Source organism: Tubulanus polymorphus, chromosome 5 (assembly GCF_964204645.1).
Source record: "Tubulanus polymorphus chromosome 5, tnTubPoly1.2, whole genome shotgun sequence".
NCBI lineage: Eukaryota > Metazoa > Nemertea > Palaeonemertea > Tubulaniformes > Tubulanidae > Tubulanus > Tubulanus polymorphus.
This window is the reverse complement of record NC_134029.1, coordinates 12995435-13067523: the sequence shown is the minus strand read 5'-3', so window position 1 is coordinate 13067523 and position 72089 is coordinate 12995435. Positions and strand designations below refer to the sequence as shown.

General features: G+C 33.8%; 1 protein-coding gene across 1 annotated transcript; it reads right to left on the bottom strand.

Moving 5' to 3' along the window:
* Positions 1-26559: 26559 nt before the first annotated feature.
* On the bottom strand, positions 26560-64184 carry LOC141906249 (uncharacterized). The gene is made up of 4 exons (XM_074795495.1): positions 63806-64184; positions 26925-27045; positions 26717-26849; positions 26560-26615 (listed from the first exon to the last, which is right to left on the bottom strand). Exons 1-4 carry the CDS (start codon positions 63946-63948, stop codon positions 26560-26562), a joined length of 453 nt encoding a protein of 150 aa, XP_074651596.1. The 5' UTR covers positions 63949-64184.
* Positions 64185-72089: the final 7905 nt, after the last annotated feature.

The window sequence follows — 72089 nt, the reverse complement described above, 5'->3', positions numbered from 1 at the left end:
AGTTACAGCTGTTAGAATTGAAAGAATTGTGATACCTTCTAATTTAAATAATAATTTTATTCTATCTTTCAATGATATTTCAGAATTTGGTTTTTATCAACAAATCTTTAAAAATAACTTTTAATCTATTAATATTATAATCATATGATTTTAATAATAATTTAATTTCTTCTTTCTATAATTCTATGTTATATTCTAAATTATCAATTTCTTTTTCTAAATATACATTTCCTTTTTTTAAATTCAATTTCTTCAATAACTTTATTATCTCTATCTAATTTCAATTATTCATTTCTTTATTTTTATCAGTTTTTTCTTTTTCTAAAGTTCTATTTTTAAAATCTCTTATACTTTATCATGCGCTAATTTATCAGCTTTATTTCTTATACTAAAAATTTCTCTAATTGCTTTATCAGAAAATATATTTAAATCTTCTAATTCTTGATCTGTTGCATCAATTAATCCATTCGGAAAAATTAACTCCGTTTTAAATCCTCTTGAATTAGGTTTACTAGTTTTGGAAGTTATATTCTGTTCAGAAGTTGTTTCTGTTTCTAAATTATTAATGATTGTTTCAAAAAATTAATTAATTCTTCGTTTAAATAATCTTTCATTTTTAATAATTTCTGTATCGGAAACATTTTCTATTTCATTACTATTAATTATTCTTTTAATTCTAAGTAGGTCTAACTTAAGCAAAGTTGATTCTGCTAATATTTTATTTGGTTTTTTATAAGTGATATTAATATAATAATCATCTGTCAAATGATAATAATATTCACCATCTAAAAATGTTAATTCTCTTACTAAATGTCTGGCACCTCTATCATTTATATTATATCCAGATTTTTCAAATATAGGTTTGAAATGATAAGTATATTCATTATATTCTAAATTTTGTTTTACTAAATCTGGATCTTCATTTTCAGCATTTATTCTTGATTTAGCTCTTCTATCAAATTCCTCTGGGCTTTAGAACCACTATCTGCTAAATTAGAATGATATGCTGTTTCATTATCATTATCAATATTAGTTTCATTATAATCATCATCAATATATTAATCATTATTAATTCCCATGTCTTGCATTTCATAAGCTCCTCCACCTTCTACATCCATTTATATCTTATAAAAATTAAAATTTAAAATACAATATTCCTCCTTGCTATATACAAGTTATAGCTAATTTGGTATTTTCATGTGATTTATTATCATTATTAGTTTTAATTATATCATGTTAGATAATATCAGTTCATAAAAGTGTGTTAAAGGCATTATATGTGTATAAGTTTCAATATTTAAATAATCTTTATCTGGGAGAATTCCAAACAGTTTAGCTAAAGGTTTTCTTACGAGAAATCTATGTTGTTCATTAACTAATTTTATTCTTATTTTATTCGGACTATCACTTTTTTTAATCACTTTTTATAAATTTAATTTCAAATCGAGCACCTGCGCCCATTTTCAAACGAGCTCTCCTATTAATTTCCTGCGCTAAAGTCTCTTAATTATATAATCCTGGTTTTAGATAAAGATGAAACCATTTATTCAAATTTCTAACATGAATTCTAAAAGCTAAATGATCAAGACTTTTATTCGATATATTATAAAAAGAATTACATAAACTTATATTTACTAACTTTAAATCAACACAATTCTTAAACTATCTATCTAATTGTACTAGTAAATTATGAGATTTATAATTTGTAAGTCTTCTTGAATCAACAAATTCTCTATATTCTTTTAATTCTACTTTAATTCTAATTCTAATTCTTCCATTTATTTTACATACTTTTTTATATTATTCAAAATCTATATCATGGTGCCCTTTTTCATTCTTACCTTTGTATATGAAATAGAAATCACCTGAACATAATTCTTCAATATCTTCTCTAGATAATCTATGAAATCTATCTGGTAAATATGTTCTGAATTTATATTCATTTCCTTTTAATCCTTCATATATAAGTGAATAACTAATTTATCTCCATATTTGTAAGTAACTGTTTCAATATTTGTAATTAAATATTTCTTATGAATTGTTAATTCATTTAATTTATTAAATTTATAATCTACTGATTTGACATTTGTAGTATCTTTAATTCTATTTAAGAATAATTTGTTGTTCTCACTGTGTACTTGTTTACTCTCCATTTATTATACATACTTTTATTAAAATTGAATTAAAGCCAATTAATATGTTAGAATTCTTTTCATAATCTCATTCTCTTTTGTTTCTTCTCTTTTAAATTTTAAGTATTCATCTAAATTGCAACCATAAGCGACTGTATGAATTCCATCGTCTAAAATATATCTTGTGATCTTCAGATCTTAAACATTTCATCTTATGTTTTCTAACTTCTTCATTGAATATACAATTGATGTAATCTTTGAAATGAATATTTTTTTCTACAACGCTTTTGGTAATTCCTTTCAATTTTTTACCTTCATGTTCTTAAGTTTTATATATATACATGTTAGATGTAATACCTATAAATTCTATCATTTCCTCACCACCTAATTCATCCTTAAACTTCCCAGGAACCTTGTTATTGTCATTGTTAAACAATTCACGACATTTTGGATAGTTACTAAAGTCGAAATGATGTTTTAATGTTTTCAAATCATTTGTTAAATTATCAGTTTTAATCTTTTAAATGTAACTGTCAATATCAAAATATAAGATTTCTATATGCTTTTCTCCAAAATGAGGTTGTAATACGTTATAATAGAATTCATACATTAATAATTTCGATATTTCTAAAACTGAAGCACCAACATAAATTGGTTTATTAAATTTCATACTTGTTCTCCTCATTTTAACTGCAGCTAAATTTTCATCAAACATTCTGTTACCAATAAATTCAGGATATGTCTTATTCTTTTACCATTACTCAATATCATTACTCAATATCATTTCTATTTCTAATATTTTCACAAGTCTTACCATAGAATGCATTATTCATTAGTTTGAAAAAATCTTTCTCGAAATCACTTTTAGCTTTAGTCTCTGTTTGGTATCAAAATCTATATATTTTTCTGACCATTTAGATTGACTGAATGAAATATATCTATGTACTTTTTAGAATCATTCCTTGATTCAAATAAAATTTTAAAATTCTATAATGTACTACACTATTATATTTATCTTCGTGATTTACCGTTAACTTTTCTGTATCAATAATAATTTTTTATAATTTGATAATTCTTCATGTGTTACAGTTTTTTGTTCGGGACAGTATGCTAGATTTCTAGATTTTAAATTTAATATGTTCAGGGTATTCTAAATCTACAATGAAGAAGTAACCAATATATCAGTTAATAATAATACATCTGATTTTAAATGTAAATCTATTAATTCACCATGATTTTTTATTTTGAAATGATTCCAAATATTCAATGTTCTATTATAAACTCCATCTATAACATATTCATTTTTTAATTCATCATAGAATTGTTCTTTTGATAATTCAGTTATGTTAAAATCATTATGATTCTTATAAAATGAATATGGAATTGCGCCTTTATATCTCATTAATTGGAAATCATCATTATTTGGATAGTGTTGCTTTAGTATTTTTAATTCATCATCAACTAATGATTTTGATAAATTATCTAATGAACTACTTAAACATCTACATGAGTCTATAAATCTCAAACAACCGAATTGGAAAGATATATAATTTTCAGATGTTTTAGCTAACATTTTAAATTTATAAGTTGGTATTTTATCTTTTGATCTATTTGAATTCAATCTTTCTATTTCACTATTGATTTCTTCTATTATGTGACATAACTGTTTGATGAATAAATGAGCATCATTCCCTGATAAATTATGGAATATAACTGGAATCAAATTGATTTTCTTAGCTTGTAAGTTTCAATTCTCATGTGCTGCACCTTTAGATTTACCAATCAAATGATCATGATCTCTAACTTTTTTATCTTTAGAATTAAATAGTTTTTCACAATAATAACATTAATCTGCAAACTCAAATTCTTCTTTATCTTCTTCTGTCATTATAATTTGTATATTTGAATTTAATAGTTTACTAAATTTTATTTCATATTCAATTAAAAAGTCACAAAAATGATTAATAACATTTTCATTTCTATAATTATAATATTCACTTTTGATTAGTTCTGGATAATCAGATTTAATATATAACCCGAAAGCTGCAGCACTTTGATTAATTCTTTTAATATTTTTTGTTATTGGCGAGTCTGAGAAATCATTTTCATTAGAATTTAATTTCTTTCTTTTATTATATATTTCTTTTCTATCTTGATCAGTTAGTTCTTTATTGATTGATTCAAAATCTCCATGTATTACAAATGGTACTTTATTTTTGTAATCATATTTTTTGAAATCTAAATCATTAAAAAATTAAAATCATTTTACAATATCATGATTATCACATAATTGTTTATGATTTAATAATGCACTTTCATCACTGAATTTAATTATACATTTTGTACATAGATATATTTTACGAGTATAATCATTTTCTGATTTAGAAAATAAATCAATACGTTTAATCCACATATTATGATTCTCACAATATAATATATCTATAACATCATTTGAATCATAATATTTTGATGAATACAAAGGTACTAATGTATAACGTTTAATATTATTAACTTTGTATTTGGTAATTTGATTAAATCGAATACATTTATTTTTAGATTATTATCTTTTTCTATTTTTGGAATATCTTTAATTCTAACTGGATAATTGTCTATCTTATAATTATTTTCAAATGGTTTATAATGTGTTAATCTATAAGTTTTTTGATTATAATCTTCAACTGGGTGTAAACAACTTATCATTATCCATAGAAAACATTTATCATTAGAATTTTGTACATTTATAACAGCATTAGTTTTAAATGGTAATTTGATATAACTTGATGCATTTATATTATCATCTTTATAATATGATAAATTATTTTCATCAATTGGTTTTAATTTAGTTCATTTATTACATTTTGTATTGTATACATGTACAGTCAAAAATATTATTTCATCAAATATTAAACCTGATCCTTCAAAATATTTCTCTTCTATCTTATTTTCTACTTCATTATAACATTTATTTAATTTATCATCTATATGTTGTTTTGAGATAATATGTTGTGAATTGGAATTTATATTATATATTGGATTATCTTCAGATTTTATAAATGTAACTTTAACTGATATGCTAATTTGAGGATATTCTACGTCTGTAATAGTTTTTATAATATTTTTCATATTTTCTAAATGTTTTTTTTTTATTTTCTTCTAATGTTTTGCCTTTATAAAATTTAAATTCAATTGCGGCTGGTCCTATATAACTTTTAGCTGCTCCAGTTATTTCAATATCCTTTTTTATTATCTAATGAATTAATATAATTTCTAACATCTTCCATGTATGGTCTTTTATTTTTTAATTTATTTTTTATTCTTTTAATTGACTTCTGTTTCTTCTCATTATCTTTATCAAAATAATCTTCACCTAAAATATCATGATTAATATTTCCAATGTGATTTTTAGATTTCAAATGTTCTTTATAATATCTTTTGTTACTGAATGATTGATTACATGTATCACATTTATATATTTCTTTTTCATTCATTAAATCTTCTAATTTAGTTTCTAATATATCATCTTTATATTCTAATTTCAATTTTTTTTCTAAATGTGTTTTAGTTTTATTATGTCTTGCTTTTTGAGATTTATCTATATTGATTTTACATGTTGGACAGTAGTACTTCTTATTTGCTTCCATTTTAATATAAAATTTTTTATTAAAATTGATTTTAGAAGTTATTCATATATACAATATTCATTTATAAAAAATTATTTGAGTAATTGGTAATGTGTTTGTTCAGGTCAAAGGTTGAGTCGAGCGAGTAGAAACATAAATTCGAGCGTACGAGAAATTATTCTTCTACTCGTTCGACCTCTCGACCTTTGGCCTGAACAAACACATTACCAATTATTTGGGTCATACTAATTAGCGTCAACCAATTAATCTAAATTGGGCAAACCATTCAACAACTGTGAATAATTTATTTGCTGTGGTGTGATAATAATTAGTTGTTTTTTTGAAGAAATGACATACCAACTGTTAGAAAAATGTACCGATTCTTATTTCTAGACTACTACTATATCTATAAAAGGAGGAGTCATAGACAAAGTTGATTTGCTTAGCTGGACACACTTGAAAGGCTGAATCCAAGAACATGTCTATCCCTCTTTTGAGCTCAAACGTCTACTTTTACTTAGTTGCCACTTGAGAACAATAAGCAATTAATGATATCAGCTATTTTTTCAGTAGTATACGTTTTAGAATAGTCACTTTCAAATAGTACACTCTCTTAAACGGTTGGTTTTCGAAAGTCTCTGGTTGTAAAACATGTGGTTTTTAGAGTCTACGATTTGTATCGTATACTTTTAAATAGTACACATTCTGAAACGGTTGGTTTTCGAAAGTCTCTGGTTGTAAAACATATGGTATTTAGAGCGTACGATTTGTATCGTATACTTTTAAATAGTATACTTTCTAAACGGTAAGGTTTTGAGAGTGTACATTATAGAAAAGGTAGACTATGAGAAACATACATTTAAAAATGGAGAGTAACTATTAGTCACCTTTATCAAAACGGTTACTTATAAGAGTGACCATTATAAGTGTCTACTCTTTAATAGTAACCGATTTCTAAGAGGGTGGTTTTCAAATGTATATGTTTTGAATCTAATATATTGCAGAGTGATTAAACCAGACATCTAAACAGAAACTCTGATCTATTTTTGACACTAAAGGGTTATCGCACCCCAATCTTACAGTAGTTCAAGCGTGTTTTTGCACTTCTTTGATAGTGACACATAGAACATATCATTTGATTAATCTACAGGGAATACCCATCATAACTTCCTATTTTTACTTCTCAATTAAAAGGCTTTCGTCAAAACCCAAATGAAGTAATTCAATGGAGATATTGGTCAGACACTCAATCTTAAAAAACCACCAGGCCTTTGTGTTGAGAAGAAATGTGTATGCAACAATGCCATGGCTATCTAACTATAAAATTTGTTTTTTTTGTGAGGCCAGGATAGAGAGCTTATTCAAATGATTAGGCACTAACCCAGAATATTTGAATATGCTAGCTTAGGCGGATTTAACTCCTAGTGTTGAATCAACCGTGCTTTTGTCCATCTGCCCAGATCCACTAGCGAGTCAGTCATCTACAGAAAGAAATAACTAACGTCACAAGAGAATACATCATTTTGACGTTTTGGTCAGTTTATTTCTATCAAAATAAAGTTATGAATCATTATTCTGGTACTGGCCGTGCATTCGTAACTCATTTATAAAAGATAATGAAATATGTAATACATATACGATATGTACAACGTTATAAAAAGTATATTGATACAGATCTTTAGAAACATCATTTTCTATATTCTGTAATATAAAGATATTAAACTTAGTTATTTGCATCAAAACATAATATTTATAACAACGTGCGGCTTTTTGACCACATCAAAGAGCAGCTGCGCGTGCGAGCTGTCAGATATCTGCTAGACTGAGCTGGCCCTATGCAGGTCAGTGTCAAAACATCTGCTCACACGCTACCTGCATCAGTAATATTTCACATGCTTGCCACTTTTTATACTCAGATTTCAGATTTCTTGATACTGTGATATGAAACTCCATCAGTCCCAGAGAGAGACTCCAAAGAGAGAAATATGTGTGAAAAAATATATGTAATGTGTTCCAAGATTTGAGAGTTTTACTAATGGAGGAAAGACGAAAATGTAAGCTTAATTAATAAGGACCCGGAATGAGCAGAGAGCATAGAAACTTGACCTCTCTTGGCAATAGTTATTTGTTAGTTTTGTGAAATAAGCAAAATTCTTAAAACTTTTTCCAGCGAACATTATCTGGATCACTGCCTGTTAGGAAATTCTCCAACATCAGTCATCATTCCGATGCGTGGCTCTCTCGCTCTTGCTTATTCTATATACACAACCATAACAACTAGACACATGGCACTGCATGCACTTTGCAACAGGTCACTACTGCAAACTGATACTTCTGTGGTTAAGCCGCCCGACAATTGACTTTTTACTTTTGGGTTGTCTCGAGTCAATCCACTAGTCTCGTCGGGTATGATCCAAAGAAGCTTATAAGAGGTCAATTGATAATTCAGAACCCATTTCTGTCTGAAAGTACCTGTTTCAAATCTTCTTTAGACAAAACAACAGTATTCATGTTAATATGATTTTGAGAGTTTATTGGAATTCTCATAAACCCAAGAACAGAAAAAGAAAAAAAAATTAAAAGTATACTAAATGATTTCATTTATTTATGACAAATATGTCATTACTAATCGTAATCCTAACTACCAATGGCAATATAGAACATAGAGTGAATACAATCGACAATCAAGTAGTCTGAAATCTGAGTCTGAATATCACCACTGACATTTAAACGCGTTCAAAGAACTGCCTCGATTTCAACATATCGGCCTTCATCGTGTCCATGGCCAGGGCAGCTTTCGCGTGGTGTTCAGATAGCTGCTCTTCCAACTTAATTTTAGTTTGGCCATCATCTGTAGCTACCTTCTTGTTGTTTATTAAGTCGCAAGTAGGGCAGGTATCAGTCCGTGGGCTTCGAAATGAAAGGGTCATTTTATTGAAGATTTTCCTATAGATGCACAGCGTTATTGGGCGGTGATTAGCTGGTGGATGAGCTTGTCGTAAAAATCCCTCATATAGTTCTACCACATTAAGATGGGATGGTAGATATTTTTTATTCGTTGAAGTGCGACCATAGTGACTCTCTGTCGGTTCAAACGATTTAATGTGATCTTCAACCTGAAACAGAAAGTATTTTGTTAGTCCGATAATGAATGTTTTGTTTGCAAATATTTATTGTTCATCTGTAAATGATGATTAATGATGATTGATAATCACTACATACCATACTGGTCATTTCTGGTGAAGTAACATACTGATTGCCATGCCTCCCCTTCCATCATTTTTAGGCAGTATGCCCCCTTGCGTGATTGGTAAAAGCCGGGCTCGAGAAATACCGAGTGCCTTCAATACTGCCAGTCGACAAGCCTGTTTAAGATTTCTTTCTTCGTTTGGCAGGCGATAACGGTAAAATGATCTTTTCCCACTGGACGAAAATTGGTGACAGTACAATGCTATCATACGACTTTGTAATTCGTACGTTTTTTCTTCATCAAATTTTTTTCGTATCTCTTTTACCTGAAATGATAATGGCATTTATTTTCAAAAGATTAACTCATTGATAAAACTTTTTCGTCAGTTTTCCTTTGAAATATGCACATGCTTCCGATTTCTTTTGCACCCCCTGCAGCGCGAATTTATAAGTAGCGCTTCCGTTGATTTATTTTACTATCCAGTTGCTAGCCGCCATTTTGTTAGGGTACTTTTGTCCTGTATTGTTTGGTGATTTTTTTCCTTTTAAAAAACTATGATATGCGTGTTTTATCATACTTCACCGGTCCATAGATGGATTTTGACAGTTTCAACAACATTAAAACCGCGTGAATCTCTAGTTTTCAATTATGTTAAATTCATTTCTCAAATTTGCGAAATGCGTAATGACCAGTTTTTGCCACGCGTGTAAAAATTGAGGGTACTGTACTTTGAAGTTCGATATTTTTAAATTTAAAAAAATGGAAACATTACAGGAACTCTGCGCATAAACGCCCCCTTTAAAGTAAACTTTAAAATTTCAAGATATCTTGCCTATGTTTTCTCTACCCGCGCGCAACTTGGAATGCGTGATCAAAATGCCGCTCTGCTGCTTAAACATGGTAAAAAAATCGTTCGAACCCCAATTTTAGCATCTTTAATGTCTTCATCTTTAATGTCTTCGACATCGATATTGCATATTATTATTTATATTCCAACTTAATACCAATAATAAAAACCATTTTCTGAGAGAAAAGTATAGTATCAAAGAAAAATAACGCCCACAGACTGAAATACATGTATAGAAAACAGCGCCGAAAAGTGACAAATGACGCGCTGCTGTTGAATAGCCATAGAATGAAAACTAGGCAAGATATCTTGACATTTTAAAGTTCACTTGAAAGGGGGCATTTATGCTCACAGTTCCTGAAATGTTTGAAAACTGTTCCTGAAAACTATTTTTAAAGATAAAGGACTTCAAAATACAGTACCCTCAATTTTTACGTGCGTGGCATAAACAGGCCACAGTTTTTTTATATTGCTCTCATGTCGCATTGTTGCAAAATTGAGAAATGAATTTTATATAACTGAAGACTAGAGATTCACGCGGTTTTAATGTTGTTAAAACTGTCAAAATCTATCTATGGACCGGTGAAGTATGATAAAACACGCATATCATAAATAGTTTTTAAAAAGGAGAAAAAAATGACCAAACAATACAGGACAAAGTACCCTAACAAAATGGCGGCTAGCAACTGTAAAATGGTTTATTCGATATAACATTACAACTGACTCTAAGCAATTGGCCTTAGAATGATCATGAATCAGTTTTAAGTAATATCTTTATTCTACGTGGAGAGAAAAATTTCATGTTCATTCTTGTTTTTTTTTCACTCACCACTTCGTATCCACGTTACCTCAAACATTCTGCGTAACAACACTCCGAAACATTCAGCCAATTTTCTTTGTTATCAAAAATAGTTTGAAATGGGCTGTTAACTCTGGATGAATTCATTTTTTTATAATGATGCAAGAGCGTTTCGAATAATTATTCTGACTGAACTAATGACTGGTCTGTTGCTGCGGCCGAGTTTTGTTAACTTTTGAAATAGTGATATGATGACCATGTGGTTCAAAGCAATTATGTGCCTATATATCTTAGTGTAAACGAAACGCAGCAACTGGACAGTCATTAATCATCTGACAAGCCAGACTTTCTGATTTTTTCCCATATAATTCAAGTCAATCCCAAATGGTACTCCTCACATATTTCTTCAACGGCAAACAATGAACTTCTATAATAATCTGAATAATCAATATATATAAAACCTCAGTTAATTAATTTACCTGCAAGTGTCCATTTAAAGCCTCTTCACCGATACCAAAATTAATCCATTTTGTGTCTGCCAACACAGTTGGTATCGGTGAATTTTCAGCTTTTCGATTTGAACTGAAAATATGACCCAGCCATGAACGAAAGTCGCGAAATTCATCTTGTTGTACCCGGTACACTTCTTAAATAGAAAAGAAAATACTTCATAATATGTATGTATGTATGTATGTATGTATGTGTGTATGTATTAATGTATGTACGTATGTACGTACGTACGTACGAATGAACACATACACGTACGTTTCTGTCTTTTACTCACCTATTGATTTTTATGAGGCAGCTATGTCCATCCAATCTCTCGGCAGCATTATTTTTTCGTGGGTTCTATTCTTTTTCTCAATTTGTCCGAAGAAGCGATCACAAGGACCATAAGAATGTCCTTGCTCTAGATATTTCAAGTCCACTCGTTTGTATGCTCCTGAATCAATCAAATATTGGGCATACCATAGTATACTATAATTCTTATTTTGCCCGCTGCAGTTGTCGGCCCAAATGATCAGGTTGTCAGCACCTAAAGAAAATATATAAAATAAATAAAGATATGAATGTACTATACATTGGATAACTATCAATTGAAACAGTACTCTAGAGAGAATATAACATTTAAAAAATCGACTCACCAGTGTTCCCGTAACTAGTTTTATTCAACATAATGTCAATCATGCTGATAACTTCATCAGCACCTTTACCAGCCATTTCTTCGGAATACATGAAACACTTCGTGTTTTGGTGGAATCCAGAATAAATTCCAAAATTAAAAGTATATAATTGTCTCATGTAGTAGATGGATTGAGTTGGCATTTTTGGACAGGGTAAGTTTTTCTGAAAATCAATATGGAACGATACGACTGCCATTCTAAAAGCGTGGTGCAAAATAACGCGTGGCTCTACAAAGATCATGTATCATACAAATAGATATACACCCATGATAAAAGACCCAAGCATAAACACGTGTCTTAACACATGTGGTCATATCTGAGGTTTAGTCTGATGGTCTGGTATTTCACATTGATGGAATCATTATTCGAAGTTGATTCGCCCACAAAAAAAAATGTAAAAGATAGTTTGTGCCGGTGTAACTATGCAATTCATAAAATTAGAAAATAATGGACCACACATTCAAAAGTTAAAAACAGGATTTGTTTATGATCGGAATATTCAAGGGGACATAATATTTCGGAGAGACCAACATAAAAAATTGGGCGTTTGAACCAAATCGTTGAATTCTCCGAATCGCCGAATTCAGTTCAAATTCAGTTAAATCATGGACTTAAGAGTCCATGATTAAATACATATTGACGGAAGAATACCGCTATAGTGAAACAAACTTGTTATTTCTCAATGTGTTTTTTTAAATCTTAGAATAGGGATTGACCCTTTTATTTATTTGATTGGTAGATGACGTTTGATTTTTTTCTATTTGGTGTCCCTTACAGACCCACCACACCTGCCGGGAGTGAAACAGGGATTTTATTTTGAAATCGGAAATTGAAGTACAGATATAGTTGTGTGATCGGCGGGCGAGTTTACATAATTTTTTTAAATCGAATACATACTTGGGAAATTCGGTTCCGGTTCATTCAAACAATCTTCCAACCAGTCTGAACCGACAAGCGACTGATTGGGGTTTATTTAGTTGGCTACCTAATTTAATACGTCTAATTTAATTAATCATTTATATCCATGTATAGATATTAGTGTGGCCTTGCAATGGCCCATGATTGCGAAAAAAAACTATGTATTAAGTCCAGCCAGGCGAATCTTCCCTTACTTTAGGGTAATTAGTCTTTTATAAAGTAAAGAAATTACTTAGGCTGACTGACTAATTTCCGCTAGCAGCAAAACAACACAAATACGTGTTATCTCAACCGTCAATCATTAACGTCGTATCAAGTTTTAAAAGTCGGATCTTCCATCTCAAGAGCAAATTTGTATTTTGCATTTATTTGGCTATCAATTAATTAAATAGGCTATGTCTTGATTAATTCGGCTATTCGATGATTCGGCGAAGTTCAAACACAGTAAGGGGATTCTTATTACAAACACTTTGACGATGGTGTCTGCATGTAGAAAATTCTGAAATGCCATGTCTCTAGTTTTTTGATTTGTTAAGTTTGTTTTAAAGTAATATTTTGAGTGTTTTTTTTTTTTACATTGAATCTATATGCATATATTCTACAGGTTCTTGAGAAAGGAAATTTACAGAAATCTGATGGTCACGTCGATACCATCATCAAAGCTGGACAGCAGTACCTTAAACAAAAACGCTGTAAAAGAGGTACAGGTCACTCATTAATCAAACAATAGCAATTGAAATACAATGTATTACCTCTATCGCCAATTTAATCATAAAATAGATTGACAATTTCATCGATATACAATACAATATTTATTTGTCGGCACGTGCGATAATGTGTTTTGCATTCAAATTATTGCAGCAGAAAGGTCGAATCTCGCTTTGTGGACCAGGCAACCAGACGGACATCGATGACCTCAAAAGGTATTAACTACACGCATAACTATACAGCAGTTATTTTCTACACATTATTTCCATTCACGAGTTAAAAATAAAATGTGATTTCATTTTCCACCATTATTTCAAAATTTTAAATCTGAAAATCATGTTGGGCATTTTTCAGACAGACAATTGAGACTCAAACTGAGGTGTCAGAAGATATAAGGTATGTATTCTTATTCATTCAAGTTATAGGTGCACTGATTTCCCCTGTATATAATAAAGGCTTATAATTTTTCTTTCAGACTTTGTACTGTGTGTAACGCCGCTATAGAGTGAAAATAAACTAGTAAACGTAATACAATAAAGCATATTATGGTTTTATGAAGATATTTTTGATTTCATAAAAGGTAGGATGAACCATGGACGCTAAAACGAAAGGAAAGATGAAAATGTAAGCTAAATAAGGAACCGAAATGAGCAGAGAACATAGCCTGTCTTGGCAACAGTTATTCGTTAGTTTTGTGAAATAAGCGAAATTCTTAAAACTTTTTCCAGCGAACATTATCTGGATCATAATTTCGCTTCGTTTTTGAGTCCATGGATGAACACACTAAAAGTCATGTTGCTGCGATACAACTGTGTATGCAGTGATACGTGACAATATAAACACGAGGATAACATAATTGACAGGTGGCTGATGTACTTTAGTCAATAGTCACAACGTGCTTGCTATCTATGAAATGAGATGGGCCAGGTTGTGTAATACTTTGTAGCACCTTCGATTTTGTTTCTACGAGATGATTGATTAAATTCGCTGGAACTCAGACTGTAGAATTAAACTACTTGCTGAGTGGTCACTTGAAAATGAATTATTTTACTCAAGATGAATCTGTCTTGATTTAAAGGGCGCTTGATGATGTGTGGAAAAAATCTTGAAATATTTCACTTCAATCCGTTCGTAATAAGATAAAATCCCACTATATACCCAAGTAGCAGCATTACGTCATAATGATGTCAGAAATCCGTCGAAATCTGACCGTACCGACTGTCGGAATATGATGACAATCTGACATCATTGCGATGTTAGAAAATGAAATATTGGGGACAAATATTCCGACAATTATGGGGAGCTTTATTTGAGTAATAATTCTAAAAGATATATTTTGATGTTTTATGATCCGTATGTCGTCGTTAAATGGGTGAAAATTCAGTTATAGTTTCCATCGTGAATAGACGTCATTATGATGTCTGTTAGCGATGAAATTTCGACATCATGGGGTGATGGGTAGAAAACTTTTCGATTATTGATCATTCTTTAAAAACTATATTTAAATAAAGGTGTGTTACATTATTTAAAAAAAAGTTGTTTGTATTTAGATGATTATCAATCTTTATTACGGCAATATATCGATGGGATTCGAAACCAACGATAACAATGCTGAGTCACGCTATTTATTGCACATGCGCATAAGATGCATTATTCACCGTGAACACGAACAAAGGAGCGATCTTCGGAGACAAAAGAAACAGGTTTTCTATTGAATTTACCCTAAGTATGCTTTGCTTTTGTTGCGTATTCACGTTTCTGATTAATGGTCTTATATACCCGGTAACCACAGCTATTGGATTCTGTCGAGTTGTTTGTCAGTTCAATTCAATTCGTTTAAATTGGACGTAATTTTTGTTTTGTCAGGATCCTTTTTTAAAATTGAATTTGATTGACATTTTATTGCTGCAAGCCTCAATTTCATTTGCGGAGTTTTGAAACTAAATTCTTAAAACCATAGATAAAAAACATTTTATTCATACTTCAGTATTTATTAGTATAGTTAACTATCTAGCAGTATCTCCAAATATTCGTATTATTTCTATTTGATTGTACTGATTTAGAAGCATCCTCGCAGTCGGAGTGGGGTAAGGCGTGTTGCGTTCACTATATAAGCAGTGCTGAGCGACCGGTGGGTTCGAGTCTTGTTGGCTGATTATAGTTCGGCACAACACTTTAAATTTTGGCCTGTTCTAATTTAAATGAATAATCATAAGCAATAGCCCCTCCATTTTATGGATCATAAAGAGCCATCGTTTTGGACACGCCGCCGTCGCATTAGGCGTGAAGTTGCATCAATTGTAAATTCCTTAGAATCCAATTCTACTCAACATCAGAGTCAAATTTATTCTGTAAATACTCCCAATGATGAAAATGATGTAACTCTTGGTGCTGTATTGCCGAATTCACCTGAGTTATTGGGGGAAGATTCAAGCTACGGACTTGGAAATTCAAGTCCCATAGCATTTGATGAACTGGATGATCAATTATCAGAAATAAGTGGTTCTTCTGCATCAATAAACACTTTGTCTTCTAACGACTGTGAAAGTTACACAGAAGAACAACAATCACCCCAAGAGCTGTCTAAATCTCTTGCTCAATGGGCTACTGATCACAATATTACACAAGTAGCTGTAGGCGCTTTATTAAAGATTTTAAGCCCATGTCACCCATCCTTGCCTACAGACCCCAGAACATTATTACAAACATATAATATCTCGACAGTTGATATAAGTTCAGTATCAAGTGGTCAATATTATCACTTCGGGGCACGATTAGGAATTTGTAATTGGTTAGATAAAATTGACTTTGATTTAGATGATGACCAAAAATTGTTATTACAAGTGAATATTGATGGTCTTCCGCTATTCAAAAGTTCTAACTCACAGTTTTGGCCAGTTTTATGTAAAATTACTTTACCTACAAATAATGATACCGTAAGTCAACCATTCATTGCTGGCCTATTTTACGGCCAAAAAAAGCCTTCAGATACTGATTTTCTAATACCCTTTGTCGATGAAATTCACCAACTTGAATCTGGTTTTAGTTACAAAGATAAAACTTATTATGTTTATGTAGCAGCAGTTATTTGTGATGCCCCAGCTTTGGCATTTGTAAAGCATATAAAAGGGCATAGTGGTTATTCTGGTTGCAGTAAATGTACTATTCCTGGAAACTGGAATGGAAAAATGTTGTTTACAGATTCCAATTGTCCCTTACGGAGAGATCAAGATTTCCGTCGCCAGGTTGATGCTGAACATCACCTGCACGGTGTCTCCCCATTTTTGAAATTGACCATTGACATGGTTGCTCAATTTCCTTTAGATTACATGCATCTTATATGCATTGGAGTTACAAAGAGACTACTCAAATATTGGATTATGGGTCCATTAATGTCTCGTATGCCTAGTCGTGTAATTCAAGCTATATCATCTGAAATTCTAAATTTCAATTCATTCATCCCATCTGAATTTGCTAGGAAAGGTAGAGCTCTATCAGAAATAGCTCACTGGAAGGCCACTGAGTTTCGCCTGATTACTTTGTATACTGGAATGATTGCCTTGACTCATCTTCCTGATCAAACTTATAAAAATTTCTTAATATATTCTGTGGCAGTAAGAATACTAGCAGATACCAATCTCTGTCAGTCTCATGCAGACTATGCACACAATCTTATTCTACTCTTTGTAGAGCATTACGAAACCATTTATGGCTCTAAAGCAATGGTTTATAATATCCATTCTTTAATCCATCTAGCTGAAGATGTTAAACGATATGGTTCGCTCGATGGCTATTCATGTTTTCCTTTCGAAAACTACTTAGGCCAGCTTAAACGAATGGTGCGGTCACCAGTTAATCCTTTGTCACAAGTAATTCGTCGTTTAAAAGAAAAAGATTTGTTTTCCTCTTTTGAATCAAATACGGTTAATGTAACATCCAAACTAAAAAAGGTCCATAAAAATGGTCCTTTACTACCACAACAGATTCCTTTCAGTTACGATATTACACAGGGTTCTGAAATTGAGATCAAAGGTCATAAATTGAAAAATTGTAAACCTGACAATTGTGTACTGATACATGGTGAAATAGCTCTCATACGAAACATATTGAAAATCGGTGAAACATTCTCAATTGTTTATGAAACATACAGGATTAGAAGGAGTTTGTTTACTTACCCTCTAGATTCCCAGTTGCTTGGTATATTTCGAGTAAAAACTCTAACTGGATGTACTAAGTGTTTACCTGTCAGTGCAATTACAAGGAAGTGCCTCCTTTTGCCAACAAATTCTCAGGATTATTTCATAGCCATATCATATCTCCACAATATGTTTTAGTTTTATGTAAAGCTCCATGGTTTTTGAAAATGATAAATTTTGCTGCCAGTCAAGTCAATAAACCATTTACTATCGCTGAACGTTGAAAAGATTCTTTGATTTAATACGATCATTTTAGTAACTTACGTAGAATGAATAATCTAAAAAAGGTATCATCAAATTCTTTGTAACAATAGGACTCAGCATGTCCAGCTATATGGCGTCATTAGACAGTAGTACTTTTTACGTTAAAATTTGTTCAGATTCCACTTAGTTATATTTAATTTCCATTCCTTTGGACCGGACAGCTTTTGATTTATTCTTTTTTCCATATCTTACTTGGAAAGGGATAAGATAGAGTTAATTACATTGAAACTGAGAGAAATGACCAGCGTAGTCTACTGGTAATCCAGGCTTTTTTATGAAAATATTGGCACAGTGTAGTAGTGTCTGCTAGTCCTCATTGATTGTATGGCAAAATGAGTATTATTAGATTTTCCACAACCACTGTTCATTTCATTTCTATATTTACACAGAACTTCTATACATGAAAAAGATGTAACATTTTTTTCAGTGAGATGTTTGATTTTGTATATTCCACCTAACCCATAATGAAATAATTGATCAGGTTTTGTTCAGATTATCAGAAAATGGAGAATAAATACAGCGTTGTTGAATTTACGTCGGAGGCAACAGTTGATATCGTCCCCACCAAATGGGTATTTGATGGAAAAACCAAGTGCTTTTGGCCACCTTCTGGTACCAATAAATCGGTGTCTCAAATGGTGAAAGACTGCGATTTTGCGAATATTAGATCCTGGAATGTGTTTAATGTAAGAGTGCTGGGCGTGACTGGTGAGTAAAGCAAGATTAGGGATTAGTGAAATGTTTAGTGACGTATTTACTCTGATGCTAGAGTAATTTCTTCAATGTATTGTATTGTTTTTGGTTTGCAGGTGACTATGGAAAGGCCAGGAAAATGGTGCTAAAAGCCGAAAATCAATCGGATGTCTACAGCACAGACATTGATGCTCCCCCAAAAAAGCGCAGCAGAAGGTATTTTCAATTTTTCAAAATGATGTGAATCAAATTCTACTAATCTAACATTTATATGATAGTTCACATATTATTTTTCTCATTATAGAGGGTAATTTACTTAATATTCATTTCAGACCTAATCCTAGAGTTTTTTCGGACTCAGAATCCAGTGCCGGTGATGAATCCCCAGTCGTGTCACCTAGAGTTGATTCACCGCGTGTTGAGCCATCAACCTCAACACCTAGAAATCGCCCCTCTTTACCACGCCTTCCATCACCCCCTACTTCATTAAATCTTTGTGGAACTGTCGTTGATACCAGTACAAGTTCTGTATCAGTTGGTAAGTATGCAGATAATTTCTCATTTGACTGATCGAACTCCGATCAAATCCATTACATTTTTACAAATACTTATTTCTATATTTTAGAAAGGAAACTTGATAAAATTTTGGAGCTTTTGGTCGAAGTAAAATCAGAACAAAAGCGCCAAAGTAAGGCACTCGCTAGGCTGACAAAACAGGACCGAACGGAAGTAGCCAAATTACCGGACGACATAGATCTACCTCTTGATGAGAAAACGCAATTCGATAGGCTTGAGGGGAGACTTGGCGACCAGGTTATCAGAGAAGGGCTGGTAAGTGATTATTATCATAAAATTCAAGGTTCTGTATTAACGTTGGAGCTGCTTAGAAATGAAGAAATAAACCTATGTGTAAACCAATCTTTTTATGTTCTAGATAGGGTACCTTAGTTTGTATTCTGCGCAAACGACTAAAGATTCCACAAAGTCAATTATGAAGACCCTGCTTTCCAACAAACTAGCAGCAGAATTCAACTGGCTGGGGAAAGCTCCGAAAACAGCCTTTAACTCGACAAGGCTTTCCAAGGTCATTATAGGTATGTAGTTCTGTTTTTCCCGATTCTTTTATTCATATATTTTATTGAACAGATGTATGAACAAAATTTCTTTCGATTCAGATACAGTACAGCGCGGTGGAAACCAGCACACCAGGATCGATATCGAGCGCACAATGAAGGACTGGCTGAGATACGCCCCAGACCGCGTAAAGGCGAGCGCCAAAAGAAACAACGCACTGCAGGAGATCGACATCAATAATTAGATTTAGTATGTTACATATAAGAGAGAAAACACCACGAAAGAGCTCATTTTCAAATGATTAAATTTCATAAATTTATTCATCACGAAACATTTCTGGAACATTAACACGGCTCATAGTTCATGCTTAACGTCTTTAGATAATTCTAACTCAGTGTTTAAATCAAATTCTATTCGGTAATTTTATAAATAAACTCAACTTGAGGTAATCAATAGTCATGTACATAATCTGAATACATGTATTAGTATGAATTCAGCCGCATTCTAATCTGACAAGGGAAAAAATGTTCCAGAAAACATCTGTTATTAATCAACCTATATACTTATTTAAAAATGAAATCTTATGTGGTGTTTTGCCTTTATGAGTTTATGATTTTTTAAACTCTCTAACAACAATTTCAAAAGAGACTACATTTTTGTTTAATTCTATTTAAAACTGTTACAAGATCTGTTTTAAATGTTGACGTTTCGCTTGAAAACTAGCTAGCAAATTTCAAAAGAGACTACATTTTTGTTTAATTCTGCTTAAATCCGTTTCAAAATCTGTTTTGAATGTCGACGTTTTCTTGAAAACTAGCTAGCAAATTTCAAAAGAGACTACATTTTTGTTTAATTCTGCTTAAATCCGTTTCAAAATCCGTTTTGAATGTCGACGTTTTCTTGAAAACTAGCTAGCAAATTTCAAAAGAGACTACTTTTTGGTTTAATTCTGCTTGAGGTTTCAGGATCTGTTTTAAATGTTGACGTTTTCTTGAAAACTAAGCTAGTATTCTCGATGTGTATGTAGTTGAAACGTTTTCTTTTATCTACAGTTGTATTCTATGAATTTCAACCAGTTATAATGATCATTTGATCGGACCAATGAGGATGTTTCTTCGATTTAACCCGTAGAACATTTGTCATTTTCATATCTAATTAACGTCAGGTTAGTAGACTACGCTTTAAATCAAATCTTTCAGGACCGCCATTTTTTTGTCAGACGAATGCCAAGTAACCATAAATGTTGAATTAATATTTGTACATGTATTGCTTCTGAAAGTATTGTAAATTAGTCCGACTAATTCGGTTTTCCGAGTTCTTTGATTCAAGATACGTGGAGTTAACAGTAGAATTGAAATCCATAAATGTCATCTCCTTTTTGGGCATAAGTAACTTGGGAGTTTGATTAATATACCAAAGTAATTCTGATAATAGGACTAATCAATTTTTGTTCGGAATGTGGAATTTCTCGCATAATTTGACTGATGAAGGAGCAAATATGTAGTAAAGTCTTTAAAAAATAATGTTGTGAATAAAATATTATGTATAAACTGAGTCAATATATTTATGTACAGTTTATGAAATTGAAGACGTAGCTTACAAGAGAGCAGGGTTTAGATTTAAGTGAATAAAAAATTTGTTATTTTTTTAGATACTTTGAAAAGAGTAGAGGTTAGTACAACAATTTTTAACCTTGTAACGTATGTATAATCTAAACAGATATTCATTTTAAAATAACTGTAACTGTAAAGCTGTAAGCTGTATCGAAATGTAAATGGCTAAGTATCGAAAAATCAGCAATAATTCTATAACTGTAGAATCCATGTACACGAATATGTTCACTTTTTGATGACGGGATTATTTCTTATTCCATCGCCTTAATTTTTTGTAGAAAAAAATAAAATGTGCTATTAAGCCTACGATTCACCTTAATTCACCATAAGATTCTTTTCAGTAGTTTTTAATGAGTGGGCTCAATTACTGAGGATTCACACCTTTTAAGGATTTTGTTTGGATAAGTGGAATCAATAAATCAATGGTTGCAAATGGAACGTCGGAATGATGTCATATTTTCATCAATTAAATGATTTAAAAAGGGACATCAAAATGACGTATTTCTGATCATCAAAATCAATGTCATATTGACATCATTTTGGATCAGAAAGACGTCAGAATAACATCATGATATGACATTAATATGACATCATTCCTATGAGCAACTCTGATATCAATTTGACATCATGATATGATGCCATCCTGACATCAAGGTATGACGTAATTATGATGTCATTCTGACATCACAGCGCTACTTGGGTACAGACTAAAATATTTAAAGTTGTAAAACAAATTTATCAATCAAAAATTGAAATGACACGACGTTTCGAACTCCTGGACTAGAATAATTTCTTGGTTTTATAACTTTTAAATCTGCATTTAGTGGGTTTTTATTTTATTATTTTTTATTTTATTTTATTATCTGTTCTCCACGATTGAGTGTGGTTATTCTACCATTCGTACTGTTATTTTTGGATATACTGTTATAGGGGGATTTTCACCTGTTACCGTTTAGTGGGTTACCCAACTTATATATCTTGCACCGATTTTCTCCAAGCAAAAAACAAGGATTCGATGTATTTGCACTGGTTTGATCAGTAGCGATGCCTAAATCACAGTATTATAATGGTCCGAATGATCAGGTTGGATATATTACACTAAGTACTACACTATTTGCCGCGGCATAGTAGTTGCGGCAGCTTTGACTCCGAGGCACCTAAAAACCGGTGGTATAGCACTTGAGATTTTCAGTGTAGGCCACATCCCTCCATCAACTCGCATTTGGTTGTTTATAATGTTTACAGGAACACATCTGGCTGACACTAGCTTTACACAGTATCACAGATGACGAATTAAGAAAACTTTTTTCATATTTCTTTAATGACATTTTAAACATAGCATTCTTCTTAATTACAATATGCTGATTCTGTAGGTGTTTTTTGATTAAAATGGCCTCAGTAATAAAGGATTTAACAAAAAAATCTGTATTTTCAATTCATCCAATTTTTGTTCTATTTTGATAAAATTTTGACACAATATTACTGTATAGTGAGCTTAGATGATACTGAAATTGTGTTACAATTACTAGTAAAAAAGTTTTTTAACCCTCAAAATTATTTACTTGAAGGCTGCAACTGTTTTGTTTATATACATGTAGTTTTATGACTGTAGGCATCCTGTTACTGTACTGTGCCGTGTGTGAAGTGCTGTTTCACTGGATAACTCCTCCCAGCTTGTCATTCAAAGATTTGATAAATATGAAGAATGCGCTACGTACATTACTAACTTATGCATGAAGGAGGGCTTAACCGAAATTTAAACTATAGTAATGAATATGTTACATGTTCACACATATCCTTGACAAAAAGGAGGGTCCAAATCGGATAACTGATATAGATAATAGGGAAATAACAGTTTTAACCGTTGGAGCTCTTGACTGCACCATGTGTTCAGAGATACTGCCATGTCTGACAGATGATTGCCCTTTTATGCTGGACGTCGGCCTTGACTTAGATGAGCATTTTTTCATCAGTAGCTTGAAATCTAACTTTCTTTGAATTCTTGTATCTTCCCATCCCGTGTGTTGTTTTGAGTTTCGTAGTACAAACTATTGAAGGATGAGCAAGATCAGAAGTCATGCACACACACACTACATACATACACACGCGTGCCTGTTGCCATACTGTTTCAGATAAACAGGTAGATTCCTGAGTGGACACTAATTGAGAACACAAACAAACTTGTTCAAAACCAACTAACAATGCAGGGGGTATAAGCTTATTTTAAACATTTTAGACTGGATGATAATTCAGTGATTTAGCCATGGACGATTTACTGTGGCGGATCCAGGGGATGTCCGACACCACGAAAATTTCCTTCGAATATTCCGGACTGAATATTTTCTGAAGAAAGATCAAAATTACTGTTGAACAGCTAAAAAAATATCAAATTTTGTTGTGGCAATGACGTAGCTGTTTTACCAATTTGGAATTAACATTTGGCTGTTACCAACACACATTAATGTATATTAATGGACTTTGGCTGATATTGCCTTGGTTTATCTTCTGCATGAAGTCGCTGTGGATGTTTCAATTTCAATCAAAGATGAAAATAATTGATGGATTTTAGATTAAGGGATTAATTTTGCAATTGTCAAGTCTATCAACTTCATTAATGTTTTGTTTAGCATTACGTTGGAACACATAAAAAATATTAAAGAAGTGCAAAAACACGCTTGAACTACTGTAAGATCGGGGTGCGATAACCCTTTAGTGTCAAAAATAGATCAGAGTTTCTGTTTAGATGTCTGGTTTATTCACTCTGCAATATATAGATTCAAAACATATACATTTGAAAACCACCCTCTTAGAAATCGGTTACTATTAAAGAGTAGACACTAATAATGGTCACTCTTATAAGTAACCGTTTTGATAAAGGTGACTAATAGTTACTCTCCATTTTTAAATGTATGGTTCTCATAGTCCAGCTTTTCTATAATGTACACTCTCAAAACCTTGCCGTTCAGAAAGTATACTATTTTAAAGTATATGGTACCAATCGTACACTCTTAATACCATATGCTTTACAACCAGAGACTTTCGAAAACCAACCGTTTCAGAATGTGTACTATTTAAAAGTATACGATACAAATCGTAGACCCTAAAAACCACATGTTTTACAACCAGAGACTTTCGAAAACCAACCGTTTAAGAGAGTGTACTATTTGAAAGTGACTATTCTAAAACGTATACTACTGAAAAAGTAGCTGATATCATTAATTGCTTATTGTTCTCAAGTGGCGACTAAGTAAAAGTAGACGTTTGAGCTCAAAAGAGGGATAGACATGTTCTTGGATTCAGCCTTTCACTTCTTGTCATTACTGACCCATACGTAGGGGCCTACTGCATGCCATTAGCGTCAATCCATTCCATTCCATTCCACGGTGAATTTAATAAGAAATTTAGTTAGATCCCCTTTGTCCAAAAGCTGCATCATTTATATAACTAGCTGTCGAATTTAATTTACCTCCTTCAGAGAATACCATAGTCCGTCGCCCATCAACGTGTTGACGAAAGAAAAGTTGCTCATAATCATGTTTTATACATTTGAAACGTTAAAATGAGATTTTTTGCGTCTTGCAGAAGTAAACCATATTCTTGGAATATTGAGCATAGTGTTTAAGTTGGCTTGCACGGTTCGTGAATGGGTTTTCCTCATTATGCTGCCTGTATGCATTAAAAATCCAGATTTCAAGCGAATAAATTTGTCCAAAAAGTGGCCCTGTCTCTGTAACCGGAGGTAGAGACTAAACCACGGTTCAGGACTCGGCAGCGGACACCGGCCCGGAAAATATTTCAAAAGTGTATTGTCGGTACCGATGTCAGCGTTTTTCGGAAATTCCCTTAAATTTCAGCGTAATTATTTCAGCGTTTCAGTGTTTCAGCTTTTTCAGCGAAGTTCAGGAACCGCGACACAACGACCTTGATTAAAACTTGATCAATTAAAAATCTATTTATTGACACTTTCGGTAACATAAACAGATCAGCAATATACTTATATAAAATAACGGGAATAACAAGAAATCAAAATATTAAAGCGGTTAGCTTAATAAACAAACGCCCGTAAACCTGTCGGACACGCGAACGCCGGACTTGTAAACTCTTGGATTCGGACCCGCTGAACAAAAATTCAAAAATTGACTTTGAAATTGATTGTGGAGAAGAGAGGGAATAATTCAATAGCTCTTCCTCAAAAAGAAGAGAGAAATATCGGAAAGAAAACACAACATGGCTACTAATTAAACGGGGCCAAATTTCCGATATTTACGGCTCGACATTGCCTTTATAACGTTGATTTATCAAAACTCCCATGCAGTATCTGGAGATTGAAGTGAGCTGAAGGATATCATACGGTTTGTATTGGCAACAGCGGTAAGGTAAGGAAGCCTTTACACTTTTAACAAAAACTGTGTGGAAAAGGGAAAAAATAAATACGGCTGCATAGCAGCGACAACGGGTTTCTGCCTTGCTGGTTTAATCGTCGCATTGGGAAGCGTACGAAGATTTAACCAAAATAATACTTACATGTACTAATGTACCTTGTTCGGTGCTTTGATAGTTCCATTGGGAGTTGCATGAACTATTATCGTTCCCGTTGGCATATGGCACGTATGTGTATATATCTACTTATACCATGTTTTTGATGTGATCCAGCTTTGAAACTGAACTAAACCACGTGTACTCAATAAATTTTTATTGATTGAACATGAAGCATTTTGGTCACATCACTAAAGATCTTGATTTTATCTGTTTAGAACTCAATCTTATTCTGATAAGTTGACGTGCTGAACAAAATAACAGAGATAGGAATATATCACTGTTAATTTGATAAAAGACATGAAACGTTTTTTTGAAATATTTGAATACATGCATATGTGCTTTGGATCGCGGTAAAAATACACGACACGATACCGACACGTAATACATTTTAACAAGGAATGTTAATATGTGAGTGGAGATACCGGTTTGTAACATGCGAACTACTGCACGTCTGACCAGCGGGTCACCCGCTGTGGTATCGGGTCAATCCACTGTGTTACTAAATGTGTTACTAAACAATCTATCGACGGAACTCTGTAGCAGGTGCGAGTTGCTCTGATTAGTTGTTGCGAAGCATACGGAACCCCGTTAATGAGGAATCTCCAGACGCCGATTGTTGCTACGCAATACGTCTGCAGTTAAATTAATAAAAGCGCGCCACACTACCATACATCTCGTTCCTCGAGAGCTAAAACGTGTTCCTAGCACGATTTTAGCGTTTTTCGGGAATTCCCTGAAATTTCTGCGTTTATCGGGAGTTCCCTGAAATGTCAGTGTTATTTTCAGCGTTTCAGTGTTTCAGCTTTTTCAGCGAAACTCAGGAACCGATCAGAATGAACTGAATTCGTTTCATATATTTATTAAGCTAATTGATCGGAAAAAGGTTGATATTCGTTTCATTCCAAATAAAGCACGTGTTATACTTGGTTAATGACTTACTTGAAACAGAACGAACCATCTCGACACAATCAGCATCAAAAACAGACTCATCAGTACCAATTTTGCGTAACAAATCGATAAAGATAAATCCTAGTGCTGCTATTGCCACACTGAACATATACAAATGAAATATCTGAAATATGTGAGAATATGTAGCCAAATCTTGCCAATTTTCTTACTTACAAGTATCAGATAGTTTGTCAATTACCTCCGTGTAGTAATAATGCACAGTATCGGTGCCAGTGATAGCATCGCTTATTGGGAACACGACTCCGAACACGCAAGCAATCATACAATATATGCCACATATCGCCCTAGTTATTGCTGATCTGAAACAAACCATAAAACTTTACACAATTGAATATTTTTCGTTAGATATTCTGCACGAGGTAAAATTGTTCCGTACCAGAAGAAACTACTTAAAAAACGCAATTCATTTCTACTAAAACCGTTATTGATTAGACATGGGTGGATTTAAGGGGTTGTCTCGGGGTCCAGGCCCCTGCTGTCCTGTTGGGTTTGCAGTTTAAACAAAAGATTGTTAAAACCTGTAAATGTGTCATTCATCATTTCGGAAATTGAGCTATTTTCCGATATATTTCCTAGAGGATATCTAATACCGATGGCATAGGACCCTCTAGTAGCCGGAAAGTTATATAAATGAATATCATATTAATGAAGTCAATTTTAATAAAAAATTGTTTAGTAAATGGAGAATAAACAAGTACATAGTGAGAACAATAAATCATTCTTAGATAGAATTAAAGTTACTACCAATGCCAAATCTGTAGATTATAAATTTAAGAAGTTGACAGAATTAACGATTCATGAGAAATATATAATTACTGATATTGAATCAACTACTAAAAAATATGGTGATAAATTATTAATTCATTTCGAATATCAAGGATTGAAAGGTAATAAATATAAATTCAGAACATATCTACCAGATAGATTTCATAGATTATCTAGTGAAGATATAGAAGAATTATGTTCCGGTGATTTCTATTTTATATATAAAGGTAAGAATGAAAAAGGGCACCATGATATAGATTCCGAATAAAACATTTTGTAAAATAAATGGTTGAATTAAAAGAATATAGAATATATGTTGATTTAGAAAGCTTACAAATTCTAAATCACATAATTTACTAGTACAATTAGATAGAAAATTTAAGAATTGTGTTGATTTAAAATTAGTTAATATAACTTTATGTAATTCTTCTTATAATATATCGGATAAAACTATTGATCATAGAGGTTTTGCAAATTTATCATAGAAATAAAAATAAATGGTTTCATCTATTTTTTAAACCAGGATTATATAATTTAGAATCATTAACGCAAGAAATTATTAGAAGAGTTCGGTTGAAAATGGGTGGATCTGCTGAATTTGGAATAAAATTAATCAAAATTGATTGTTTTAATAAAATAAGAATAAAGTTCGCTAATGAACAAAATAAATTTATGGTAAATCTATTAAAAAAGAAATGTAAGTTTAGAAAAAGAAATTGATGATTTAAAAAGATAATTTAGAAGTACAGAAAGAAGAAATTATATCATTATTAAAATCATATAATTATTGTATTAATAGATTAAAAGTTATCATTAAAGATTTAATAATAAAACCAAATTCTAAAGTATCATTGAACGATAGAATAAAATCATTATTTAAGTTAGAAGGTATCACAATTCTTTCAATTCTAACAGCTGTAACTATGATATTTACAACAATAGGTTTAGCTATATCAAATTCATTAAAATCTACACCTACTCCTAATTAACCGGATAAACCACCGAGTCATAATTCTATAGAAGGATAAGTTAAGGATGGGTTAAAAAAATTAGCAAACTATCTATGGGAACTATCTAAAAAATCTGGTGTAGCTCTACCTGGTGTTATTGCATCAATTGTAAGCTTTGTTTTAAAGTCTGCTGGAAATATTATTAGTTTGGCTGCTGAACATATAATATTATTTTTAATAACAGTTGTTAATGCAATTATTTTTGGATAAGTAAATATGATAGAAAATAAATAATTAATTTTTTCTCTTAAATAAATGAGTGGGATTTATATAAATCCTTCTAAGAATTCGAGAATAACTTATGCAATTAAAGCAGAAAGATCTCACCATATCATTATTCATAATCCTTCTAAATTAATCCTAATGAAACTTTATATGTTAGATTTCCTAGATTAAATCAAAATACTTTTTATGTTCCAAATATTATTTATTTATCAGCTCATATAAAAGTAACTGGCAATAACAATAATTATGTTGTAGATAATGTTGGAAGATATTTACATAAAGAATTAACTATAAAGATTGGACCAGAAACTGCTTTTTCATTAGATGATTATAATTTATTTATGCATTATAAAGAGTTATGGCTAACTAAAGAAAATAAAAATAATATGATTTTCCAGGGCATTCAATCAAAAAATCAAAATAAATTAAGATCAGAAGCTAATAACGCAGTAGTAACTAATGACGTTGACAATTTAATAAAAAAGATTTATGGTAGTAAATAGAAAATTCCATTAGACTTTGAATTGATAAATAATAATGCGCCTTTATATAAATATGCTATACAAGAAGATATTATATTCGAAATAAAATTTGCACTGGTGAATGAAATTGAGCTATCTGGCGTTGTTAAAGATATGGGTTATAAATTATCGAATATATGTTTAGAATATGACACAGTTACTGATGAAAATATTGCTAGCACAATTCAAACTCAATGCAATCAAGGTTAGTCATTATTATATAATTATATAGATAAATTTAAAACTGTAATTATTAACGCAGCTGGTGAAATAATTAATGAAAATATCAACTTTTCTAGAAGATCTATTAAAGGAATATTAATATTCTTTTACACAATGTATTCTAATGGTGCAATTAAAGTTGATAAATATTATAATCCTGAAATATCAAACGTAGAAATAACTATTGAAGGTATAGCAAATAAAATATTTTGTCAAGGAATGAGAATGTTGGATCAATGGGTAGAAATGAAAAACATTTTATGTATGAAAAAATAAGAGCATCGGAGAATTGTAATATTAATCAAATAGATTATTAACCGGCAATAAATTTGCATTATGGTTAGATTTTAGAACAACCGATGATAACTTATTACATGGCTCTGGTAAAAAGCTACAGAACACAAAAGATGATATTCAATTATTTATGAAAATGAAGAAAGGAGGTCTCAATTATAAAATACACATTTATATTATATATGACGCGCAATTAAATATTACAAATTCTCAATTACATAGTGTTATGTATTAATAAAATCATCTTTAATAAAAATTTATATAATAAATGGAAGGTTGAATGTATGAAATAGAAACTTACAGAAATAGAAAAATATAGTGAGTATTTTGGAGAATTCTATAATCAATTAGAAATATAGAATATAGAATACCTAGAATAGAAAAGAATATTGAAACTAAAATAGAGGATGAAATTGAAACTAAAATAGGAGATACTAATAAAATTGAATATAGAATAGAAGATAATAATAATATTGAATCTAAAATAGAAGATAATATTCTATCTCTAAATCTTATAATATACCCTCTATATATGATATTGAAACAAAAAAAAAGATTATTATAATCCAAAATATTGTGATATATGTAAGAAATATATATCATATAAAAATTGGGCATCACATAAGAGATCAAAGAAACGTGTAGAGAAAGAAAGAAAAATTATGATAATATAATTGAAACTAATGATAATAATATATCAGATAATGATATAATAGATAATTTAAAAGATAATATTAATGCAATTAAAGCTAATGATAATTATATAACAGATAATAATATAACATATAATGTAATAAATAATGTTAATACAATTAAAACTAATGATAATAATATAGCAGATAATGAAATAATTGATAATTCTAAAAAACATTGTAATATTTGTAATTTAGATAATTCTAGAAACAATCTACCTAAGAATTATGATGAATTAGATATAAACAAAGTTGATTTTATAAATTTATTAGAAACAAAATTAGAATAATTATCATAAAACTATTTATATATCTATATACTAGACGTACGTAATAATCTTGGAAGAATTCTTGGAAGAATATATTATATGATATTTTAGAAAATAATGTAAATTGATTATGTTTAAAATTAATTAGAAATATAATTTTGATATAATTTTGTAACCTATTGAAACGTAAACTATAAACATTTGAAAATAGTTTTAATATAATTCATATTGGGAATAATTATTTTAAAACTATTTATATATCTATGTACTAGATATACGTCAGAATCTGGGTAAGAATCTTGGAAGAATCTTGGAAGAATTCTTACGTACGGCTAGTACATAGATATATAAATAGTTTCAAATTTTGATATTTCAAATGTTAATATTTCAAATTTTATTTAATTGATTTATATTTATATGGAAATTGAAGCCTCAGAAGTAATTTAGAACCTTTATTATTTTTAAATGTATTCATAATTGTATCATGTAAATCAGTAGGTATTATTTGCTTTTCCTCTAAAGCTGGTTGCATAAATTTTTTATCTTTGTTATAAAATAAAAATAAAAATCTTATATTCTCCCTAAGGTCTTAAACAATCCAATTATATTTTTGATTCAAAACCCAAGTTGTAATCCCAAAATGTCTCCCCGAGAAAGCTAAGTAACATAACTCACTTGCTCTAACCTTTGAATCATGTAAATTGGCACAATCATCTATATAAAAAAAATATCATGTATATCATCTATATGAACAAGAGGCCCATGGGCCTTGAAGCATTGGTAGATTATACTGTGGTATTAAGTGGTTATAATGTTTTACATCTGCCGGCAAATCTTCTATGACGATGTTGATTGGGAGGACCACAGACTTAAAGGTCTATTTGTCTAGTACGATTTTATTCCTGAAAATGAATTTATTTTCTGCCGAACGATTTAGCCTAGGCTATTTGTACTGTTAAACCTCATTAATGCGATTCTGTTAAAAAGACGAAACTAGTTTATTCTGATGTTTTCCATCATGTCCCAGCCAAGATATTTATACATTGTATCAATCAAGATTTGGATACAAAAACCCATTTTTACGCATGAACTGTTAGGCCCCACTGAATAATGAAAACAAAAACAGAACGATTTTTTTCTGAATGCAATTGCAAGACCCTGTGATCTTAGAGCTCCAAGCTCTGATGCATGTACGCATGCAAAACATCGCAGAGAGCGATGCCGGCGTTGGTGTCACTGAGGCCGGCTGATGATTGTTTGTTTGTCTTTTTGTTTGTTGGCTTTACGTACGTCGTTTGGATCTTGGTTTCCCAAGACTATTCCTATTGGATTGTTCATTTAACCTCACGACGGTACGGCCTTCGAACCCACTTGTAACTCAGCAATGATAGTGGATTCAACAGCATCACGCCTTATCTCACTGAGCTACCGAGGCCGCTCAATTCAATTCCAAAACACTACAGCAGCGGCAAATAACCACCGCAATATTGCAATTTACGACAAACAACGCGTAAATTCAATCACTGTTGTTAGACGCATGGAAAAGATAATAAAAGGTATTTTTCCCGGCGCGCATTACAAAGCGAATCTCTGCCGAGTGCATAAGAGGGTGCTACCGCCTTATGAGTGCGCAGCAGGCGGGTAGGGCGTCCTAAAAAGAAAAAACTTATATTAGAATATAGCCGAATCGAATTTTACAATGTCAGTCAACTGATTGATCATACAACATGGTTGTTCTCGGCGTACTTAACAATGATATATTCCTCCAATAAACAACTCCGACTGGTAAAATTGAAATGATCTATCTTTATTGGTGATATCGTATCATGGTGGAAGCCTACCGTTTACCGTTCGATGTTTCGTGTCATCATGAAATGGTTTTAACTTTAGTAAAGGCGTTCCCGCACGATCACATACGGGTTTCAGTCACGAGTTGGCTGCCGTTCCACTGCTCTAGAAATACGTATTCTGACGCTGAGAATTAATCCCAAATAATCCAATGGATACTGATAGTTGGAATAACAGTGATATCCAAACACTGTGATATTTATAAACCGGAGGTACATAATGTTATGTTTTTCTATTCAGAAGAGGCTGTTCCCCATTCTTTACTGCCAATGTCAATGCGGACATATCGCTTCGCGATTGTTTAACCTACTCTCATCTACCAGATAATGAACGAGAAAAATGCGATCGAATAACTTTTTGGACCATTAAATCAGAAATCTGGCGACGCTATGTTGTGGGGAATAATTGAAACATTCTTTTTAGTCATTTTCATCTGTTTCTAATGTTTTACGTGAACGGAGTGACAATTTGAAGTTACTATGAAAATGAGAAGAGTCGGCGCTATTTTTTCGTACTACTATTTTCGATCCATTTTACTAGCATTGGCATGACGTCATAGACGTCAACCAATGCTAATAATGTATTTGAACTTTAATAAATATCAATTGCTATTTTCATACAATTATCTAAATTATTTACAGATTTAGGATCTAATGTAATAAGCTTTTTATCTTTTAAAACTTTATCCCTATTATATGTTTTTTTTCATTTCATAAGTAGGACAGAATAATATTATATTATCAAAATGATTCTTATAAACAGTTTGTAATAAATCTTATATGAAATGTGTCTTACCACAATTTGTTACTCCAGTTACTAACTTATTATGTGGTTCAAATATAAATATATCTTTATTATTTATTTATTTTTTAAATTTTATTTGATAAGATCCAGTCATTAAATTTTCCATCATACCCTTTCTATTTCACCAAAGAATATTTCTTACTACGCAACGTTTTTATTTTCAATACGTTTTTAATTTTATATTATTTATCATCTGGATTTGGTACAAGTGAGAATGAATGTAAGGGAATATTCCTACAATGAAAACATCCGAATAATCCACTATAAGAAAATACTTGAAACGGCACAACCTGATAAAACAAGAACTGGAAAATGTAGGAACGTACACACTGGATTACAAAATAAACATTCAAGAGTGGTATATACAAGAAATACCTTTTACTGGAAAATACAGGAACTGGAAAATGTTGGAATTTCCTGAATATTCCAGTTCCTGCAAAGTGTGATGCATGTTTTCATCCGGCATTTTCCAGTTCTTGAACTTTCCATTCTTGTATTTTCATGTCATGCTTTTTCTAGTTCTTGTATTTTCATGTTGTTCATTTTCTATTACCATCTGCGAAACATAGCGTCAGTGCGGAGTCAACACAATCGACAGCCAAATCGCTTATTCAGGCCCTGGTCATATCTCGGCTGGATTATTGTAATAGTCTCGTTGCTGGTGTTAGTAGTTCAAATGTCAACAAACTTCAGCGCTTACAGAACTCCTGTGCTCGTTTGATATGCAGAACACCTCGCTCCGACCATATCACGCCAATCCTTGTGCAACTACATTGGCTCCCTGTTTCAGCTAGGATCGACTTCTAAGTTCTGTTGCTTACCTACAAATCACTCACCCACCAAGCTCATGACTATCTCTGTGAACTATTAACCACCTACAAACCGTCCAGAAACCTCCGTTCGGCTCAGCAGCATCGACTTCTCGAACGTCGTTATAACTTGTCAACATTTGGATCCATAGCGTTCTCTGTTCACGCTCCGTCACTTTGGAACTCTCACGAACTATCTAGATGGTTATCTCTCGACCTCAATAGCTTCAAGACCCATCTCAAAACAATTTTGTTCCATGCAGCATACCATTAACTCTCGGAAAGCGCATTTGAACTGTCAAAGGATACTTGCGCTTTATAAATGACAATTATTGTCATTATTTTCAGCATCCTACTGTCTATCGCTGAATGTGCACAACATGAAAATACAAGAATTCATTAATGATCTTTATAAAGGAATTTCGGAATTTCATCCAGTTTTCAATAAATAATTAGTGACTAATGGCCTATAAACATTTGCAATAGCAAAGATCTTTAATCATCCACGAAATTATTCTCTTTCTAATGTTGATAATTCATCATTTCATCTTTCTAATGTTTATTTAGATTATAAGTACCAAATGTAAGCGAAGTTGAAAATTTTATATATAGTTTTAAGAATTCCATGTATTGGCATTGTATATACAATTTTACAGGTTTAGTGTAGTGTTATTAGGGGAAGAATTATTAGCATCTAATTTAATTCGAGACAATATCCAAGTAACCGATGAATTGGGGGAAAATTGACGTATAAATTACATTCACCGTATCCCTAGGAAGACAACAATGTTAGTTTGTCTTCTACTCATAATTAGTTTAGGGGATGCTAATTAAAAAATGCCCATATATCGGGTGCTGCATATTGCTTCACGACGATCTGTGAATATGGAATATACAAAAATTCAAAAAAGACGTGGACTCTGGCATATATGCGAAGAGTTTTTGTATGGAAGAAACGAGAACCCATCACGACACAACATACCTTTCCTGCGCTGAGAAGTTTTGTCCAGGGACAGCGAAGATTTCCGAAAATAGACTTCGAATCATTGTAAGTATGAAAACTTGTTTCTGCTACATGGATAGAATTTTGCTCATAAATTTTGACTAGAAAAGTTATTAGATATGATGACATGCACTTATGTGATTATATTATCTTTGGTTTATTTTAACCAGAGGTATTGTTAGCATGGTTAGCAATATGAACATCTTATTTCGTAAGTTGTAGGCTTATTTCCTTAATACAACAATACAAATGTTACTTAATAGGTCAACGTGTTTATTTCACGAATGAGCTTTTACTATTAATATGAAGTAACTTAATAGAACGATAACCACACACAAACGTGGTGAACGGATAATAAGATAAAAACCCACTATCTACAGATTAAAAGATTTTAAATTCAAGAATTTATTTATTAGAACAATCTAAAATATATAAAATACACGACGTTTTGATCTCACACTAGAGATCATCGGCATGTGTGAGATATAGACTAAAAAAGGGGTATATATACAGAGGAGAACAGGTTAATTGACTAAATTGGTGAGTGAGTAAGTAATTAATTAGTGTTTGGCAAGGCACTGTATGTAGTAACTTCATGTAGTAACTTCATCAGAAGCGCGTTCACACATTTAGATCGGTCCAATTTGGACAGGACCAAGCCTTCACACATGCGAAATGTCTGATCTCGATTGGTCCGAATGTGGAAAAATTCCCCTGGGTAATAAAAAATACCCCAGGTAAAAATCCCCAAATATTCAAAGTAGGTAAACATCCCCACTTGGTGATTTTGGTGATTTTCAAGAACATTTCAAAGCAAAATGTTTCTCAAACTTTATTCATTTGCAATAAGAATGCAATATGTTTGAACTCTGCAATGAAATCTTTCGTTATGATCAATTCTTAAGTAAATTGTTACAATCAAATTAATTGCTAGAATTGATTTAATAATAATGAACTTTTGAACTTTAATAATGAACTTTTTATTTCTAATATCTTAAAATTAGAACCGGAATTTTTTTTTAACTATGAACGTTTTTGTTATCTTATGGTATATTTGAAGCTGTGCAATACCATGCATTGTAAGAAATAATGATCTTTTAATTTGAAATATTTTAGATTCAAGCTAGTGTAATATATTCGATATGTGAGATGAACGCTTTCATACGGAAGCCCCTAGATGACATAAGAGATAATTCACAATTTCGACTTATTATGTCGAAATTCGACTTAATAAGTATTATTATGACAAAAGTATTATTATATCTATGGCAATACAGTGTACACAATATAATTTAAAGAATAAACTAGTAGTAGTTTTCCACCTCTCACGATAGGTAAAACACAATATCCGTGTTGACGCGATGAGGAGAGAATCCCACAATGATAATAAAAAGTCCGAAAATGAAACTTCGAGATAGTAGTTTATTCAACGTTTCGACTATATCCTAATAGTCATCTTCAGGAATAATGAGATACTACAGAAATTATGAGATATATATACAATCCAGGGACAAAGAGACTAATTCAAGTAATCAGAGATGATACAAACTAAAGGAAAATTAACGTAGAAACAGTTACACGCTAAAATAGATTAAAGGGAAGCAAACTAAGGGGTGATTATAAACAACAATAGTGAGTATAAATATAAATGAAACTTAAAGTCAGTAGTAAAAAGAAAGACAAACTAGGGGGCACTTAAATTAAAAGAAAGGTGAATACAAGTTAAGTCAGAGACGAAATTGATGAGAGAACAAATAACAAATAATCAAAGGGGAAATCAAGTGTTGAGTTTAACCAGTTTACAGAGGAATTTTGATATAAGTTTATTATGGGGTGAAAAACCATTGTTAAGGTTTACAACGTTGTTCGAATTTTCAATAATTAATGCAGATTCCAAAATATGTCTTCTAGTTTTATCGCTGCAAGGGTAAACTAATTCAGCATTAGCAAAATCAAAATTGTGTGAAGTCTGAAAAACATGACTAGCAACTCCGCTTTCAGGTTTAAAGTTTTTTACATCTAATTTATGCTCTTTTATGCGTTGATTAAGATTCCGACCTGTTTCTCCTATATATACTTTGTCGCAAACTTTACAAGGTATTTTATAAATTCCACAGTTTAGGGATTCGGTTTTCGGTTTGTTGTTAATCAATATGTTACTAAGTTTATTATTGTATTTAAAGATGAGTTGTTTATTTAGTGACCGAAGAGAAACTTTAGAATTCTCGAGGAAAGGTACATACGGTACAATGATAGGCTGTTTATCGGTAGCCAACGTAGGAGTTCTAAGGTTGTTATTTCTAAAATGCGTAGTACGAGCTTTAAGTAGAGCTTTTTTCAATAGGAAATCGGGGTAGGCAAGTTTTTTGAGAGATTGGTTAATATGGTGAATTTCATCGGGTAGAAATGAGGGGTCGCAAATTCTCAAAGCGCGAAGAAATAATCCTTGAGCTAAACCGAGTTTAATATCCGGAGAAGTAAAAGAGAAGTAATGGAGGTAGGATTCAGCGTTGGTAGGTTTCCTATAAACCGCGAATTTCAAAAAGGATCCACAGTTAAAAATCAAAACATCCAGAAAAGGTATTTTACTATTAGATTCCCATTCATACGTAAAAGCCAGAGACGGGTAAAGGGAGTTTAAATATATAAGAAAGTTATCAACATTGAAGTCAAAGGGAACCAAAGCCAGAACATCGTCAACATATCTGAGCCAGATTTTAGGGTGAATATCAGTGTAAAGAGGCAATATTTCAGATTCAACATGTTCTAGGAATAAATTAGCTAGAATAGGACTTAGAGGATTTCCCATAGCGATACCGAATGTCTGCTCGTAAAAACAATTGTTGAATTCAAAAAAGGAGTCCGTCGTACAAATAGAGATAAGGTCGATGATACAATCCGTAGGAATGCCGAAGTTAATGTTAAGTGATGGTAATCTGCGTTTTAAGAAATCAAGAGTAGGTCCAAGAGGAACATTGGTAAAAAGGGAAGTAACATCAAATGATATAAATTTGTCGTTGCCAGGGATAATATTCTTAATACGTTCAAGTAAGTGTTGATTATGGCGAAGGTGCGACGGAGAGAACGAACCGAGCACCGGAGATAACTGTTTCGCGAGAAATTTAGATAACCGGTATGTAGGAGAATTACAATTGGAGACTATAGGGCGCAGTGGAACATTATCTTTATGAATTTTAGGCAATCCATAGATATATGGTAAAGAGGGAAGACGTGAATGGAACTTATTCAGAGTTTCTTTAGCGGAGGGGAAACGTTTAATAATATCCGAAAGACTTCTGTTGAAATTAGCTTGCATACGAGGAAGAGGATTCGATTTAAGTTTCTTATAAACACCAGGATTATCCAAGAGAGATTGCATTTTAACATTATAATTATCCAGATCTAAAATCACAATCTTGCCACCTTTATCAGCCTTAGATATTTTAATAGTCTTTAACTTCCGTAGTTCTTGGAGGGCGAGCCGAAATCGACGAGGTAGATATTCAAAAAGGTTCCTGTTGAGTTGATCGCATATAGCCTGTAGATTCATGAATATAAAGTTATAGTCCAAACTGTTCGGAGATGATTTGCGATATTCCAATTGGGTGACAAAGTCTAAAACATGTTTATCTTGATGAGGAAGAGAAAAATTCAAACCGTAGCCGAGAAGTTGACACTGAGTAGAAGATAACGTGGTTGAAGACAAATTTACTATGTTTTCGGTGTTGCTAAATCTAGTCCAAGGGCTGGAATCAATGAGTTTATTCAGTTGGTTGGTAAGATCCACGGACTTTCTGTGCTGATGATATTTTCCAGAGCCTTGAACAATAGTGGAGAGCGATTTCCAGAGGAATAGGTCCGGTACGTGTGACTTCAAATAATTTTGAGATTGACGGAATTTATAGAACTGATAGTTACAGTCTTCCTTAGCACGATCTATAGCGAATTTGAGTTGCTTGTTAGCTTCGGGTGGAAACGCAGAGCTGGAGTCGTATTTCCAAATCCAAGAAAGTGATCGCGGAACCACTTTTTCGGCATAACACTCCTGAAGGAACTTGACTTTACTTTTAGCAGTCCTGGATTTGATATAGCATTTCTCATAATTTCGGAAGCTAGCGACGAGGTACGGGAACGTGAAGAAGAAGAATTTTAATACGATATTTCGATCCGTGGGTAGCATGATCACGATAGGTAAAACACAATATCCGTGTTGACGCGATGAGGAGAGAATCCCACAATGATAATAAAAAGTCCGAAAATGAAACTTCGAGATAGTAGTTTATTCAACGTTTCGACTATATCCTAATAGTCATCTTCAGGAATAATGAGATACTACAGAAATTATGAGATATATATACAATCCAGGGACAAAGAGACTAATTCAAGTAATCAGAGATGATACAAACTAAAGGAAAATTAACGTAGAAACAGTTACACGCTAAAATAGATTAAAGGGAAGCAAACTAAGGGGTGATTATAAACAACAATAGTGAGTATAAATATAAATGAAACTTAAAGTCAGTAGTAAAAAGAAAGACAAACTAGGGGGCACTTAAATTAAAAGAAAGGTGAATACAAGTTAAGTCAGAGACGAAATTGATGAGAGAACAAATAACAAATAATCAAAGGGGAAATCAAGTGTTGAGTTTAACCAGTTTACAGAGGAATTTTGATATAAGTTTATTATGGGGTGAAAAACCATTGTTAAGGTTTACAACGTTGTTCGAATTTTCAATAATTAATGCAGATTCCAAAATATGTCTTCTAGTTTTATCGCTGCAAGGGTAAACTAATTCAGCATTAGCAAAATCAAAATTGTGTGAAGTCTGAAAAACATGACTAGCAACATCGCTTTCAGGTTTAAACTTTTTTACATCTAATTTATGCTCTTTTATGCGTTGATTAAGATTCCGACCTGTTTCTCCTATATATACTTTGTCGCAAACTTTACAAGGTATTTTATAAATTCCACAGTTTAGGGATTCGGTTTTCGGTTTGTTGTTAATCAATATGTTACTAAGTTTATTATTGTATTTAAAGATGAGTTGTTTATTTAGTGACCGAAGAGAAACTTTAGAATTCTCGAGGAAAGGTACATACGGTACAATGATAGGCTGTTTATCGGTAGCCAACGTAGGAGTTCTAAGGTTGTTATTTCTAAAATGCGTAGTACGAGCTTTAAGTAGAGCTTTTTTCAATAGGAAATCGGGGTAGGCAAGTTTTTTGAGAGATTGGTTAATATGGTGAATTTCATCGGGTAGAAATGAGGGGTCGCAAATTCTCAAAGCGCGAAGAAATAATCCTTGAGCTAAACCGAGTTTAATATCCGGAGAAGTAAAAGAGAAGTAATGGAGGTAGGATTCAGCGTTGGTAGGTTTCCTATAAACCGCGAATTTCAAAAAGGATCCACAGTTAAAAATCAAAACATCCAGAAAAGGTATTTTACTATTAGATTCCCATTCATACGTAAAAGCCAGAGACGGGTAAAGGGAGTTTAAATATATAAGAAAGTTATCAACATTGAAGTCAAAGGGAACCAAAGCCAGAACATCGTCAACATATCTGAGCCAGATTTTAGGGTGAATATCAGTGTAAAGAGGCAATATTTCAGATTCAACATGTTCTAGGAATAAATTAGCTAGAATAGGACTTAGAGGATTTCCCATAGCGATACCGAATGTCTGCTCGTAAAAACAATTGTTGAATTCAAAAAAGGAGTCCGTCGTACAAATAGAGATAAGGTCGATGATACAATCCGTAGGAATGCCGAAGTTAATGTTAAGTGATGGTAATCTGCGTTTTAAGAAATCAAGAGTTTCCACCTCTCAATAGCCGCTTATCTAAATTGCTCGGTATACTTGTTAGTCAGGCCAGGATCTCATCACACTTCCCTGGTCAGGCCTAGGTCAGGCTATCAGTCTAATGAGTGCGCTTAATTGCCATTTGTTTCCTTTGTATTCCATTCATCTGGGGATATGGTCTTTGATGGTACATACTGGCCATGTTTAATGCAAAATTGTGTGGTAATTTACATAGCAAACTGGTGTAGTGTCTGATAACATCGAAATGAGATATGCTCATCATAAATTTACCTAAACTAATCCAGGAATAGGTCTAATAATCTCAAAAAGTGTCATGTCAAAACATCAATGGATTTGATATCTTTTTAGTCAATGAAATGATGGTTAGTTTTCTATTTAATCTTTCTTGGTTTTTTTCCGTGGCCATTTTTTCCTTGGCCATTTTTTCCTAGGCAAATACCTTGGCCATTTTGTTCTGGCCATTTTTCCTTGGCGATTTTTTCGGTTCACCGTTAAATGCACAATGTTTAATCGTCCATACCTTACCATGAATGTTGGTAAAAGTTCACTTTTCGATCAAACAATATTATTAGAATTAGATTAAACGTTTTACAACAATATTTATATTTGAAATTTTCAATGATTTGAAATTTTCATTTGCAATGAGACTGAAATGTGTTTGAACTGCGCAATGAAATCTTTCGTTGGGATAAATTGTTAAGTAAACTCTTAGAATAAAATAAATTGTAAGAATTGATGAGAATAATGAACTTTTATTTTATACGAACTGGAATATTTTTGAACTGTGAACTCTTGTTAACTTTTGGTATATTTGAGCTGTGCGATGCCATGAATTATAAGCAATAATGAACTTTCAATTTGAAATAGTTTTGAAATGTGCGACGAACCCTTTCATTAACTGCGATAAATAACTGCGTACTAATAACAACGGTACTAGTTTTAGTATTAATGAACTGTTAATTTGTAGTATGTTTCAATTCAAATAGTTTATACTATAGTTTGTATGCTCATGATATCCTTATGGTGTTCCACAGTATAATATATGAATACATTAGACATATGTATCAATAATATGAATTAATTGACCTTAAGATTGTATATACTTCCACTACATTCAGAAGAAGGGGGATTTTTACCTACTTTGAAGAATTGGGGATTTTTACCAAGGGAAAAACCCAAACTAACGAAGGGATTAGAACAGTTATTCTATTCTTCAATCATTTCAAATGTCTTAAGTTATCTTAGGGGTGATTACTCCGGTGCCCATATGATCAAATATGTCAATAATATGCCTTTTTACAGTTTCCAGGTGTCATTTTTTGGGTACCGGCCGGGTCCACATTGTTGAATTGTTCGTCCCTATTCTTTCCCCGTTCAATTCTTTTTTATTTCGTTCATATCTCTGGATTGTATAAACATAGAAACAAAGTGAAAATATCGATGAACTCAGCTGATAATTAATTTTTTCATTATATAACTCAATCATAAAGTTAATGTAACAATGCGCGCTGGTGAAGTTATTAACATTGATATCGTCTTCCCGATAATTCAACTTGAATTATTGCTCATCTCATTCAAAAGTTCGTAATTCTTACAAATTCTAATTTACATTTTTTGAGTTTTCAGGATCAATAGACATCTATATGTAGTCATATATACTTTTTACCGTTTTCAATTATCTTTATTAATTATTTTTATTATCGTTATCAGAAAATAATTTTTGTAAATGTTTATTTTGAAACTCTTTACCTTCATCAAATTGTATCTTACCTGGAATAGCTTCTTTAAATATTGATTTGAACGCATCAGTAACTTCTATACCTGTTTTATTTTTGATTGGTACACTCCATACATTGAATATATCTATAACATTTAATATCCAAAAATATCCTTTGTTATATTCTTCTAAGTTCTTCATATCAATTAAATCTGCCACTGTTGGTCAATATAAGATACCATAACTTTTCATGTTAAAAAGTTTTTTTCCATTTTTCTATGTATTTAATATGTAGGCTGTTCTTGTGTCACCCTGATATAAGTTGCATATTCTATATAGTCATATATATCTACAATTTCATAACGAATGGTTCATAATATTTCATATCTCTTACTATGTGAAATGCTTAATAATGATAATAATAGTATCAATAATGTAATATAACTTATGAATATAGTATCAATATGTACTTTATCGTAATTAACATGTCAGACTACTCAATATGTATTCAAAGTGATTAGCTCTAGTCAGTGCTCCTCATTAATTGATTTACGTCTCACTACATGTCACTACGTGTTAGTTTGTGAGTCCTGATGTCTACAACTTGTCTGACACCTAGTTCTCACATCATACTCATGATTCTGTATACAAAGACTATGTAAAGTTATGATAATCATTCTCATTCCGGGATGCAATAAAGATTGTACATATAAGGTTTAAATGCCTTGTTGTTCCTGATGGATGGAATCCTGTACCGCTGGTGTAAATGATAGTTCCCCAGCCAGCCTGCCGATACAACAACCAGCCGGTTACACTTGTAACCATTATTTAAATTCACTATATTTTATTTTTCTTCATCAGATTAAATTTTATCCCAAAATTCTTTCACACTAGAATATGATACTTCACTTTCAGGATTATAATATAAATCTCTTAAATATTGTTCTTTTTTCATCATATTTTAATCCATAATCAATAATTTAGATTTATTTCAATAATTTTATCATTTGATTTATTTTCTGGCATAATAGGTTTATCATCATTATCATCATTATTAAATTTGAATTTATATTTATATATTACCCCAGAGAATATAAACACTGTGATTAATCCGATTGTAATATAATTATTTCTTCCAGTATTAGAAGACTTAAATAGATCATTATCTTAATTAATATCAGATAATTTCTGTGATTCATTTATATCATTTATTTTCTTTTTCTTAATCCTTTTAATTCTGCAGATCTTTTACCTAATCCTTTTGCCCTTGCAATTTGTTTTTCTGATCTAGGCTTTTTCTTAATAGCATCATCACTCATCATCATAAATTTTAGTTAATTTTTGTTCTGTTTCATTATTATCTGATTTATTATTATCTTTATATTCTATAGGTTTAATGTTAGAAAATGTTATATTTCCGGTAGAAATTAATGTCATATTTCCACCTAATTGGAATGATGCGTACCCGACCCATTTTTGTAATTCTGTCATAACTAAGTAATCATTTTTTAAATCACTAGGTATTACTCGATTACATAACTTTTCATAGAGTTACATTTTACTATTCCATCACTAATAGAATCATTTATTCAAGCTTACCTTGCTTCTTCATATATTTAAAAATATTTGATTACTTTATCTGGTTTCATAGCATGTAGTTCTTCATATGTTATAATTTTACTTAAGAATTACTAGCAATTAATAACTCAAGTTGGTGCTTACATGATAACAGTACTCGTAAACAATATCATTATTAACTTGAGTACAATTAGTTACAACTGTATCTTTATTATAGTAATGCCCAATTCATTTAATGTCTTTTCTATAGTAACATTATCCTTTGATTTCTTAGATATTTATTATAAGAAAAAAAAATATATGTTATAATATTTTAGTTAAAGTATTCTAGTATAAGTAAGTGGTATTAGATTTAAATATCCATCTGAAGTTATTGTTTTGTTATTCGAATCTATTTGAGGTTTAAAGTATTCTAGTTAACAATAGAAATATTAGATTCGAATAAAAATATATTAAAAAATAATAGCTAGTTGAAAGTATGTAATTTTTGATACTTTCTATTAAATTAGGAATCTAATAGCTGACTACTTTTGTTTATCTATGCGGAGCAATGTAAAATTGTGCAGATAAGGCATTTCATTGATATTAAATCCTCAAACTGAAAATTAATATAACGAAAGACACCAGTTGATATAATAAACACGTGTATTTATTCTGCAAACTGTATCGATCGAACATTCCAAGCCGTTCATGCGAAGCCCGGTAAGTTATGCTCGAATGTTGAAATCAATAAACTATAATAAAATAGCTGTTGCTGTTACTATTAACAACGACCGAACGACGAATGTATGCGCAACTGCAATTCCGGCAAATATCATACATTGAAAATCTATACAGTGTAACAAAACAACTACAGTCTCTTTAGACGTAAAACATCCATTTCTGATCCCACTTAACTTTCTTGTTACCTAAAAGAGAAATTTATCTAACGTTAAACAGAAGTTGTAGTTGACAAATATGAATTATTTAAAGGTTTCTAGTAAGTAACCCCTTTCCCGATTTCTTAATAACTACAAAACGGTACTTACATTTACCTCACAATGTGAAACTCCGAATTGTATAAAATAGAGAAATATATGCGCGCGTGTATGTGTGCTTATACAGAACTGCCAGCTATTCACAATTATTCTATGGCAACATATGTTCGAACATTAATCAAATTGATTAATTCTATAAAACTCAATGCGCGCAAATATGCAACAGATGTTTGAATATACAGACAATTTTAAGTAGATCGGGCTTTGCTGTTATTCTACTCGAGTAATTAAGTCTCAGTATACGGTTCATTCTGTGGGTCACTATTCCGATGCTCAACAAATTTCGTTGCTTTATCTAACTGATCTATATATAATTGTAAATTCAGTTTGTTAGACTTAATCATATTTTCTTTCTTTTCGAGTGGTCTCAGGTTCTCCCAATTCCATATCAATTTCTTATTATATTCATCACTCAAATTAAATTTCGATACCGGTAACACATGGTCGATATGAAAATAATCTCCATAGTTTTTTTCATTCATTTTATCATCGAACTGATATATAATCCATTTTGTTAGGAATTCATCTGAACACCCTAGTACATTAGATAGTGTAACTGAGTGTTTATCTTAACTGAATGAATTTGTTATATTAGAACTTAAATATCTTTTTATTCTGAAATTAAAATCTGTTTTATACCTTTCATGCACTTTAATATATTCTCTATTATCTTCTTGATATTGTTTTTGATAATCTTTAAAATACTTTATATCATCTTTTCGATATTGTTTATTGTGTACTTTTTGCAATTTTTACAATAGCATTGCTTGCCATCTTTGCTAATCTAACCTTTATAAAATTATGTTAATGATTTACTTAATTCACATTTAGAACACATATTTCATATATATTTATAACTATTACTATTTATTATACTATTTGTACTCATCATAGTTTGTGGTTGTTCTACCTACAATTATTATACAGATTTTCATCAATTTACCTTTTTTATTATCATTACTAAATAATTCATGATTTTTAGGATAGCTACTGAAATCAAAATGATGTTTTAATATTTTCAAATCATTTATTAGATTATTAGATTTCATCTTTAATATGTAACTGTCGGTATCAAAATATAAGATTTCTACATGTTTTTCTCCAAAAAGTTGTTGCAAAACATTATAATAAAATTCATACATCAGTAATTTTGATATTTCTAAAACTCATGCTCCAACATAAATAGGTTTATTGAACTTCATTGATTTTCTTCTCTTTTTAACTGCAGCTAAACTTTCATCAAATATTATGTTGCCTATGATCTTTAGGATACGATCGCAAATGCCTTATCCTTTTAACATTGCTCATTTACTCAATATCATTTCTATTTCTAATATCCTCACAATTCTTTCCATAGAATGCATTATTCATTAACTTGAAGAAATCTTTCTCAAAATCATATTTTAGCTTTAGTTCTCTGTTTGGTGTTAAAATCTATATATTTTTCTAACCATTTAGATTGACTGAATGAAATATATCTATGTACTTTTTTAAATATCATTCCTTGTTGCAAATAAAACTACATAATTATATTTATCTTCCTGAGCCACCATTAACTTTTCTGTATGAATATGATTTTCAGGTTTAATTCTTTTTTGATAATTTGATAGTTCTTCATGAGAAACATGTTCGGGACCGTATGCTAGATTTCTAGATTTAAATTTAATATGTTCAGGGTTTTTCTAAATCTACAACGAAAAAGTATTCAGTATCTGAATCATCTGCAATTGTTGAATATTGTAAGCAAGCTTATCTGTATATCCTGTTGTTACGGTTTATGGTCGAGTTAGTTCACGGTTTATTACTCACATTATTTGTACCTTATATAAATACAGTATTGGGAATAAATTCTATGTCATTTTTGTATCTGCGATATACGTGTGTGTGTTGTTGGTCTTTGGTGCGCCCGTTTAAGGGCCCGACTGTCGCAGAGTTTTCTACAGAGTTCAGAGTTTTTGGTCCCTCGAGCCTTCGAGCCTGGCAGTACGTGATGGCGGAAGACGGACGACAAAGCGAAGGCTACAAAGGCCTTGTGCGGAAGGGGACAGCCCAGCGGGGACAAGTCACGATGATTTTGAATGACGCAGATTCGGTGGTCAATTCAAGAACAACTCAGGCGCCGGACATTGCGAAACTCGAACGATTGGTGCAGCGACTCGAGAGCAAGATCACGCTTCTGACTGACATAAATGAAGAAATGTTGGTGATGATGAAAGATGACAGCGTCTACATGCAAGTTTCGAATGAAGCAGAAGAGGGCATTTCGAATGCCACTGATCGTAAGTTGTTTTATGAACAATATTTGAAGAATACGACGTTAACCGCTACTAAAGTTAGAACTGAAGGATTTCGGAAATCCACACTTCCGACGCTTAAATTGCCCACGTTTACTGGGAATCTGCTTGAATGGTCTACCTTTTGGGGGTTGTTTGAATCAACAGTGCATAATAATTCAGCGTTTTCTAACATTGAGAAATATAGTTATTTGCTCGGTCAAATTAGTGGTGACGCTAGAAGTTGTATTGATGGTCTTCCTATGACTTCAGAAAACTATGATAGTGCCGTTGAATTATTACAAAATCGTTTTGGTCAGACGCACCGTTTGTCAAAAGCATATTTGCAGGCTTTAACTGAATTGAATCCGCCAACAACTGAAGTTTCGTCATTAAGGCGTTTTTATGATAGTTCTGAAACGTATATTCGACATCTCGGTTCAATTGGTATTTCTACTGAATCCTACGGCGTGATGCTTGTTCCAGCTATGTTGGACAAGTTACCTTACGATGTTAAAATGTCTATGGCAATTATGTATAATAAACCTGATAGGGATTGGTGTTTATCTGAGCTCATAGAAGCTTTACTTGTTCAAATTCAATTAAAGGAATCATGCATGTCACCAGAAACGAACGCGCCTATTCAATCGTTGCATTTAAATATCAATTCAAAACAATCTGTTAATTCGAAACCCGTCAGGAATGTTACTCGAAACTGTGTGTACTGTTGTAAATCTCATTTGCCATCCGATTGTTTTTATGTTACCGACGTTAGGAAGAGAAAGGACATCGTTCAAAAGGCAGGCTTATGTTTTAATTGCCTTGGAAAGCATAGAGTGAGTAATTGTCGGTCGGAAGTTTTATGTAAGTTTTGCAAAAAGCGACACCACAGTAGTTTGTGTTTTGCCGTATCCCGCATGGGGCCTGGTACCGGAAATCAGGCTGACATGAGCTTTAGTGAACCGGGTAGAGTTAAGCAAAGAAGATTAATCGCATCTAATTCAGCAACTCAAACTAATTCAGTGGTTGAAGGTGGAACCTGCCAATCAAACCAAAATATATCCTTGATAGAATTTGAAACCACAGCTGTAACCACTAATGCTAAGTTATTAGATACTGTTATGTTAAAAACTGCGGTGACGGAAGTTTCCGGTACTGATAAAACAATCATTGCTAATTTGCTTTTTGACGATGGGGCGCAACGGACGTTTATTACGTCTCAATTAGCCAAAGATTTAGGGCTTCCAATCACTAGGAAAGAGACAGTAAGCATGTCTGTTTTTGGTTCTGATAAACGTAGTGTACATCATTTGGATTTGGTTACATTGAATGTCCGTTGCAATGACAGCTGTGTAGTTGTAAAAGCATTGGTAGTACCCGAAATTACTCAGCCTATATCGGTGAATACTGCATTCAGAGATATTCCAGAATTTAAATCGCTGCAGTTTGCGGACACTGTAAATTCTGACAAGATTAATGTTCAGGTGTTAATCGGGTCGGATTTTTATTATGAATTTGTGACCGGTCATATTGTTAAGTCGTCTGTTGGTCCTGTAGCAATTAGTTCGAAATTAGGCTATTTGGTTTGTGGTCCGGTTGGTATTTTTGCTGATCGTCCTGTAGCTGTAATGAGTGTATTAACAAGCGCAGGAAAAACGCCGGAATCAGTTGGTGATTTTTGGTCATTGGAGAACATTGGAATTATGCCAAATTCATCGTTTGATAATGATAAAGAATTTGTTACATATTATTGCACGAATTATATTGAAAAGCATGACAATACATACTACGCTAAATTGCCATGGCGTGAAAATCATCCAGTTCTGCCGTCAGATTTTGACGTGATAGTGAATAGAACGCATTCAACTATTGATAGATTAAGGCAATCTCCTGAGATGTTGGGAAAGTATTCGGACATCATTGTTGATCAGCTTTCAAAGAATTTCATCGAAAAGGTTTCCGAATCTGAATTAGATAATTCTAATGTTAAACACTACTTAGCTCATCACCCAGTATTCAAACAGTCAGTGACGACGCCTGTGCGTATCGTATTCGACTGTAGTTTTAGTGTAGGCGATAATCCTAGTTTAAATGACTGTTTGAATAGTGGCCCTTCGTTGTTCGATGAAATAATTCAAATACTCATGAGATTTCGCTTCGGTAAAATAGGTCTAGCTGCTGATATAGAAAAAGCTTTTCTACAGATTGGGTTACACCCTCGGGATCGTGACGTGACTAGATTTTTTTGGCCTAAAGATCCAACCGATCCAAATTCACCCTTGGAGGTATACCGTTTTAAACGGGTTTTGTTTGGTGCGACATGCTCGCCTTTCATTTTAAACAGTACAGTTTTGTTCCATTTACAGAATAATTTGAATTCTGTTACCAACGATTTGATACACAACATTTACATGGATAATGTAGTTTCCTCCGTAGATTATGAGGAACAGGCCTTGGAATATTATTCACGATCGCGAGATGTGCTCGCAGAAGGTCATTTCAATTTACGTTCCTGGTCTTCGAACTGTTCTCTATTAAGGGAACACGCTCGAAGTGATGGCGTCTTAGAGAAGTCATTAACTGTAGACATTTTAGGTGTTACTTGGGATACAGAATCCGATTGTCTATCATTGAAATCTAGATCCATAAATACTCTAGAACCCGGTACACCTATCACGAAACGCACAGTAACGAGAGACATGAGTAAGATCTATGATCCATTAGGGTTTTTCACCCCAGTAACTGTTAAAATAAAGGTCTTTGTTCAGAGTCTTTGGAAGGATTCTTACGACTGGGACGATCCCCTGCCAGACGTTTTGTGTTCTCGGTGGAGAGAAATAGCTGGTGACCTAAGCAATCTTCCAGAAATCTCGTTACCTCGATGTTACTTTGCCGGTCGTGATCAAAATGCACAGCTAGAATTACATACGTTTTCTGATGCCAGTAAATCTGCGTATGGGGCTGTTTCATATTTGAAGTGTGGTGATGAATGTATCTTGATTTCTTCTAAATCACGGGTAGCTCCTAACAAAGAAACTACTATTCCAAGGTTAGAATTAATTGCAGCATTGATAGCGTCAAGGTTGACTGATTATATTTGTACCGCTTTAAAGGCAAATGCTCCAAATATCGATGTATATATGTACACAGACAGCCAGATCGTGTTATCATGGCTTAAGTCTAAAAAGAAATTAAGTGAATTCATTAGGAATAGAGTGTATGAAATAAGATCTTTGGTTGAGAGTACACGCTGGTATTATTGTAGGTCTGATGAAAATCCTGCTGATTTGCTCACTCGAGGTGTTGATTGTTCTAAACTACGTGAGTTGTATCAATTCTGGTTCCATGGTCCAGACTGGCTTATTAGTAATATTAGGCCGGAGTACCTTTCGATGGCCATTGATGATTCTGAAATCCATGTTATGTCCACTGATTCTGATGCCGATGTTTTCGATGCACCGTTACCGTTTGTTGATTATAATTGTTTTTCTTCTATTGTTAGTTTGTTACGATTGTCTTCACTGGTGTTTCGATTCATCAACAACTGCAGAGCCGGAGTTACCCCGAGGCTTCACGGTAGAATTACAGCGGAAGAAATGCATTCCGCAGAATATTGGTGGATAAAATTCATTCAAGATTCTGAGTTTCCAAAGGTTCAGGGTAACAAAGGTTCTTGCTTGGCCATTGTCAATCAATTACAATTATATATAGGTAACGATAATTTGATAAGATGTAGAGGGAGATTGCAAAATGCTCCTATCATCGATTCTGCTATGACTCCAATATTACTCCCAAAATATCATTACCTTACTCGTTTGATAGTGTACAGAGAGCATTGTTACAACTTCCATTCTGGAGTTAATTCTACTATCGCAAAACTCAGAGAGGTCTATTGGATTCCGCAGATTCGACAACTTGTAAAGAATATACTTGGAAAATGTGTTGTATGTCGCAAATTATCATGTAAACCTTACAGGCTCCCAGATCCTCCACCCTTGCCTATATCTCGAATCACAGAAGTACCATGCTTTCATTTTACAGGCGTGGATTATCTGGGGCCTTTGTTCGTAAGATCGAAAAGTGGAGATTATGTGAAAACACACACTTGTTTGTTTACATGCGCGGTGAGCCGTGCAGTTCATTTGGAGCTTGTGTCAGATCTTACTACAGAACAATTCATATTAGCATTTAAGAGATTTGTGTCACGTAGGTCCGTACCTAGACAGCTCATTTCTGATAATGCATCTACGTTCACTTGTGCTAATGATATTCTGATCCGCATTTTTTCTGCAGTAGAATTTTCGACATATTCATCCCAACAAGGGATTATTTGGAAATTCATTCCAAAACGTGCGCCGTGGCACGGCGGATTTTATGAACGATTAGTATCACTTTTTAGTAACAGTCTTTCGTTCACATTTCAGTCACTCTCAAGGGACCCGCGCGCGTAAACAGCCTATTATTGTACCTTTTGTTCCTTTTCTGGAAAAATCTAAAACTCCCCTCCATCTCTTAAACAAACAACTCATTTTTACTTATAACAATAACTCCCCCAAAATTGAACCCCTGAACATTGGTGTATATAAAATCCCCTGTAAAGTTTGTAACAAAATATATATCGGCGAAACCGGACGCGATTTACACAAGCGCATTCGTGAACATAAGAATGATGTAAAGAATTTTAAGCCTGAAAGCGGTGTTGCTAATCACGTATACGAAACCAGCCACAATTTTGATTTTGAAAATGCCTCCATAATTTTCCCCTGTTCAGAAAAGATTAAACGACACATTATGGAATCGGCCCTGATTATTGAAAACTTGGAAAATTGTGTTAATTTGAATAACGGTTTTTCCCCCCACAACATTTTGATCTCCAAATTTCTCGCTTCTCTTGTACCCCCGTTATACTAATTCCCTCCATTGTTTTGCCTTTATCATAGTTTGCTTGTTTCCACTCACTCACTGATTATCGCCTTTCATGTTCCTTCTCTTTGTTTTTATTTGATTACCCCTTAGCTTGTCCTCCCGTTTTAATCACTTTAGCTTGTGTCTTTGTTTATTAATTACTTTAATCTACATTGCCCCTAGTTTGCCTTGCTTACTTTAGCATTGTTTTCTAGTTGTTATGTCATTACTTTAATCTATTCCCCTTTCAATATTTTAATCACTCACTCTGCTTCTATTGTTTTGGTCTTGTATAAATATCTTGTAATATTCTCCTGTACTCAGTACGCCTGATGATGGCTAATAGTCTTTAGCCGAAACGTTGCGCAAATATATATAACTCTTCTATTCAAGTTTCTCGTTTTGGCTGAACTTATTGTGGGATTTCTCTTGTTATCCAGGATTATCATTTACATTGAAATATCTATCACCTAATACTCCAGAGACTCCTCCTCTGATAGATTTTTCAAATAATAATTGATCTACATTTGTTAATGAATCCATTTTTATATCTGTAAATTTTAAACCACAGTCCCAAGTTAAACCTGGACTAGAATAACAGTGGCAAGGATCGATATTAAAATATTTTAGATTTACATCTCTAAACCTTTCGAATTAGTTAATAATAACACATCTGATTTTAAATATAAATCTACTAATTCACCATGATTTTTCATTCCAAAATGATTCCAAATAGTCAATGTTCTATTATAAACTTCATCTTTAACATATTCGGATCTTAATTCATAAAAAAATTGTTCTTTTGATAATTTAGTTATATTAAAAATCATAATGATTTTTAGAAAAACTATGTGGTTTAGCACCTTTATATCTCATGAATTGAAAATCATCATTATTTGGATAGTGTTGCTTTCTTATTTTCAATTCATCATCAACGAATGATTTTGATAAATTATCTAATGAACTAATTAGAAATCTATATGAGTCTATAAATCTCCAACAACCGAATTGAAAACTGATATATTTTTCAGATGTTTTAGCCGACATTTTAAATTAATGTTGGTATTTTGTCAACATCTTTTGATCTATTAGAATTTAACATTTCTATTTCATTTTTCATTTCTTCTATTTTATGACATAGTTGTTTAATGAATAAATGAGCATTATACCCTGTTAAATTATGAAATATTACTGGAAAAAATTAATTTTTTAAACTTGCAAGTTACAATTCTCATGTGCTGCACCTAAAACATTCCATTCAAATGATCATTTTATCTTTAAAATTAAATAGTTTTTCACAATGAAAACATTTATCTGCAAACTCAAATTCTTCTGTATCTTGTTCTGTCATTTTAATTTCTTTATTTGTATCTAATAATTCATTAAATTTTATTTCATATTCAATTAATAAGTCACAAAAATGATAATTACATTTTTCAGATCTATAATAATAATATTCACTTTTAATTAGTTCTGGGTAGTCTGATTTTACATATAATCCAAAGGCTGCAGCTGATAGTTGAATCTTTTTAATAGTATTTGTTTTTGATGGTTCTGAATAATCAATTACACCAGAATTTAATCTCTTTATCTTACAATATATTTCTTTTCTATCTTGATCATTTAGTTCTTTATTCAATGACTCGAAGCCACCATATATAACAAATGGTACTTTATTTTTGTGATCATATTTTTTAAATTCTAATGTTCTATCTTTTTCTGTTGGTAGAATAATTTACAATAATCATGATTATCACATAGTTGTTAATGATTTAATGATGCATATTCAGTTCTAAATTTATGTAAACATTTTCTACATAGATATATTTTATTATTAAAATCAGAATCTGATCGTAATATAATATATCTATAAGATCAATTGAATAATAATCTTTCGATAGGTATAGAGGTTCTAATGTATAATATCTAATATCATCACCTTTTGTATTTGGTAATTTAATTGAATCAAATACATTTATTTCTAAATTATTATCTCTTTCTATTTTTGGTATATTTTTAATTCTAACAGGGTACATTTCTATCTTATAATTATTTTCAAATGATATATAATTTGATACTCTACAAATATTATCAGTTGCAGGATGTAAACAACTTATTATTGTCCAAAGAAAACATTTATCATCAAAATGTTGTATATTTATAACAGTATAGTATATTAGTTTTAAATGGTAATTTGATATAACTCGATGCTTCAATATCTGGTTCTTTATAATATAATAAATTATTTTCATCAATTTTCATGATTAGTTAATTTATTATATTTTGTATCGTACACATGTAACGTCATAAATATTATTTCATCGAATATCAAACCCGATCCTTCAAAATATCTCTCTTCTATTTTACTTTTTATTTCACTATAACATTTATCTAATCTATCATCTATATTTTGTTGATTGTACGTCCGCGTATGTTCGGTTTCAAAGCTGAATCATATTTGACTTTTACACAGTGGTTGCATATTAGGTTCGAATCTGTCAATGAATTTTATTCAATGTATCGGTATTTCAATTTACTACAATTTCCATCATTCTGAATGGCTTTGCAGAAAACCCGTCATCGCTGCTCAGCAGCTATATTTATTATTATTATTATCATTATTATTATTATTATTATTATCATTTTTGGTGCCCTGTAGGCCCTACATGTTTTCTTAAACATAGCTCACAGCATTAACAACTACAGGGTTACCTCCGGGCCCGAGGCTATAGTGCTCGCGAAATCCGCGCTCAAATCTACAAAGCGGACCAACGATATCGTACGGATCTCTTACACACGCGCACAAAAAAGCGCTCATTTGATTCAATCTCACTGATCACCAAATACCATCCGAACACGGATAATATCCGTCAGTCGCTTACAAAACACTGGAAGATAATCCAATCGAACGCGACTCTGAGAATAATATTCAAGGAACCTCCCAGAATACTATTTACACGCGGCAAAAATCTTAGAGACATTCTAGTCCGCGCGAGATGTGTGTAAGGCACACCACCATCTCAACCTCAATACCGTAATAATAGTCGGTTTTATGTGCTTCATACGAATCCTTCAATCACGATTTATGCAAAATAAGGTGAAAACCGTTTAAATCAGTTTCCGTTCCGCTCATGTATAGACACTCTCAGGACTCGATATACAGCCGCTCGGACTGATGCTAAGGGCAGTCAATTTACTCCCGATGTGTCGTTTTATCAACGTAACGCTTTATCAATATTCGACAACCAAGGAATACCTGGTCGAATCGATACCGCCCGGCGGTCACACAAAAAATCGCTTCAGATCACATCAGATCGATGATTTTAAGAACCTCCTCAATCCAAACAGATTGAAATACGGACCCTGTTTTGACAGGACGGAAAGTACTCTCCACACGAGACGAGGAAAGCCCGTCCCACCTTTGCACAAATCTAACATCCATATCGGTTCTCACCACTACCCGCCACCGTAAGGCCTCGAATGTGTTGCTGATACACACGCCATCTATCTGATTAGGCTATCAGTACTATTTGCAATGACTTGCAATATAATACAGTCATACACCGACGCCTGTTTACTATATATAAAAGAAACAACACAATGTGTACCTCACATTCTCAATATGAATTACTCGTTTTTATTTCTACTGTGAATGATATAATTGTTACATTGCTACACCCTCGTGAACTGGCTGCGTCACCCAGCCTCTAACGGTCTTACGGACCTAAATACAACTTTTTCTACTGTGGATATTTAAACTACATACTAATGTGTACATATTGCTACACCCTCGTGGAACTGGCTGTGTTGCCCAGCCTCTAACGGTCTAGCGGACCCAAACACCTTAACATGTCTTCTTTTTCCTACCCCCCGGGTAGAAGCCGTTGTTTCAACGTGAAAATGGCCAACATAGACGGTGTGTCCAGCCACCCATATCGGTAGCAGAATAGCAATATCGGTTCTATTTACAACCAACCATACGGTTAACTGGTCCCAACCATACGGTTAACTGGTCCCTGCTACGGCACGGATTTACTTGAGGAATACCAGTAGATCGCTAACTCGAACGATCCCGTGTGGGTAACAGAACTTTCCGTGAACATCACGGTCCACACAATTTATAGACAGAATCACCCCCTCATACACTGAAGGAGTGAAAAACCTGATAAATACACAGAAGAACGATCACGCAATTAGCAAATCACAATATATACACACAACACACCACCGGATGTGTACTACACGACGTCAAGGGACTCAATGATTTTCTAGCCAATCAGCGCGTAACAGTGATAATTAGCCTGTGAAACAACAAACTCTCCGATTGGTGCCGTGCGGGAGCACCCAGAGAGTATAAATAGTTAGCTATTCACTAACTGATCACTAACTGCACTACATTGACTCGCTCTGTATCAGTATTATGGCTCTTGACGACATGTTCACAGAAACCGAAATCGACGAGATGATGAGAGACCTGGACTCAACCAACGCTACCGCGACGCCGCCGTCGGAACCGCCGCACCCGTCTACCGAGACCAACTCAACAAGACCCGAACACTATTCGGCTCTTAAGATGTATGAAGACTCGAGACGGAGGGTACTGCAACACCAACATCACGGCTCGTTACTTAGAATCGGTTTGGTCGCTGGCGAAGTGCCGAAACACTTCAAAATCCACTTACCCATCAGACTGATGGAAGCAGACAGGAATCCAGACGTTACAAAAGACTGGATTCGCAGACTCCACCAGACGAGTCTGGATCTGATGAAGATTTCGGCCCGCCACCACGAAGCGATGGCCGACCAAAACCGCCTCAAAGCGGAGGCGATCGCAGCTGAGATCTTAAAGTTACCAGGCGCCTCAGAAGCCCAGCTCAAAGAAGCAGAAGCTAGCGCGGTCACACAGAAATCAGCTCCGGCTCAACCGACACCAATGGTGAACGAAGAGGACCCTACGGCGGCACCGAAGAAACGTCACCCGAGTAGGGGACGTCACCAATCCGGCGGCCGCTATAACTACCGGGGCAAGCGACCGAGAAGAGAATAATCCATTTTTCTCTCTCTCACAACAACACACACTCTCTCAACAGTCCTTATCAGGACTACCCCTATGTCTAAGACAGACTTAGTCCATCTCAGTCCGACGCAAACCCATTCAAATGTTTGCAAATAGATTTCTATCTGAACAGTCGTTCCCTTGAACCGCACTCCGACGTTAACCGTCCGCGTGTCTAAAAACAAGGCTCATATACATGTGTTCACAATTTAATGGGAATTCATTTTTCATTTCTATTTATTTATTCTTCCATCAGAACGAATACACACGAGCCGCCATCGTGCATTATACATTATATGTATACAAATCACGCCCGCATACAGAGAACAGTGTTAATCACACGACTAGGTCGATTATCCACCTATTGATTACACTCATAGAGCCACTAACAGCTAAACCCTTTGTTCTACAGCTGTTTAATACCGATCTACTCGGCTAATCTAGCAGTGTATCTAACCAGACGACACACGCGGAACTCTGCTCACAGTATCACGCACTCATATTCCAGTCTTACTCCCCTCATGGGTAGGAGGAAAAACAACCAGTGGAAATACCACTCAACTGGGTCACGCATCAGCCGAGGTAAACCCTCCGCTACAACTGCCTCCCAGCACAACAGATTTGTGGTCAACCTATCAGACCACGTGGTTAGCAAAACCACCATTAATGCATTAAGCAAGGGTCTGAAATTCGTACCCAATAATGCACCGACACAGAAGGACGAACTTCTCACGGCCGCCGAAGCTTTCTTCCGCCGCCTTAGGTTGAAATATATTTTTTAACCGTGAGAAAAACTCACTGCACCCCTTCAAAGGGAAAAGCCAATTCAATCCGCTTACATCAGGCGATCGCCGGCTCGAACGTTATATTGAACTAACGCGTACAGAGCTCAAAAAACTCAATCTCACACAAAAATTCAAATCCAATTTATCGAGAAACGAGATGAAAGCGATCAACGAACTAAATCGGAATAAAGATCTCATTGTAAACCCTGTGACAAAGGGGGAGCCATAGCTATCATGAGCAAAGACTCTTACAAAAAAGAAGCTCTGAGACAGCTAAATGACACCAACAGCTACCGGTCAATCGCTCCACCCGACACTACTTTAGTCACAAGTGAAATAAAAAGAATCATAGACGATATGAGAAACAACCAAGAAATAGACCATGTTACGTGGCTATATCTAACACCGGGATCTGATATCAAAATCCCCGAGTTCTACCTTCTACCGAAAATTCACAAGGTCAACAACCCGGGAAGACCGATCCTAAGCGGCAACAATGGCCCCACGGAAAAGATATCCAAATATCTGGACTATTTTCTGAGACCAATCGCGAGTCGAGTATCAACATACATCCAAGATACCAATGACTTTCTCAACAAAATCAATTCCCTCCCTCCCCTCCACAAAGATGCGATATTGGTGACAATGGATGTCAAAAGTCTATACACCAACATCCCTCACGAAGAAGCCATCAGTAGCATCCTAAGAAGTCTAGATGACTTCCCGCTACAATACGCAGTTCGCCGTCCAGACAAAAGACGCTTCGTTCAATTCCTGAATCTAATACTGAAGAGAAATGAATTCTCTTTCGGGAAAAACGAACACCGCCTTCAAATAGAGGGTTGCGCCATGGGTTCAACGGTCAGCCCGAGTCTAGCGATCATATTCATGCATTATCTCGAGACTAAATGTCTCCGCTCGGCACCGAACAATATTATACACATGTTATATTGGAGATATATAGATGATATATTCTCAATCTGGACCCACGGTGAAGATAAACTACTCGAATTTTTCGAACATATGAACCAATCACACCGTACCATCCAATACGAACTGACACAATCAAGGGAGAAGGTACCCTTCCTAGACGTTGAAGTCTACAAAGGGAAAGATTTTGAGAACTCAGGTAAACTCTCAACAAGGGTGTACACAAAACCCACGGACGCACACTCGCTCCTACACAAAGAATCGTGTCACCCGCCTCACTGCAGCAACATCATTGCATACGCACAGGCTCTCAGATTTAAGAAAATCTGCTCGGACGAAAGCGAATACCGCTCACAATGCAAAAAACTACAGGTTTACCTCCGGGCCCGAGGCTATAGTGCTCGCGAAATCCGCGCTCAAATCTACAAAGCGGACCAACGATATCGTACGGATCTCTTACACACGCGCACAAAAAAGCGCTCATTTGATTCAATCTCACTGATCACCAAATACCATCCGAACACGGATAATATCCGTCAGTCGCTTACAAAACACTGGAAGATAATCCAATCGAACGCGACTCTGAGAATAATATTCAAGGAACCTCCCAGAATACTATTTACACGCGGCAAAAATCTTAGAGACATTCTAGTCCGCGCGAGATGTGTGTAAGGCACACCACCATCTCAACCTCAATACCGTAATAATAGTCGGTTTTATGTGCTTCATACGAATCCTTCAATCACGATTTATGCAAAATAAGGTGAAAACCGTTTAAATCAGTTTCCGTTCCGCTCATGTATAGACACTCTCAGGACTCGATATACAGCCGCTCGGACTGATGCTAAGGGCAGTCAATTTACTCCCGATGTGTCGTTTTATCAACGTAACGCTATATCAATATTCGACAACCAAGGAATACCTGGTCGAATCGATACCGCCCGGCGGTCACACAAAAAATCGCTTCAGATCACATCAGATCGATGATTTTAAGAACCTCCTCAATCCAAACAGATTGAAATATAGACGTAGTTGATACATACGCCGACAGATGATCGGTGCGATTACCCTCGCAACACCAACGGACCCTGTTTTGACAGGACGGAAAGTACTCTCCACACGAGACGAGGAAAGCCCGTCCCACCTTTGCACAAATCAAACATCCATATCGGTTCTCACCACTACCCGCCACCGTAAGGCCTCGAATGTGTTGCTGATACACACGCCATTTATCTGATTAGGCTATCAGTACTATTTGCAATGACTTGCAATATAATACAGTCATACACCGACGCCTGTTTACTATATATAAAAGAAACAACACAATGTGTACCTCACATTCTCAATATGAATTACTCGTTTTTATTTCTACTGTGAATGATATAATTGTTACATTGCTACACCCTCGTGAACTGGCTGCGTCACCCAGCCTCTAACGGTCTTACGGACCTAAATACAACTTTTTCTACTGTGGATATTTAAACTACATACTAATGTGTACATATTGCTACACCCTCGTGGAACTGGCTGTGTTGCCCAGCCTCTAACGGTCCAGGGGACCCAAACACCTTAACATGTCGTCGTCGTCGTCGTCGTCGTCGTCGTCGTCGTCGTCGTCGTCGTCGTCGTCGTCGTCGTCGTCGTCGTCGTCGTCGTCGTCGTCGTCGTCGTCGTCGTCGTCGTCGTCGTCGTCGTCGTCGTCGTCGTCGTCGTCGTCGTCGTCGTCGTCGTCGTCGTCGTCGTCGTCGTCGTCGTCGTCGTCGTCGTCGTCGTCGTCGTCGTCGTCGTCGTCGTCGTCGTCGTCGTCGTCGTCGTCGTCGTCGTCGTCGTCGTCGTCGAACAAGAAATATCATAATATCCATTGAAGCGTCTTCAAAACTCCCCGAGAGTACTTGATTATGTTTACAGGCGGACGGACTTCGGACGAAAGGTGATCGCAATAGCTCGCTAGGATTTAAGAACCATATTGGGCTAATTCTGGAGACCCGTGGCAAGATACGCAGAAGGTTATTACATGCTGGCGAGAGGCATTCTGGAACAGTTAATGATGAAATTGTTAGCTACTAACTGTTAAATGAAAGTTGTGGCCACTTTTCTGGGGAATTTTCGTTGACATTTCTGAAATAAATTGATTTTACGTCCTGTCACGAGAACATCAATTGAAATGTTCGTGTGCCTGTTTCAAGCAGAAAATTTTGATTTGTATGTAGGTATCTGTTTTCTTCGATTCTTTTTTCTAGCAAGAATATTATTAGTGGTCCTTATTATTGATGTACCAAGTCCTAAATTGATCTAACCTTTTTATCATTTGGAGAATATTGAACGCTTTATGTATTATTTCCTCCGGGAGAATATAGAACCCGGGGAATATAGAGATGACCCCGTGTGGGACTATGCTGTTTAAGCAAAAATGAATTGGATGTATTATACCTCTTTCTAAATTAAAGTGTATTGTTTTATTTTATTTGTCAATATAATCAATCATTTATTTCGGATAATTCTGTTCATGGTTGTACTTATTAATGAATTTGCCGTAACCATCTTTGATCAAAACAGTTCTGTCAACTGTTATCAAATAGTTGGAATTTTTGAGGAGCAGTTGTTCAGTGTATGGTGAGTCCCAAACACCTCAGGCAAATCCCCGAGCTAGTTGAGGAAATCAAGATTCCTGAAATCGTGCAAATTATCTATGAATTACGAATACCAGTTTCATTCGTTGATTCAGGGTTGTCGTAGCTTGAGCGTCCCAAAACACAATACTTGTTTAACTAATTTAATTCCGAGAAAAGTTTGTCTGATAAACGCTATGCTTGCTGACACAGCGAGCCATTGTACCACCTTGTAAAAAAATCCTGGCAATTAGTTTCTCAAAAAGTTTAACCTATGAATCAGTTGTTCAAGATTCAACGGTTCAGTTTACCCAAACCGATTAAGGAGTAGATACTTGTTATATACTAGGTTTTACTAGGAACATGTCATTACGTATTGCAATTGACTGTCGTGAAAAAATATGCCAATGACCAAATGACCTTGAATCTCCAATATAATCATGGAATCAAGCTACTAATGGAAATGCTTCGTAATTGTACTATTCAATGCCCCCCGGTGACCATATACTAAAATCAATGACCTAAAAACTCAACACAATCATAGAACATGTCATGAACTACACCTGACTATATTGTTACAAAATATCCAGGTGTCAATATAAATAGAGACACATATGGACAATTAGCATATTAATCAATGATTTACTCCCCCTGGTGGCAAGACCAAAGAACCCGGACTGGGTTTCATAGATGTGGAAGCAAAATCATCCCTGGGAACATTTGGAAATTTGTCTGTTATAACCATGCTTTCTCATTGTTACTGTGGTGGTTGTCACCCAGATTGAGGATTTACCCCCTAGGGATAGCTTTGATACTCAGTCACATGAAACCGGGCCCTTGTGATTCCAATTCCACGTGCGGAGATGTATCCTATGTCAGTGTTAATAGAATTCAAATTTTCAGACGAAGTTAAAACTTGTTGACATTTTCCTAAAAAAAAAACATTTTCCACCTAGCAATGAGTACCGATGATACCAAAATGGCCAATGACATGCGTGATTGGCGATCGAAAATACCGCTATAGAGTTCATAGAATACCCACCACAAATATCAACGGTATTAGGAAGCAACAGGTCTTTGTACATTTTTGGGCACAATAAAGGTCACAGGATGGCCATCTTAAGTCCGATCGACCCGATTTTTCTCAGGCTGATGAACCCTCAGGGGTGGAAAAGATATGTAGAAGATCGAGATTATTGATCGAAAAGTACTTTGGCGAACAACGATGGCCGCTTAGTCGGGCCAATCTTTTGTTTGAAGATGTGTATCAACCAAATAGAGAGAATCCATAGATGCGCCTTCAAAACTTCACAAAATAACTGGGTTCCGTAAACGGATGGAAAGGGAACGCAATAACCCCCAGGGACTTCTGTTTTAAGTGGGCTAAATGCATGTATTTTTATGTATATTTTAAAAAGCTTGTAGGGGGACACTCTTATATAATCACATCGAACGGAGTGCCTTCACAAAACAACGGTTTTTGATGGCAGGGATTCGAACCTGATGGCATCGCCACACTCAGCCACGGCACGAATCCCTGTCACAGTAGACAGGGTGCGCATGTTTATGCGCAGCTTTGCCGCACGAAAACTTGCGGCACCAATCAGATTGCTCGATGTATAATCGCTGAGGCAAATTTCACGGAAGAACTATAGCTAGGTAAACCCGGGCTAAATCAGCGTAATATCTGATTGGCTCATTATGACACCATCTAAGCTGCCCGTGTAGCTGCGCACTCGGTCTAGTGTGGCAGGGTTTCGTACCGTGCGCAATCTCGATGCCATCAGGTTCGAATCCCTGCCGGGGGAGGATGTTATAACATAGGCCTATAAATTATTTCAATTACGCGTTAACTGCTCATTAAGTTATGGCGATATCTTACTACCTTTCTTCTCGGGTTGGGTACCTAGCAACTTTAATAAGATGTCGGCGAAATGTTCCTTTCAGCGTTCCTATAGGTGACTGTCGGTCCATTTGTATCCTTCGAAACATCACCTTCTCCTTAAGCGACATCGCCGGGCGCTCCATTATAAGATACTTGATATCTGCAGTCGTACTTTCTCGTCTGAAACTTATACCTGCGAATTCCCTACAGTTTTTCAATCCGTAGGCACACGTTCCTTGTTAACCAATCGCACGAGGAGTACACTCGTTATTATCACTAACAGTCCCTTGCTTCTTTTGCAATATAGCAAGCAGATGATCATTCCGTCGATCTGGATTGACGTACCAAGTCCTTAATTATGTTCTACGTATAACGTATATCGACACCATTATGCTATATGGAATCAACTCTATACGGCCTATGTTCTATACACTAGCTCGTGATTCTTTTGTGACTCATATATATACCAGAATCTACACAATTCTCGGTCTTTATTAACAGTATATTCCAATGCACACCGAACTGGTTTTATATCATTCGGGTACTTTGATTTTCGATAATCCTTCGACTAATAGACTTACAACCTTCTTCAGCAGTAATTATACACGAATCAATGCTCCAATCTATTAATCTCTTCTCTAGGGGGTCGATCCTATACGTTTAACATCACTCCATTGCGGAATTGTGTATAACAAGAGGACCATGAGGTCCATATGATCGAAGACGGATATGTTTAATAAATTGAATAGTAGTGGGTGAGGAGATGGTCATTAATTTTTTTTCAGTGAAAAGAAAGTGATGTTTCACATAAAATCTTTCGTTCTGCTACGCACATCCATGTACAGGAATTATTCATTTTGTCTCTTAATCTGTTAGTCGGTCTTTGTAACTACACGGCTGACACCACTCACACCGTTTGGTTCTATAGTCACTAATTGCAAATTCCTTTATTAATTATGGAAGATATTACGTTAATTTGGAACTATATAACGCATGTTATATTGTATATCGTTGTATAATTGTCATTTATCGGGATCTATTGGTTTAGCATTGGGAGTGAATTGTACCTTATCTATTTACTGAATTTCTTATATATTATTGCTATGCTATCTTCATCTGCAAACCCGTGGGGAGTGTTTTGGGTTTGATTGCTTATTTTTGTTTGCGTTGTTCCGTGTCACTTCGTTCCGACCAGAGTCGACCTTGTCGGGAGTGAACTGTACTGTTGCAAAATCGACGTGGGACCGTCGCCGTCGCTGTCGCCGTCTTCACATATACTTGCAGTCGCCGGATTCGCTTTCCGTGACCTCAACTTAGCACGATCGTCCGTATCCTGAATATGAATGCCGTTGTTCGGACTTCGCCTAATTCGCTGTTCGTGCAGATTGTCGAGCGTTCGGTCGCTTGTCCCGTTATACCGCTGCTACATCGTTCCGGAGAGTGATTCTCAATATGGTGCCATCGTTCTTGCGATCCCTGGAAGTCACGTATATTATGGCCGGTGTGATGGATAATTATATTCAGGATCATAGTATAGTCCATCCGAAATAAATAACACCGAAACGAGCTGTGAGACTGTGCCAGCTTGTTCGTTGACACCTATGGCCGTCATTCCATATTATTAGCTGTCAGTTGTTCGTTCGAAAAAAAACAGCTTCGTCATCGTTTGCACCGTACGTCATCGTTCGGGTTTGTTGGTACTCGTCTGTGGCGATGTCGTTCGCATTATACTATATACCTGTTTTGTTCTACGTCCAAATGTTTAATATGTCGTATGCCTTATGGTACGTCTCTTACTGTATTATGTTGTGTACTCGTGTCATTTGTACTGTTATTTGATTTGCTGCTTTTGGATGGAGACCGTTTATCGACGCGAGAGCCGCCGTTGCTCGAGAAGGTTCTGATTCGCCATCTAGGTGGGTTCGTTATTGTGTGTGAGTGGTACCGATTCATGCTTCGTGACTTTCTTGCTAATTAAATGACTTATCTAACTTATTGTGCATTCAATGTTAGTACATAAGTGATCAACTTTTGTTTTCAGCGTTGTCTGCTGAAATGGTGCAGAAGTGTGAATAAAATAGTGAAAAAATAATGACATATACAATAATGCATTAATGAATAAACAATTAGTGAAATGAATAAATAAATTGCCATGTATAATGAATGAATATAAGTGAATGATGTTATTAATTATGATAATATATACTACTGACGATTATTATGTTAAATTAAATTCCTTAAGAATGCTGTCGTATCTCTATCTTATTGCTTGTATATTGCTGTATCTTATATTTAATCTGGTTGAATAAAGTTAATGTCTGGATGGTTGCCGTTTGTTTTTCGGGGCGAAAAAATTAAGTCTGGGGGGGGGGGGGTGATAGTGGACTAGGGTTAATCAAATAATGATATAAATATTAATAACGTCAGGTAACAAAATAACGTTTTCACAACGTTGCAAAAAGGTTGGATGCGCAACATCACCACGTTTATAAACTAGGGGTCCAGGGACACCATGCCCACTTGGGAAGTGCTTTGAAATGCTCAACAATCTGTCAATTTCAATATTCAATGCCCCTGGTGAACATATACTGAAACCAATGACATTGAAACTCACCACATATGCCTAGGTACCAACATAATATGGTAATACTTAGTTATTCTACAATTCAATGCCCCCTGGTGACCATATACAACAAGAAACCAAATTCTTAACATGGACTTTCCTAAATTTACATACCGCACATCAAGAAGAAAATAATGAACAACTATGAGGAACTGTATTGATTGATTTTGTGTTTTATTTGATTTTAAACTGTTTAAAAAATATTGTAAATAATCAAAAAATCTATTTTTGTTAATAAAAATGGACAGAATATAATTCTATTGAAGCCCCAATATGGCCACTTGGTAATATTTCCTTTTTATGAATCAGACAGAAATTATGTGACACAATAAAATGCAATGTCTGGTTTGATACATTCTTTATAATACTTATACATTTACATTAATGTATTACAACAGTAGGTACATATATTAGAGAATAGGGAGTTTACATAGAAGTCTGAGCTGAAAAAAGAAAGCGAATGAGTGAAACTCAAAGCAAGTAAATCACCATAAAAATGTTATAATACTGAAAAATGGTCACTGGCTTGATGGGGAATGTTAAGTGGAGTGGCCCTAGCTTATTCTATGTTTTCAACATTTATGACTAATCTTATATTGAATAATTACATGGTGTGAAGCACACTAAAATTACACATTTAACATAAGATTGTAGGAAGTCAAATGGTCCAGCTAGTACTAAATAAACTGAAATGAGATAAATATAACAGTATCCATATTTTGAGAAAATGTGTGTCCATGATCCAAATCTTAAAAAAGTTAGTAATTCATGCTATTCACAGCAGGAAAGTAGAACATTCATAGTAACTTATATCCACATCATAAAAGTTTATATCATGACCTTTGCTTTGTGCTATAGCAAACTGTAATTCCTGATTGTTTTAACCTTTAAATTATTGAATTATCAATTATTGACCAATACACATAGGAGGGTCACTGCATTTTGTAAATTACATGGAAGAAATAAGCAGTATTTACCATTATGTCAAAATAATAATTGACAATATCATGTCAACATGTGTCTTTACTACACATTGGAGCCTCTTGTCTTTACTACACATTGGAGCCTGGGTAGCTAGAAAATGAACAAATTTGTCATCAACGCACGAGTTACTTACAAAATTCAAAAACAGCTCTTTCAATTGATACATTAATTTCATGCGCATTCTTTGATAAGTAAAATGATCTAGCAAAGACTATTCAAATCAAATGAATATGCAATGTCCACATCAGTAATGCTAGGACTATTCAATTCAAACTAAAATGCAATGACCATAATAGTGCAGCTAGAACTACTCACCAAAATGTAATGCCTATGGCAGTCCAGTTAGGACTACATGCATTTACTTTTAACTAAATTATAATGTTTATGCCAGTCCAGGTAGGACTATTCACTTTTAACTAAAATCTTATGTTTATGCCAGTCCAGGTAGGACTCTTCACTTTTAACTAAAATCTAATGTTTATGCTAGTCCAGGTAGGACTATTCACTTTTAACTAAAATCCAATGTTTATGCCAGTCCAGGTAGGACTATTCACTTTTAACTAAAATCTAATGTTTATGCTAGTCCAGGTAGGACTATTCACTTTTAACTAAAATCCAATGTTTATGCCAGTCCAGGTACGACTATTCACTTTTAACTAAAACCTCACGTTATTATCAGTCCAGTTAGGACTATTCTCTTCTAAATAAAATATAATGTTTATGCCAGTCCAGTTAGGACTCTTCACTTCCAACTTAAATGCTATGTATAGTTGTTTCACCCACAATGTAAATTCAAAAAACAATTCTTATAACTTTTGTTCTAATGTTTCGGGTGGATTACTTCTACCCATGGGTGGAAGTAATTCACCTCAAACGTCAGAAAAAAAGTAACATAAATTATTTATTGAATATACATTGTGGGTGAAATTATATACTAAAGTAATATAGTATAGACTAAAAATAGTCATAACTATCTACATAAAATGCAATATCTATAGGAGTCCAGCTAGGACAACTGAACTACAATATCTATATTGTGACTGTCAGTATACTTTGAACAAAAAAGTTAGGTAACTAATTTTTGTTGATGGATACCAACTTAACAAAGCATTATATTTTAGTTAACAACTAAGATAAACTACAACAGTAAAAAGTGTCTGAAAGAGGAAAGTCACAGATATGGAGAGTAATGAAGTGAATAAATTCATCCTTTAATGCACAACAATCTATTGTGAATTTACAATCAAGGTAAACCATTCCTTAATGCTGAAGAAATTGTGTTCCTGAGCAGCAACTACTTTAATGATTTATTCTGGTAGACAACAATTAAAGATACAGCTGCAATATTTGTCAACTTCTTTGCATAGTTTGATCTGGAAAGGAAGGAATGTACGTCACAAATTAACCATTTTATAAAATCTTTGTTTTTGATTTTAAGTTGACTTCTGTTTCCAGTGGAATACGTGTTTAAAATACGTGGGATAAATGAATCCATTTTGTAAATGTTTTTTAAAAGAGATTTTAAACTAATTTTGACTTAGAGGTTTGTCAATCCTCCTAAGGCTTCATGGGTAGATTCATATTCAAATTTTATATATAAATATCTATGCTAAAATGAGAGATATTACTCCATAAAGAAAACACTTTTTTACCAAAATACTAAACATTGGCCAACATTAACTTAGTATCTAGGTCAGAATTCACAAGAAAACATGTTTTATCATAGTGAACACAAATTATTAGTTAAACTGGATGGATAGAGTCTGCCCAGTAGCACATTTAATACAGCATAAAAATGAAAATGAATACTCAATGGATGAACAGTAGTGCATTAACGTGTGAAGTGATTAAACAATTAAATTCATAAATCTTCATAGTTGAGATTCTCTTCTTTCAAATCTTTTAACCATTTTAGTTTATTCTAAATATTAGGTGAGATATGATGGTTTGAAATGAAGGTCACGTTCTACAAAATAAGCCTGTATGTTACATTACTTTTTTTGACAGTGTATATGGGCAACCAGGTTGATTTAAGTCATAGAGGTGATAGATTTGCCTCTCATGTGCACGGTAGGTGTAGCAGGTAATAGTTGCAGAATGTTATCAAGATCAGTTGGAATCACTGTTAAGTTGAAATAATTGTTCACAATTTCATGCGAGCATTGAAGTGTCATTACTTCATCAGTGCCTGGTTTTTCAGCGAGAAAATGTACCAACTTGTCATCAACTGATTCGATTGCTGTTAACTCAAGCTCAGCAATGTCTTCAGGAGCTTGAGTGATCCGAAAAGAAATATTCACCTAACTTAAGACACTGCAGTATTAAGATGGTTGCTAGAAATATTCTGTAGCAATACTTGCTTGTGGCAATAAATGGCGAGCTGCAACACCACATGGAGTGATGAGCACTCATGCAGCCGTCAATATTTGGATTAACTCCCCCCCCCCCCTGTCCATTCACTCGATTTCACTTCAATTTAGGTCGGTAGTCTATTTGACTGGGGTTCTATTTCCCTATACCTTTGCTGAGATATGCATTCGATCATCTATCTATTTCACAATTGTCATGACCTGTGGTACACTCGACTATCACTTGACTACCTTAACTACTACATTAGTCTCTGTCTAATGGGTATTGGTCAAATCTGGTAATCCATTCAATTGGGTAGAAGGAAAATAACATAACGGTTTGCTCCATTCATTTTTATGCTGAGTACTTAATGATGAATACACAATGTTTGTGGAATTCAATCAAACAAACATAAAGTATTGTGTAAAATAGGACTTCAAAACACAACCCTGCTTAACATCTGGAACACGGCCTAATGGGACGTTGGTGATACATTTCACCAAATATAAAGTAGAACTGGCAAGTCGGACAGTTGGATTATTGGCAAAGTTGGCTGAAATTCTAAGGTCTTGATTTTTTCAGTTCATTTTCAAAATCTGTCTCAAAGTTGAATTGTGGAAGTTGGAAATTCAGTTAAGTTTGCTAGAATAGACTATGTTCTGAAAGTTTGAAAGTAATGCATTTTTCAATCTCTTAAGTCTGTTGGCCAATTTCAGTTCTTTTCAAAAAGATAGTTTAATATTAATATTATCATACTACCCTGGTAAGCAAACATTTTCATGGGAAAATGCTAAAAGAAAAGCCAGCAATTCATTTTATTACAGAGGTTTTTGATGTAAGTTGAATTGTTGTACTAATGAGGCTTGACTGTAATCATTTGATAAGTTGACAGCATTTTACATATATGCTTTACCATAACTTGTATCATCAATAGACTCCAGTGATACTAACCTGAATGACTGTGGATGCAGTTGTAGCTAGTACTGTGTTGTTGTTGAAACTAGAGACAGAGAGGTCCGAAGCTTGTATATGTTGTCCTGTTGCCACCTTTGTCTCAGAAAACCGCCTCCACAAGGCAACATTCACGGATGATGAGGAATCTTGCAATCTAATGTTCCTTATTGGAACATTGGTTTCACCCACTTTGACAGGGCTTGATAATTCATCCTGAAATATAGAGCATGAGATTGACATTGTTTACAGGTCTTCCTCTTTAAATGAAAATGATTTAGAATAATTAGTAATTTGGGAACTTTGGCAATGAGAACGAGAAAGAGATTCAAGCGAAAAACCAAAATTTCAAGGACTGTGAATTTAGAATATAGTGGTAATTTTGTATATAAAATATAACCTATACTAACATTTCATAATGTAACTTGGAGTAAAAGAACCAACTAATTATCCATCTAGTTCTACAGGCCAAGTTGAAGTATAAAGAGTTTTACCTGTACTATGGTTCCTTGAATCGTCACTTTTGATTTTAAAGGCTGTGCTTTAGCTTCTTTAATAGGAGACACAGGTATTGGAGGCGGGTTCAGAACATTTAGTGCAGTTGTTATAATGTCAGGAGGGATGTGTGGTGCTTGTATAATTCCGACAGTAGTGTCAGCATTGATTGACATTGCGGAATTTTTTAATCGAAAATTAGTTAAAATCAATCCTGCATTCTGGCGTAGTTTGCCATCATGTTTATTTGAGTTGACGAAACACTTCATCACCCCAGTGGAATCTGCGATGACGATTTTATCTTTTGTTTTAGAGACATCCATTAGTTTCACTTTTAACATTTTATTTCCTGGTGTGGCACCATCTTTCAACCCTTGTATTGTTAGAGGCATGATCTGGAAAGAGAATAATAATTTTAATCCTGAGAGAAGATGACATAAAACTAAGAGAAAAAGCTTATGGATTCAGGACCAGGTACAAACTAACGAGTTTACTCATCAGTTCATTAATCATATGGACACAGTTATAAAACTAGAAGACCAAAGGTCCCCGTGCTCTCGAGGTCCAGTTTTTTTATAATAGGGCCTAATAATGAAAACATATTACATTATTCATTCTACTACTCTTTTAATTATGCAGATCTGTTCACCTAGTGCCCTGTAGTTCAAAAAGATCGACAGACCAATTAAGTGTATCACATTCAATGACTTTTTAATACGACAACTTCAATGAAAATCTATGATAAAGTTTACTTCATCCAAAAAACCAATTTCACTGTAGGCCTATGAAAAACGCTCGTATTCATAACGCGCGCGGCAATATGGGCATGCTGTCACTGTAGCGTGTGCAGTGTGACACACTGCCAGCGCACGCTTGCCTTGC

What these genes read in the sequence shown, in the direction of transcription:
- LOC141906249 (XM_074795495.1), bottom strand. Translation starts at nt 63,948, where the DNA reads ATGGAGCGCCCGGCGATGTCGCTTAAGGAGAAGGTGATGTTTCGAAGG. An exon ending in TGCATTATTACTACACGGAG is followed by an intron (nt 26,850 to 26,924) that starts GTAATTGACAAA and finishes CACATATTTCAG; the next exon opens with ATATTTCATTTGTATATGTT. An exon ending in GATGGTTCGTTCTGTTTCAA is followed by an intron (nt 26,616 to 26,716) that starts GTAAGTCATTAA and finishes AAACGAATTCAG; the next exon opens with TTCATTCTGATCGGTTCCTG.